This window comes from Phaseolus vulgaris, chromosome 10 (assembly GCF_051622355.1).
Source record: "Phaseolus vulgaris cultivar YP4 chromosome 10, ASM5162235v1, whole genome shotgun sequence".
Classification (NCBI taxonomy): domain Eukaryota; kingdom Viridiplantae; phylum Streptophyta; class Magnoliopsida; order Fabales; family Fabaceae; genus Phaseolus; species Phaseolus vulgaris.
Window position 1 is genome coordinate 11,823,424 of NC_143507.1, and position 72,089 is coordinate 11,895,512.

The 72,089-nt window shown below is 36.9% G+C and overlaps 3 protein-coding genes and 2 pseudogenes across 3 annotated transcripts; 3 read left to right on the forward strand and 2 right to left on the reverse strand.

Moving 5' to 3' along the window:
- Window positions 1-7,988: 7,988 nt before the first annotated feature.
- On the reverse strand, window positions 7,989-8,095 carry LOC137819908 (small nucleolar RNA R71; annotated as a pseudogene).
- A 1,243-nt stretch (window positions 8,096-9,338) lies between these two features.
- On the forward strand, window positions 9,339-11,927 carry LOC137818986 (lectin-domain containing receptor kinase VI.3). Its single transcript, XM_068622668.2, has one exon. The coding sequence runs from the start codon at window positions 9,728-9,730 to the stop codon at window positions 11,714-11,716; it is 1,989 nt and encodes a 662-aa protein (XP_068478769.1). The 5' UTR covers window positions 9,339-9,727; the 3' UTR covers window positions 11,717-11,927.
- Window positions 11,928-23,475: 11,548 nt separating this feature from the next.
- On the forward strand, window positions 23,476-23,581 carry LOC137819919 (small nucleolar RNA R71; annotated as a pseudogene).
- Window positions 23,582-29,265: 5,684 nt separating this feature from the next.
- Window positions 29,266-30,281, reverse strand: LOC137814119 (uncharacterized). The gene has a single exon (XM_068616693.2). The coding sequence runs from the start codon at window positions 30,241-30,243 to the stop codon at window positions 29,395-29,397; it is 849 nt and encodes a 282-aa protein (XP_068472794.2). The 5' UTR covers window positions 30,244-30,281; the 3' UTR covers window positions 29,266-29,394.
- A 5,221-nt stretch (window positions 30,282-35,502) lies between these two features.
- LOC137814129 (uncharacterized) lies at window positions 35,503-36,682 on the forward strand. The gene is made up of 2 exons (XM_068616704.1): window positions 35,503-35,922; window positions 35,975-36,682. The coding sequence occupies exons 1-2, from the start codon at window positions 35,503-35,505 to the stop codon at window positions 36,680-36,682; spliced, it is 1,128 nt and encodes a 375-aa protein (XP_068472805.1).
- Window positions 36,683-72,089: the final 35,407 nt, after the last annotated feature.

Consider the following 72,089-nt stretch of genomic DNA (forward strand, 5'->3'; position numbering starts at 1 on the left):
GGCTCTTGCAATAAATGCTTTTAACAACTGTTTGGAGTATAGATAAGTTGTTATGCGATCCTGGTTGTTGGTAATTCAAGATAACACTTTCAAAATAGGTTTTCCAAGATTGCTTCGAGCTTTGGATCTTTTTCTAAGAGTGGAATATGATTGCATTATATTCTTTTTACTTCAATCTGGGATTGTACCCAGTTGTACTCATTCCTTTCTCTCTTGGCTATTGTATTTATGTAAAGATTGGTGTTGTGCAGATTCAAAGGGTTGTTCTGAAATCTATGGTGTTGTGCCAAAGGTGATATATGTTCTTGAAGGGTTCAAGATCACCTCTTTGGTGTGTGTTGTGTAATCAAGGTGTTTGATTGCTTAGTAAATTCTTATAAGTTTCTGAGGACTGGATGTAGCTCTTAGTAAAGAATGAACCAATATAAACTCTCTGTGTTGATCTCTCTATCCTTACTCTCTTTTAAATATGTTTTTTCTTTGTTTTTAACAGTGCTGATAAAAACAACCGATTGTTTCGCAAAAATAGCCGGTTGATTTTTTGGAATCACATTAAAAGCATAATTGAACTTGGCTGAACTAATTTCCACTTCATTGATTCCTCATTGGCTTTCAATCTATCTTCAACATTTGTGAAAATATTTCATAAGCAATTCACAGCATAATTGAACTTGGCTGAACTAATTTCCACTTCATTGATTCCTCATTGGCTTTCAATCTATCTTCAACATTTGTGAAAATATTTCATAAGCAATTCACTCTCCCTCTCTTGTATAAGGCTTGCTTTTCTAACAATTGGCATTAGGAGCTAAGTTCTTGAAAGTCATTAAGTTTTTTATCCTAAAATCCTTTTCATGGCTGAAAAACTACCTTTTAGGGAGGGTGCTTCAATTAACATGCCACCTCTGTTTTGTGATTTGAATTATCAGTTTGGGAAGGTAAGAAATAAGATCTTTGTGGAATCAATAGATAGAGGAATTTGGGATGCCACTGAAAATGGACCTTTTATTCCAAAAGCTGAAAAAGATAATGCTTCTATTGAAAAACCTTGGTCCTAATGGACTGAGTCTAAAAGAAAAAAAGGCTAAGTTTGATTGCATTGTTAAGAACATCATAACATCTGCTATAAATTCTAATGAGTTTTTCAGGGTATCATAATGTATTTCAGAAAAAGAAATGTGGGATATTCTTGAAGTTACTCATGAAGGAACCAATGATGTAAATAGAGCAGGAAAGCATGCTCTTATCCAGGAGTAAGAGATGTTCAGAATGCAAAAAGGGGAGACCATGTCTGATGTTCAAAAGAGGTTCACTCATATTTTCAACCATCTCATCATCCTAGGAAAAACCTTTGAAAGGGAGGAACTCAATATCATGATCCTCAAGTGTTTAGGCAGATCTTAGTAGCCCAAAGTCACAACCATCTCTGAATCCAAAGATTTGACAACCTTGACAACAACTTCCTTGTTTAGAAAGCTTAGGGAACATGAATTGGAGATGAATAGGCTGAATGATCAACAACATGAAGAGAAACATATAAGAAGCATTGCTTTGAAGGCTGCTGGTCACAAAAATTGTCAAGAATCAAGTGAGGATAGTGATGGACGAACTCTTAGTTTGCTGACTAGGAAATTCAGCAAATTCTTGAAGAAAAACAACAAGAATCAATCCTCCAACAAGTATAATAGCAAGAAACTCAATGATTTTAATGCTAACAATTATACCTACTTTGGGTGTGGTAAACAGGGCCATATAAAAGTTGATCCCAAACAATGAAAGCAAGCAGAAAGGACAAGGCAAGAAGTTTGAAAATAATGGAAAATCTAAAAGAGCCTACATTGCTTGGCAAGAAAATGATGTTTCTTCCTCAAACTCATCATCCAATGCAGATGAAGAGGCAAATCTTTGTTTGATGGCTAAAGGAGAATCTGACACAAGCAGTATAAGTTCCAACACCTCAATCAATTTTGAAAATTAGAGCTAGCTTCTTGATGCATTCAAAGAAACTCACGAAGAAGCTAATAGGCTGGCCCTTTTGAACAACCACTTGAAAATCATGAATAATTGGCTGGAAAATAGAGTCAAAGCATTGGAAGAAGAGCTGAATAATTCAAAAAATGGTTTTAAAAATCTGGAATTGATTTACAAAAATTCTTCTTGCAAATGTGACTCAAGTTTTTTGTGAAAATTGTGAATCTCTTCAAAGGAAAGTCAACTATCTTGTAAAAACTGTGGATAAACTTTCAAAAGGCCAATCAAACTTTGAAACAGTTATTGCGTCTCAACATTGTATTTTTGGCAAAGTTGGATTGGGTTTTAATCCACACAACAACAAGAGATCTATTTCAAATCCTTTTTCAAACATTTTTTAAAAACAACCAATTGAAAAGTCAAAATAACCGTTTGTTTCATGCTTTTATTGTATAAAGAAGGGCCACTCTGTTAGATTTTGCAGAGTTAGAAAATTTTCTGTTCCCAAGGGTGCTTTGAAATGGGTCCCTAAGAATTCTAAGGATCCTAATTCATCTATTAATGCTCATGGACCCACATTTGCAAGGGGACCAAATCTTGCATCTTGATTTTGTTTCTTGTAGGGTTCTTTGATGGAAAATCAACATATGTGGCACCCTTCGAAGTAAAGAATCATATTGGTATGAAGGATGAAGCCTCAAGAGAAGTGATTTGATATGAAATCTTAGGGAGCAATTCTTGAAAGTCAAGTCCCATCCTTGATCCATGTACTGTGGCTGTTTTAAGAGAAAAGTCCTCAAAAGCTAAGAACTGTTGTATTCTTACTTTTTAATTTGTATTTTTGGTTCTCCTTGATTAAAGAAAATCTTAATTGATTCGTTCTCTTGAGTAAATCTATTGTGAAAAATCTCTATGCAAAGGCTTATGTGATCAACACTATGTTGTTTCATCTCAGTCAAATTTTCTTGGTTTTTGAAAACTCTTAATTGATGTCATAGAAAAACAACCGATTGTTTTAGCTTTGGAAACTTTGTATTAAAGTTGTTTTAAAAATTTGTGCATTGTTACAGCTTTTGATTTTCATTCAATGCTGTTACGGGTCAAAATTACATTTATTATGGCTTTAAATACAACCTGATTAGGAGTTATTTTGGTCATAATGAAATATATTCCACAATATCTTGGGAACTTACGAACTTTTATGAATGGTCAAATATGGACTATGTTGTGTCTGGCTAATCTATTTGGGGGCTGACGTATGGCTATATTCCCTCTGAACAAATTTTTTTTTCTTCTGGAAAACAACCCACTAAAAACTAATATTGTTGACTGCTTTTACAGCTTATATACATGTGCTTGTTTAGTTGTTTTTCTTCACATAATCAACCCATTATTTTTTCCTTTGTTTGCATCTTAAAGCTATTGTGCTCTCTTCTTTTCTAAAATTTCATCCTTGCCTCATGGATTCAACACCTCCTTCTTCCAAAAGGATAAAGACTCGTGGAGTAAAAAGGGGTAAACTGGTTTGCAGGGGAGGATGATAAGATTGAAAAGTTCCTACATGAAACTAGTAGGAAATCCATCAATAATCCAAAGCTCATATCCTTCAACTGGATGAAAGAGCAGGACCTCATTCAAGTGAGGGATGTTTTGAATGAGCAGCTGCTGAAAAGGTTTATGGAGATGTCAGGAAACATTTATTCTGATTTAGTGAAGGTTTTCTATACATTCAAGTGGTTGGTGATAATCTTTGCTCACACGTGAAGGGGATTGACATGAAGATAACTCCTAAAGTATGGTCTGATGTAGTTGGGATGAAATGTGTTGGGTTAAGGATAAATAAAGGAAACATTGCGGTTGTTGAAGAGTTCAACAAGATGCAATACTATAGAAGTTGCCTAAAAAATCCTCAATCCAAAGTGAGGAATTTTTCTATGGGAGGCATAAAACTAAATGAAAGAATTATTGCTTTCATTGTATCTTGGATGTTGACTCCAAGAGGAAGCAACCATTCTGTTTTGACTGAGGAAGATCTTGTCCTTTTTATCTAATGCATGATGAACAAGTTCAAGATTAAATGGATCCACATTATCAAGGAGCACATGCAATAATCCATGAGGTTAAGTGATTATCACTATCCATATTTTATCCTTATCTCTAAATTTTTGCATTATTTTGAAGTTGATCTTGAGGAGGAACTGTCTGAAGTGGTGAAGTCATCACATGAGGTGAATAATGGTTCTCTCTCCAAGATGGGATTTACCAAAATTGGAGGCAAATGGGTCAGCAAGGATGGTGACCAAGCTGGTTCCTCAAGTGGATTTCATGTTGCAAATGATGAAGAAGAGCTTGCTGCTGTTGCTGAAGATGATGGTGATGATGGACGTCAAGTTGAGCAAGGCAATGTCCATCTTGATGATGCTTATGATGTTGGTCCAAGTGCTGGAAACAAGGGTGAATACATCACTTATATCTCACCCTTTTAGAGATTGATGTTAAGTAGGATGGACAACTTTGCAGATGACCAAAGAAGCCATCAGAAGTTCTGTACGGAAAGGTTCTAGAACCTTGATGAATAGATTGAGGTTGTTCAGAATCAACTCTTTTAGCTTCAATATGGGAAAGAGGATTGAAGAATTTTAATGCTTTATTTCTTATCCTGTTTTTGCATGTTCAACAATTACTTTTAATTATGTTTTTATCACTTGTCTTAATCTATTTGTGAAGACAAATAGGGGGAATGATGTGGTTTTTAGTTTTGTATTGTTGTTGTTACATTTATTGTGTTGTTGTTGAATGCTCTAATATGAACCTAACTCACTTTGGTTTTCACACTGATTTTACTAGTTTTCATGCTAGAAACCTATAGATGAAAATTGGTTCTTGGGTAATCTTAAAACCTGGATTATTCTGTTATCTTGTACATGCACAATTTTTGTTTTGCAAGTGCTTTCAAATTCAAAAAGGACAACACAAGCAAACCAGGGATTTGTTTTCATCAAATAGGGGGAGATTGTTGAACATAGGCTTTGATGTCTCCAAATCCAAGTGGATTGTCTGAAGACCCTGTTGTTGGTTGTGTGTGTGTTTTGTGTAGTTTGAATTTGTTAATCCACTCAAAGTTATGATCCAAGGCTGTTTGATTCACGTTCTTTTGAAATATAAATGTTTTCTAAAGAAAGTGGAAAATTAACCTGCTGAAATTTCTACTCAACCGGTTGTTTTACACTTAGAGTATTTTGAAAAGGATTTGAAAAAGCTTGAAATTGGTTGACCTTGCTGTCAAGCCAATTCAACCGATTGCTTCGTGTTTTCAATCGGTTGATTTTGTGAAAATTGTAACAAAATTCTGTTAAGTTGGTTGAATCTGTTTATAGGTCGTTCAGTATCCAGTTTTTGTATAACCGGTGGTGTTGCGTGGAACCATTTTAAGCGAAGGAAAAATTCTTCACACTCAGGGATCCAATTGAACTTTGTTGCTTTCCTTAATAGTTGGAAGATTGGTTTTGTTTTTTCTGCCAACTTAGGCACAAATCTTGACAGGGCCTTCAACCGACCAATAAGCTTCTGAAGGTCCTTAGTATTTTCAGGGCTTCACATTTTAGTGATTCCCCTACATTTTTATGGGTTTGCTTCAAAGCCACGATGAGTAAGCATAATCCCAATAATATACCTCCTTAAACCCCGAACGCGCACTTGTTGGGGTTTAGCCACATGTTGCACTCTCGTAACGCCTTAAAGACTTTTTTAAGGTCTTCTATGTGTCATCCGCACGAATCAAATTTCACGATAAATTCGTCAACATAAACTTCGACATTTTGATCGAACATTCCCTTGAAATTTGATCCATGAGTCTTTTGTAGGTGGCTCCGGCATTTTTCAAGCCAAATGGCAGTACCTCATAGTAGAAGTTATCGTAATCGGTCATGAGTACATTCTTCTCTTTGTTTCTTGGATGTCTTCGAATTTTGTTGTATACAGAATAAATATCTAAGAAACTTAGGATATGATGACCAGTTGCACCATCAACCAGACGATCTATGCTTGGCCAAGGATAAGCATCATTCAGACAAGCTTTATGGAGGTTGGTGTAGTCTGTGCACATCCTCCATTTGCCATTGGATTTTTTCACCATGACAACGTTAGTCAACAATGTGGTGTATTATGCCTTTTTAATGAACCTGGCTATCACGAGCTTGTAAGTCTCATTCCTTGCAACATTGCACTTCTCTTCATCCATCTTTCTTTTCTTTTGGGCGACCGGTCGTGCCTCCTTATACAGTGATAAATGTTTTGTTATGATGTCCAGACCTACCCCCAACATATCGGAGGCGGTCTAGGAAAATAAATCAGCATTTTTTATAAGTTCTTGACTTACCATGGTGTTGTCGGCAACTGTTAATGATGTTCTCATGCGGGTAGAATGCTCGGCATCCTATAAAGGTATAGGGCGTAAGTCCTCGCAGGGCTCAATACGGGCATCATTCATTCTGGGGTCTAGGTCCACATGGAAGACCATGTGTTCCTTCTTGGGAGGCCTAGGTTCTTGAGACCGCTCTCTTCTCCGTCCTCGTGATCTTCCGGAATGTTCCCTTCTACGGTCTTAGGAACGTCCCCTTGGTGACTCACTATTGTGGGGTTTGTTGGTATGTTCAACCTTTAAGTTGGCGACATAGCATTCCCATGCGACCTTCTGGTCCACGTGCATTGTAACTATGTCACCAGATAGCAAGGTGTGAGTTGATACTCTTACTCGAAGAAGGTTTATAGATGACCGCCCGAGTAAAATTTTGTATGAAGTGTTGACATCGACTATTAGATATCTTATCTTGATAGTTCGACGAAGGTGTTTGTCTTCACCGAAGGTGGTATACAAGTCAATATACCCTCGAGTGTCCATTCGTTCTCCAGAAAAACAAACTATCTGGTCATCATACGGTTGGATTTCGAATTTTAGGATCCTCATCTTCTTAAATGTTTTCTAGTAAAAAATGTCGACCATACTCCCTTGATCTACTACTGTCTTCATGATGGCAAACTCATCTAATTCTACAGTGATGACCATAAGGTCATCTTGGGCTGGGTCTATCGCTCTGAAATCATCATTTATGAAGAGTATTGGTTGTATCCTTGATTGGGCTATGGCAGAGGTGAATTCATCGACCGAATTGCCCCAAACGTGTTTCTTCCGAGCAGAGCTCGAACATCCTGCACATGCAAATCCACTAGCGATTATGTTGACTACCTCTCTCCCACTTTTGCATGAAAGCTTATCCCTTCTCGGAGTCTCACTCCTTCCTTGTTGTTTCTTTGGTCGTTGGTCATCATCGTTATGACGCCAAGGATAATGTTCCCTTCGTTCATCTCTTCTAGGATATTTTTCCCTCTCAGGGGATCTATGAGAATCTATTTTAAAAAAAATTGTTACTACTAGAGAATCCTTGTGCTAACTTTTAAATAGTTTTCTTATATGATATTGAGAGGTCAAATTCCCAAAGACCGATTATTATTTGAAGCAGAGATTGAAAGGGTAGCTAAAAGAAACAAAAAGACAAAGACAAAAGAGAGGCAAAGAGACACTAGGGAGGAATCATCAACCACTTTTCTTTTCCCACTAATATTTTTCAGGAGGAAAGCAACATGGCAGAAGAGCAAGCACCACCTCCTAAGAGGACACTAGGACATTATGTCATGTATCCAGGGCCAAGGCATTTTCCTAGTATTGCAATACCTGCTACCGCCAAGGCCTTGGAAATAAAACCCGTTTTTCTCACTCTCATCAGTACTTATCAATTTACAACAATGGATCGGGAGGATCCATATACACATTTGGATACATTTTATGAGTTGGTGGGAACAATGGGTTTTCAATCAGCTGATATATGCGTTTGTTTCCTTTTTCATTGGCAGGAAAGGCTAAGGGATGACTCAAATCACTTCCAAATCAGAACCTCACTAGCTGGAAGGATGTAGAGGAAAAATTTGTGTAAAGATATTTTTCAATCTTTCGCTACATCAAAGTAAAGTCTGAAATCTCTATGTTGAAACAAGGAGCAGATGAATCTTTTTGTGAGGCATGAGAGAGATTCAAAATGATCCTTAGAAAAGGCCCAAATCATAGGTTTGAAGATATTGCTCAACTGAGCATATTTCTTATTGGTCTTAGATCTGATACAAAGATGCTGCAATTAGTGGCACAATGATGGCTCTTGATGTAGAACAACCGACAAGGATTATTGATACATTGACATCAACTGATTATCAAGTCCAACATGATAGACAAGGTATTCAGAAGAAATGGTTGTTAGAGTTGACTTCAGATGCACTCTTGGCTCAGAATAAAATTCTGACACAACAGATTGATACATTAACCGCACAAATGGCTAAGTGGCCTCAACAAATACAAGCCATGCAATTATCTCAGAGCCAAAGTCAATCAATCAAGTGTGATTTTTGTGGAGGTGGTCATCCCATTGGTCATTGTTTCTATCAAAACAACTCATTTGAAGCAAAAGTAAATTACATGGGTGATGAGGGAAGGAAAGGTTGTTTCTCCAATAACAATAATTATTCTCAAGGTTGGAGAAACAATCAAAATCAAAATTTTGGGGGAAATCAAGATAGTGGTCCATCCAGTAATCAAGATCCTTTCCAACAACAACAATAACAACCCCTATATCCTTCAGTTAACAAATTGGAAGATACTTTGGAGAAATTCATGAAAGCTACTATGGCCAGTCACGAGAATAATATGGCGACAGTCATAAATATAGAAATGCATATGCTAATGTTACTAGAGTAACCATCTGGAACAGTTATGTTTTTCAGAGTTTTGAGAAATGTATCTTTATTTGCATTTTTCAGTGTATATGTAGTAGAGAGATATCTACCATTTTCATCAGACTAAAGATCAAGTCTAATACCCCAAAGTTGTAAATCATTTTAGATTGTCTTTACATTTATTTAAACTATCATTCAACAATGTAAACACCACACTATCCCATACTTTTTTTCAATGTGCATAACATCCAAATTGTGGGACAATAAGTTTTCTACCCAATAAGAAAGTTCAAAAAAATATACTCTTTTCTTTTCGTCATTGTTGAGTGTCTAACTTTGCATGATTAACTCTGTGCTATCTTTTTGCTCACTCTTCAAGTATTGGTTCTTTTCGAAATTCAACGTTAAGATTTTGAACTTGTTGTAAGACATATTTTTTATTATAAAAAAATAAAATTATATTAAAATGGCAGAGTTTAGTTTGAGATGATTTTACAAAAAATAAAAATAGTTGACACTATTTATCCATAAATCCTAAAAACGACGCCATTTTAGTAAAAAAAAATAAAAAGTGGCCATGCTACTAAAAACCCTCATTGTTATTGCAGCAGAAGAAACAAAAATGAAAATTTTGGTCAATTGCGGTCTCATCTGCATCACATGATAATCTCTAAACGAAGATTTCTAAGTTCTGACAGCTTCAACACGTTGTGATACGAAATTTATGGCAGAGAAATTTCAATCCCATTTCCATCACGGCGATAAGACCCTGTTGTTTTTTCTCAACCACTCACCACAAATGGTAATAACGGTTTTTCTTGTTCTATGATTTATATCGTATCACACTCACTTGTATGTTATTTGGCCCTTACTCATACGTTTCTTTCTTGACCTTTTCCACTTGCTTTGAACCTAGCTATAATAAGTATATGCTTGGCTTAGATCTTTTGGCAACAAAAATCTTCCACTTGTGCCAATGGCTCCAAAAGCTATGTTTCGCCTTCTCATCTTTCTCACTCTCCTAGTTTCTTCCACTGCTTTTTCCTTCATATTCCATGGCTTCAATGAAAGCAATATCACCCTTGAAGCGAATGCACAGGTTGACAACCAAGGTAGACTCGAGCTTACCAGAAGAGAAACCAACATTGTTGGCCATGCATTCTATAACAAATCCATTAATATACATAACAAAAATGCTTCATCCCTCCAGCCAAAGGTTTTTTCCTTTAGTACATGCTTTGTTTTCTCAATTGTGTCACCAAGCTCTGGCCCTGGTGGTTTTGGTCTTGCCTTCACCATAGCTCCTTCAACACAATTCCCAGAAGCTGATGGTGGCCATCTTCTTGGTCTTTTCAACTCTGATAATGATATGAACTCCTCAAATCATATCTTTGTGGTTGAGTTTGATACAGTGAATGGCTACAAAGATGCCACTGACACTGTAGGAAACCATGTGGGGGTGAACAAAAATGGCATGTCCTCAAATATATCTGAGCCTGCCGCTTACTATAAAGATGGCAAAAAGGAAGAGTTCAACATGGAGAAGGCTGACGCTGTTTGTGCTTGGATTGAATATGATGGTGAAACAGAAATACTGAATCTCACAATAGCCTCTTATTTGGAACCAAAACCAAGCAAACCACTTATATCCGAGGCTGTTGACATCAAGTCTGTCATGAAGGAAAGCATGTTTTTTGGTTTCTCTGCGTCAACAGGTGAGAGCAAAGCAAGTGCCCATTATATTCTGGGGTGGAGCTTTGCATTGAATGGGGTTGCCCCTCCACTAGATGCTTCACTACTTCCAAAGCCACCCCCAAAGGAGAAAGACTCACACTCTTTTCCTTGGATAAAGGTTATAATTGGCATCTTGGCTGCTTTGACATTTACCTTGTTGTGCCTTTTGTTTTTTGTAACACTCCATAAGAGATATATGGAATTTGAAACTCTTGAGGACTGGGAGATGGATTGTCCTCATAGGTTCAGATATAAAGATCTTCACCTAGCAACAAAGGGGTTCATAGAGAGCCAAAAAATTGGAGTTGGAGGCTTTGGTTCTGTGTACAAAGGGGTGTTACCCAGCACAAGAACTGAGGTTGCTGTTAAAAGGATCCTGAGAAGTCCAGCCCAAGGAATGAGGGAATTTGCAGCTGAGATTGAAAGCTTAGGAAGATTGAGGCACAAGAACTTGGTGAACCTTCAAGGGTGGTGCAAGCACAAGAATGATCTCCTCCTAGTTTATGATTACATTCAGAATGGGAGCCTTGACTCTCTCCTATTCAACAAAAACTTTGTTTTGGATTGGGACCAGAGATTCAAAATTCTCAAAGGTGTAGTTGCTGGGCTGTTGTATCTTCATGAAGAATGGGAGCAAGTGGTGATCCATAGGGATGTGAAATCTAGCAATATTCTTATTGACGTAGACTTCAATGCTCGTTTGGGTGACTTTGGACTAGCAAGACTTTGTAGCCATGATCAAGTGTCACACACAACAAGTGTGGTTGGAACCATTGGATATATTGCACCAGAGTTAACTAGGACAGGAAAAGCATCTACAAGCTCTGATGTGTACGCATTTGGGGTCCTACTTCTTGAAGTGGTTGCTGGAACAAGGCCTGTTGGTTCATCAGGTCAGTTTTTCTTGGTGGATTGGGTTCTTGAAAATTGTCAACTGGGTCAGATTCTTGAAGTGGTTGATCCAAAGCTAGATTCTGTTTATGATGAAGAGGAAGTAGAGTTGGTTCTGAAATTGGGTCTACTATGCACTCAAAACAAAGCTGAGTATAGACCCTCTATCGAACAAGTTACTAGGTACCTAAACTTTGATGACCCTTTTCCTGATATCTCTGATTGGAGATACTATGATTCTCAAAGTAGCACAACAAGCTTAGGTTTTACAGAAGCCATGTCTTCATCCTCGTACAGTTTAGCCTCCATTGAAAGGAATCCAATGTCCAGTGGCAGATAGCAAAAGAATATTTGTTATTTAATTTCCTTTTACCATATTCCCTTTTAATTGTTTCTACCCAATTTATGAGACTTAACTGCTACAAATTGGTGGACCTCTATTTTGTACAAATTCATTATTTCCGCTCAAATTCTCTGATATGGCTATTTCATGTACCAAGATATATATATATATATGTGAAGGAGAAACACACTTTAATAGATAACGTAAACGTGAAGTTGTTCGACTATAATCTGTCTACATCCAGACATAGTTCATTATGATAATTTATGAGATTTATAATTTGAAGTTTCTTCTGAATCTTCATAATATTAAAACTCTCAACTCTTGCGTTAAATAATAATTATCAAGTTTAAGTTCTTAAGTACAAGACAAAAGTAATTGTTTTACAACTTTCCACCAAAGACATTTCTCATACAAACTAAACATGTGTATAAATGGTTCATTTTTAAAATAACATGAGCTATCAATAGTTAGTTACACAAAATTAAACAAAAGGGCTAGACAATCGAAAACATAAGTTCTTCTACAGAAAATAATACTCATCAGACGGGGTTTTGAACCATTAAATAGTTTGAAACAACTATACAATGACAAACTAGAAGGGACACAAGCTATGCATTTATTAAAACAAATAATAAACATTAAGTGTAGGTTTAGCCTACGGTACAAATTTTCAAAATTTAAGAATTAAAATAGTAAATTATATTTTATTTGGATTTGTGTCCCCATAACCTACACAATTTTAAAGTGCACATTTATGTCAATTTAAGGGACATTATCTTATTTAATATGAAGTTTTTTTGAAAAAGGCGTGGTGGTAAACAAAATAAACTAATTCTTCATTCTCTTGTGTACGTGCTCATCTCTCGTTTTTCATCTATGTTGTCATAGTTCTTCATCTCTCGTTCCTTGTTCTCATGTGTGCTAAATTTAGGGTTCTTCTCCCGTGCATTGAGTTTAGGGTTCTTCTCCCCTGCGTTCTTCTCCGCGTGCGTTGTTCTCTCTGCATTTTTCTCCCAGTTCGCTTCTTCCATTCTAATTGTAAGTATCTTCTACCTCTCCATTCTAGTTTGAGTAAGTGAATATTGACAAACACTACTATCACTGTTGTTGGAGGTATTCGTGGTGATGAGGCAGAGGCTTTGCCGAAGGTGAAACCCTAAAGGTGATTCTCTTTCACTTGGCAATGTGTTTTGTTTCTTTTAAGGAAATGTTGGCTGAATGTTTATGGTATTTTTTTGGTGAATGTTATGGAATTTTTTTGGTTATTTTTTATTTGAAGGTTTTATTTGAATGTTGTGGAAAATTCATTCCCAACCATTCCCAACCATTAATTCTACAAAAATTTTGCTGTTATGCAGGATTCATTTTTCTATTATGCTAGTTCTTTGTATTTAAGTGGTAATTAAGATCCACCTCACTTGCTTAGAAATATAACCATAATTTTTTAGTAAGTTGATCAAGTTGCAACCGTCTCAATCTCTTCATTTCCTCAAAAGCATAAGCTTTGAAGTAATCTTTGCCGATGAAATACAATTTTAGAGTCAATCCCTCAATAGTTTTTATTCCCTATGATGATAAGAGAAAAGAAAAGAAATGGAAATCTCTTTGTTAGCACACTATAAAAGTTATAGTTAAAGCTTAGCCTAACCACACATATATTACATTTGAAAAGACGAGCACTTTCAAGTTTCAAAATTGTATTTAAAGAATGTACTTACTATATTATATTTCAACACATCAAGTACATCCTCATTAAACCACATTTGACTCTTCTTCCCATATCCTTTATGAAACTCTCACAAATTATCTCTCTCGACATGTCCTGTAGCAATTGATGCATTCCATGCATTCCGAGTCTGCTGTTCTTTCTAACTTTTAAGAGACCACGCTCAATAAGAACTATTAGAAGTCGATCTATTTTGTGAGCAAAGTGCTGCAAGGGCCAGAAACGTGGTACCAGACCATTGAGAAGGCCGCTTTGGCGATGTCATTCCCAGCTCAGCGGCTCCGCCACTACTTCTAGAGCTTTACTGTAATAGTGATGAATGATCTGCCCATCCGCAAGGTCCTCCAAAAGCCCGACATAGTAGGTCGGATGGTTCGTTGGGCAATAAAGTTGTCTGAGTTTGATGTGCAGTATGAACCTCGGGGGTCTATCAAGGGTCAGGTGTATGCTGATTTTATGGTAGAGTTGTCATCTAAGGGTCCCCAGCTTGATCCTAATGACTTCTAGTAGGTCCTTTCAGTGGACGAATCCTCTAACCAACAACGAAACCCAGTTCGCAAGTCAACAGTTATGCAAGTTATGCATAAAGCTCGACATCAAACAAATATTTGCCTCGGTGGAACACCCTCAAACGAATGGTCAGGTTGAGTCTACCAACAGAGTCTTACTCAGAGGGTTGAAGAGAAGATTGGAGAAGGCCAAGGGAACTTGGTCGGAAGAAGTTCCTCGAATTTTGTGGGCTTATCACATTACTCCTCAATCACACTAAGGAGACGCCATTCAGTTTGGTATATGGGTCAGACGCCATGATACCTGTAGAGATCCAAGATAGCTCTCCTCAGTTCTAGAACTTCATTATTAAGGAATCTAACGAATGAAGGAAGGTGAACCTGGATCTGCTAGATGAAGTGCGCGAACAAGCTTGCATTAATTATGAGACTTTGAAGAGAAGGGTGGAGCTAAAGCAAAATACCAAGTTGAAGCCTCGTCAGTTCCGGGTTGCCGACTTGGTGATGCGAAAGGCTCACCCCTATCAGCTGGAGAATAAGTTGTCTTCAAAGTGGATTGGCCCATTCCGCGTAATGGAGGCGCTCAGGAATGAAGCTTACATGCTTGAAACCCTCGAGGGGGAAGCTATACCTCGAACATGGAACGAGACAAATCTTAAATTTTATTTCAGTTAAGACATTTTGATAATGCTTTCTTTATGAACGATGTAATGATTAAGGGGACACTCTTTTTTCCTTAATTAAAAGGGTTTTTTAACAAGGTCACCCAATGAAAAATTGTTCTTGAAAGATGGTGCATTAGAATTGTTTATTTGTTAGCACACGATAAGATGACTTGCTTCGGTGAGATTATCCAAGTAGGCGCCATGTGTGTATAACTGATTATTTAGTGTCAGATAAGGTGACCTGTCTCGGTGAAATTACCTGAGCAGGCGCTCTGTGTACGAGTGGTTTATTCGTGATTCAGGTAAGGCGACATTTTCTTGGTAAAACTCCGAGTTCAGGCACTTTGATGTTCAACGTGATTCAGGTAAGGCAACCTATTCTCGGTAAGATTCCGGGTTGAGGCACTCTGAAGCTCAATCAACCATAACTAAGACTATTTGGCTTGAAGCAGGTAAGGCGACCTCTCTCGGTAAGATTACCCGAGCTGGCTTTGTGTGTAAAAATTGGTCATCTATAGGCAGGTAATACGACCTAACTCGATGTCGGTATGACCATCCGAGTTCGGGCATTTTGCAGACTAGTATTGAGACTAAGACTAGTATTGCACCCATTTATATACAAAGAAGTCGGAGTAGTCTGTCGAGAGGATGACTTGGTGTGTAAGCGATGTGGTATGGTTTCTTAATATAGAATTTTAGTTATGTTCTTTTTCTTTCTCTCATACATACCTACAAATCTTTTAATTCTCTGATTCTTCTGAGTCATTCATCCTATTTTCTGTCATCGTCACATTTTTCAGTAAGCATCATATAGTTTTGAGAATTAAATACCAACATCATTTGTGGTTGTGTTTGGATTTGTTGTTCCTATTTCTGGTTTTTAGTTAGGAGTTTGCAGAATTTATGCCCCTTGTCCCTAAAATTTTTGAAATTTTTTTCGAATATTAAATTGTCATTGAAGTCTCATGGTAGGTGTCTTCCTAATAAGTGCACACTGCCACACTATTAAAAACCTTACATTAGGTAGTGTATTAGCCTTGATATGCATCTGAGACCATTTTTGCTATGAGTGGATGTTACACCAACCAAGATGTTATTTAAGAAGCTTTGATGCACCAAACCCCTTTTGTGCAATCACTTATATTGTTGGAGATCCCACATCGACTAGAGATTAGAACCTTTCATTGTATATAAGTGGGTGTAAACCTCAACCTCATGAGCCGGTTTTATGGGGTTGAGTTAGGCTTAAAGTCCACTCTGTAATATGGTATCAGAGTCATTTTCGAGCCTATCCTAACGAGTGTTTGTGTTGGGCCTATCGTGCCACCCGCTATCGGGCCGCTATCGAACCACCCAAAATATATAGTCTCACGCACGAGTTGGCAGTCTCGGTGTGAGGGGGATGTGTTGGAGATCCCATTTCATTGTATATAAATGGGTGCAAACCTCAACCTTATGAGCCGATTTTATGGGGTTGAGTTAGGCTTAAATTCCACTTCGTAATATGGTATCAGAGCCATTTTCGAGCCTATCCTAGCGATTATTTGTTGGGTTTATCAGGCCACCACCCATAATATGTTATCCCACGCACGAGCTGCTATCACTCTCGGCGTGAGGGGGGTGTGATGGAGATCCCATTTCATTGTATATAAGTGGGTGCAAACCTCAACCTTATGAGCCGGTTTTATGGGGTTGAGTTAGGCTTAAAGTCCACTCGTAATATATATGCAACCTATTTTGATATTCTCATTTAAGTATTACTTCTACGTAGCTTAACAAGAAGTCTTCAAATTCTAAACTTTGCATGGTTAAATATCAGATTCATTATTTTTATAAATGCGTTTCTAGAAACAAAAAGAGCATACCTAGACAGAGAGTTAATGTTTATCTAGATAGAGACTTAACGTTTGATGTATAGTTTATTAAAAGAAAAACTATAACATATTATGATTGAGATCAGAAGTAATCACCAACAAAATTTAAGGCTCAAAAGTACATAAAGGTGAATACACCTCAATCATATAGTCTAATTAGATGTTTGGCTTTTCATTTGTCTCTTCTTTGATTCTTTTTGTGTAGTCAATTTTTAAGTTATTCTTGTTTTGGTGGTGTAGCTGTGGTGGATGGAAACTTTTGTTCAGAGACATAAAACACAACGGGGACCTCAAAGCACCAAGTTGTGGCTCTAAGAGTTGGAAATTCAATTACTATTTTGTAGTGTTTTATCTGAACCAATTTTCACAAAATATATATATACATAATCATGAAAAAGAAGTCACTAATTCGTTTGAAATCGTTAAAAAAGATAGACATAAAATCATTGAATTTTCTTTGATTTAATAGGAGCTAACTAAAATTAATTCCATACGCAATAAAAATGTTTAGTAGTATAATAAATTTGTGGTTGCAGTTAAAGGTGTTGGATATTTTTTTGGGCCCGTGTGGTCCAAATATATGTTACACAGCACACAGACAATGATCAATGGGCGCTTAAATGCTAATAATATATATGTAAAAAGAAAAAAATAAAGGAATAAATTTAAGATGTCCAAGTAGAAATTATTACTCAATTGCATTTGATTTTAAAGCTACCTTTACACGTCAGAAGGAGAAGGAAAATCTGATGAGAAAAGAGATAAACTTGTATTTATTGAGAAAAAAAAACACTGTCATTTTCATTTTTAAGTTAAGTTTTAAGTTAAAGGCTATTTGTTTGGCATTAATAATAATTTGTTGTATAACAATTGATGAAATATTTTTATATGGAGTAATATTATTTTGGTGGTAATGAGCACACTCATATAAGAAATTGGATATTCTTTTTGTTTAAAATTATAAAAAAATATGATATTATTTCTTATGCAAAATTTATTACAAATTTCGTTTTCTTATTTATATATTTTCATCTTTGCTTAATTCCCACTTATATTCAATTATTAATATCCTATACAAACTATAACTGCAGTCAATATCTTGCAAACTCACCTGTAAGCTAAATTATTTAGTTTAATTTAATTTGTGTTATTTGTTTGAGCAATACAATAATGTCGGAGTGAGTAAAAATATAATCAGTGATGTAAGAAACCATTTTTTTATACAAGAAAAATGATTTTTAATTTGGGTTATATTTAATGTTTTTGAAAGTTTTAACTCGCAGAAAGTTTATTATTTGTGATTTTTTTTTTAAGATTTAGCATAGTTAACACATTATCGGTTATTTTTTTTAACCTCTTGAATGACCATTACTTTCCGAAAGTTTTTGGAATTCTCTTTTTTTTTTGACAGTTTTGAAATCCTGGTTATTTTTGGCAGTTTTGAAATTTTTGTTACTTTCGACAGTTTTGAAACCCCGTTACTTCTGACAATTTGATATCCCCATTATTTTCAGCGATTTTGAAACCCTCGTTATTTCTGACAATTTTTGAAACTTCATTACTTCTAGTGATTTCTAAACCTCATTATTTCAACCTATTTTTGAACTCTTAAACCTCATTATTTCCAACTATCTCTGAACTCGTCACTTTCAGTTTTTAAATTATTTTTTAAGGTGCATGCTAGGTATGGAGAGTGATTGGTTGGGCCATATCACTTGAGCTAGGTGGAGAAGAAGACTAAAGTGTTTATCCTAAGGAGGCAAGACAAGAGTGAGAATTTGGCTAGCAATTTCACTCATTCATTAATCTTGTAAAAACATGAGCTAAGCACCTCAATTTATAGGAGAGAGGGTTGAACATTTTGAAGCCAAAATTTGAAAATTCAAAATAAAATTCTTCAATGAGAAAGTGCCATGTGGAATCATGCTTTCCATGTTTAGCTCACACTTTTCATGCTAAAACCTCTTCACTCCTAGGTTGCCATGTGGACGTCCATGTGCTCCATCCCAAGGTGATTTTCATCCTCCAATATACCCTAGACGTTTTAGGGTTACATTGGGCTCAAAGAAGCCCAATTGTTACCCTAACTAGACCTATTTTACTATTGGCCCAAATACAAGCCCAAAAACTGTTCCCGCCGGTTGACCGGGATCGTCTTTGCACGTGGTTGTCCCTGCGAGTTAGGGCACCTTTGTCTTGCTCCGTCTGTGAGTACCTGAAAGAAGTGAACAAAGGGGCGCCCTCGCGGCCGTTTGCACTCCGACGATCAAGTCAGCTAGCGGGTAACATCAAAGGGGACACACCCTTGAGAGGTGGTCGAAAAAACTGTGCTAAATGACTGAAAGTGTGTGGCTAGAGTTGTGTCGCCCTAATTGCCTTGTGCTCACTGTCAGTGCGCCGTGAAGACAACTAGGGTTTTCTTTGTGTATCTGTGTGTATTAGGTTAAAAATCTGATCCTTTCCAAATGCTCCCAAGGTCCCTTTTTATACCCTTCTCATCTTTAAAGCGCGTAAAGCGCATTGAAAACACATAAAAACATTCCTTGGAACATTCGAATCTTAACTGAATTAACGCGTACCTTGGCAAACTTTCACTGAAACCTTTAATGAGCACGTGTGCCTTGCCACGTGCCCTTCTGACTTGATCGTTGTTCCGAGTAGAGGGTCCCACAGCACCGCAACCCAACGTAGGGTTATTCCCTAGTGTGAGCCCTCTTTCCTGCGAAGTGCTTATGGCACGTGGGTTGACTTTCTGGGCGTCAACTCACGCGCCCCAATCATTAGCTGCTTGCCCTAGAGGTGGGTCTACCTTTCCCTCGTACCATGCACGTGGTTCTCCCCTGGTTATGGCCCTCTCATGGGCCATATCTGTTCCAGGGTCTCCCAGTGGTGGCAGGGGTACTCCACGAGTCAGGATATCCCCTTCTGGTGCCAGACTTATGACCTTGAAGCCACCATTCTCTTCTCCTTACTGTTGTTCCGTATGGTCGAGGATCGAGGCCTATCGGGTGATATCTTCGCTCGGCGATGTTTCTCTTTAGGCGAGGCCCCTCTTGGGCGACGCCTCTCTTTGGCAACGCCTTTCTTTGGGCGATGCCTCAGCGAGGCAACGACTTGAGCGGCCAACCTGTTGACTTCTCTTCCTTGGGTCCCATGAGGGGTCCCACCATGCGTTGACCCTGACCTTTGGTCAACGCCCGGGAACGGGATGGTACACAAGCCCCCCAGTCTTGAGCTGACACTTGTTTCAGCGAAAAGACTAAGGCTAAGGCCTCGCCCCCATTGTCCTTAGGGTATTTTGATGACGCGTCACTTCCTGACTGGTTGACGTGACACTTTCTGCACCGCCGACGCAGCGCACCCTCGAGGATTCTGACGATGTGATATTCTCTGAGCAAGAAAAGTGACTCTTCAGGTCGTGCCTTAATCTCGTGACACGTGGCCCAATTGCACGGTGCTCTTTTTGCGTCCATTGGCACCTCAACTGTAACGTTTGAGTCTTTGAAATCCCGCACTTGAACTCATTGTTTCTATCTTTTCGTATATTCTCCGTACTGTTCGTCTTTCTTCCAAGAGTTCTCCCTGCGTTCTTTCTTCGTCGACTCTTCCCTTCTGTACTACTGTTGGACTTTTCTTCTTTGATCTTTTAGTTCCCTCACTGACAGTTCGTCTTCTTCAATCTTTTGGTTCTTGACGGTTCGTCTTCTTTGATCTGTTGGTTCTTGACGGTTCGTGCTAATATGTCTGCTAACCCTCCTTCTTCCAGAGTTAACCATAGGGATCTCTATGCGTGGGCTTCGGGCGAACTCCTTGACGAGTGCTCGAGCCTAGTGTCCACCAAAGCTGTGAGGGACAACATAAGGGAGCCGATTACTTACAACCATCGTGCCTTCAGGAAAAGGCATGATGACGACGTTGCAGTGCTTCCTTGTACTCTGGGGGAGCCCGTTTGTGGGGACGAGCGGGCCAACAACGGGGTCCCCTTCTTCTACTTTTATTAGGTGGTCTTTAAGTGCATCGGTGTGCGCTTACCTTTCTCTAGGTTCGAAAAAGAACTGCTAACGGAGATTAATGTCGCCCCAGCCCAGCTGTATCCTAACAGCTGGGCCTTCGTCAAAGCCTTTGACATACTGTTTGGTTTCCTAGGGCGTGCACCTCCTGTTGACATCTTTCTTCACTTTTTCGAAGTGAAAAGGCAAAGAAACAACCTTTGGGTGACCCTCAGCAATGTTCCCGGTAGGGTCCTCTTAACCCCTTTCCAACACTCCTTCACGGGGTGGAAAGGTAAGTTCTTCAAGGTTTGCTGTTCTGATCTTGTACCCTCTGCTCTTGACGGCTTTCCCCTGTATTGGGTGAAGGAGCCTAGAGCCCTGAAGTCCAAGCCCCTTAAGAGGTTGTCCTCGAGTGATCAGGTGCCTTGCCGAATTTTGGCGGGTGCGGGGGGCTTAGATGTTGCTGCCTTGATAAGCCTGGAATACAATGCTGAGGCCCTGGAAAAATACATATGTACGAAAAATTCCCCTCATGACCTTCCTATTCCTCGCTTTTGCTGAGTTCTTGCATGATTTTATTTTGGAGTGCCTTATTTTGTGCCCGTCTTTTACCATGCTTACCCCCTATTTGCGTAGGTTCAAAGATAAACAGGCAACAAAGGTCGTTGTTGGCCCAGGCGTTGAGGGCTGAGGACGGGGCTTCATCATCACCTTACTCAAACTCCGGGGGCCACTGATGAGTGGCCGAATTTTGCTTTTCGTATGAACATTGAACGTGTACATGATTGCTTTTTGTCTAGTTTGCAACTATCACAGACCTTATCTGTAATCGTAACTCCTGATTTACGCTTTGACTTATGTTTAACGCCACTCGCTTTTATCTTGCATGCTTGCGTCTGCTTCCGCTTTCTTTGTCATGCTACGTGCGTTACCTTCAGCACTCCCCTCCATTGTGTTTGACCTTAACTCTTTAGGTAGCACGTGCTCTTTCCTCTTATTCTCCATTCTTTCTTTTCAAGTTGCGACGCGTACTCTTCTCCCGATCCCTTTACTCATAGCCTCGCTCGCGCTCTATCTCTATATGCTTATGTCTGTTCATACGTTTGAGCTTCCTTTCCTAAACCTCCAACGGCTTCAACCTGGGTGTACCAGTAAAATCGGCGAGGTGTCTTTTCGGGCGATGCTTCTCTTTAGGCGAGGCCCCTCTTGGGCGACGCCTATCTTTGGCGACGCCTTTCTTGGGCGATGCCTCACGAGGCAATGACTCGAGGGGCCAACCTGTTGACTTCTCTTCCTTGGATCCCTTGAGGGGTCCCACCATGCGTTGACCCTGACCTTTGGTCAACGCCCGGGAACGGGACGGTACACATTTCCTTCGGTCCTGAGCTAACACTTGCTTCAGCGAAAGCCTAAGGCCTCGCCCCCATCGTCCACGTGGCATTTCTTGCTGACGTGACATTCTTTTGTTTCAGTTTGACTTGACATTTCCTGAACATTTGATGCGACGTTCTCTGCGTTTGACGTTTTGAGTTATGCCCTAATCTCTTGACACGTGGCTTGATCGCACGACCGTTACTTAGTGCCTCTCGCGCTCCTCGAGTTAACATTGCATATTTCAAACACACGCGCTCCAAGCTACTGTTTCATTCACTCTTCGCATTCCCTCCACTGTTCATCTTAAAAAGCTTTCTCTGCAACCCTTGTTTTCTCTCTTGCGCTTCCGGTCTTCGGATCTCCCGATCTTAAAAAAGGTATGACCTTTTTCCCTTACTAGCTCCCTCTTTAACTTTCGTACTGCTACAACTGCATGGGACTGTTTATTTTTTATATGCTCCTTATATTTCCTTTCTCATTTCTCTATCTCCCCCCCCCTTTGAACTTCTCGAGTGGGTAGGGGTTTTCGTAGGGTTTTTTCCCCCCTTTTCTCCCTGACCTTGCTTGCTGAACCCTTGTCTCTTCTTCCTTCTTCAGCTTCGTCGATGGCACGCACAAAAATGACGGCCAATCCCCCTCCCCTCAATGTTAACTATAGAGACCTATACTCATGGGCTCCGGTCGAATTGCTCGACGAGTGCTCGAGCCTGGTATCCACCAAAGCTTTGAGGATAAAGGCATGATGACGACATTGCGGTGTTCCCTTGCACCCTAGGGGAGCCCGTATGCAGGGACGTCTTCACATTTCTCGTCCCAGTTGAACTTTGTCGCCTTTCGCAAAAGCTGGACCATAGGCCTAGTTTGTTCGGCCAGTCGAGGGACAAACCTCAATAAGAGCGTGAGATGCTATATGAGTTTTTGAACCTCTTTTACATTCTGAGGGCTCATGCTCTCAGTTATTGCTAGACACTTGTCCATGTTGGCCTTGATTCCTCAGTGTGTTAGCATGAAGCCTAGGAATTTCCCTCCTTCCACACTGAACATACATTTCTCAGGGTTTAACCTCATCTTTGTTCTTCCCAATGCCTTTAAGACTTCCTCCAAATCCTTCACATGCTTATCACACAAGTCTGACTTCACGACTTTATTGTTGACTTAGACTTCGACGTTTCTACCGATCATCCTCTTAAAAACTTTGTCCATCAACCTCTAATATGTTGCCTCAGAATTCTTCAAGCCGAAAGTCATGACCTCATTGAAATAGTTTGCCTTGTCCGTCATTAAGGCAGTCTTCTCCTTGTCCCTTGGGTGCATGCTTATCTGATTGTAACCAGAATATGCATCAAGGAAGCTAAGAATTTTGTGACCGACCGCTCCATCAACGAGTCGGTCAATGCTGGGCAAAGGATAAGAATCCTTTGGACAGGCTTTGTAGAGGTTGGTGTAGTCCACACACATCCTCCACTTGTTACTCGTGTTCTTTACCATCAACGATTCTTGTAGCTTGCTCTGCATCAAGAGTCATTATTGTACCTCCTGCTGCAGCATCCAAGATCATTTTAGTATCAATCCTTAAACCATTGTGGAATATGTTCAACTGAGCAATATGCTCAAAGCCATGATTAGGACACCTTCTTAACATTACTTTAAAACGTTCCCAAGCTTCACAAAAGGGTTCATCTTGCCCTTTCCTAAATGTGGAGGTATCAGACTTAGCCTTGACATATCGAGAGAGTGGGAAGAATCTACGTAAGAATTTCTCTTTTACATCATTTCGGCTACTTAAACTCAGGGTTGGGGATGCGACTTTAACCATTATTTTGCTTTGTCTGCAAGTGAGAAAGGAAATAGACACAAATAAACATATTCAATATCACTTTCCTCGAAGCCCATGGTCCCAACCAACTCATAGAATGTGGATAGATGAGTATAAGGGTTTTCATGATCCATTCCAGTGAATTGATGAGTGCCGATTAAGCTAAGGAAAGCTTGCTTCATTTCAAATGATTTGGTGGCAGGAGGTGATGTGAATGCAACAACAAGAATACATGATTCTTTGACATTCTTAGGAGCAACTTGAGTTGGTCATAAATGGCACCTTACTTAGAATTGGATCAATGTTCTAATTCAAGAACTCACCAAGACTTTGCACCAACCAAAGCTCATATGGAAGTCCATATATTGTCAAATGGAATCAAACAACAAGGAATGAAGAACAAGAATTGAAAGCTGGACAGAATTGAAATAATAAACTACTGCACCGAACAGAAACTAGAAGCAAAGCTGGAAAACAGAAATTCAAACGGTAGAAATGAAAGTAAACACTAGAAATTAAGAACTACCGAATGAAAATTGAAGAAAAGGAAGAAGGGGCACTTATAGAATGGAACTTGCTGAATTTGAGACTTGGAAGAACAATTCACGCCACTTGGAGCCTTGATCCAAGATAAGTGAAGGAGTGCCGCCACTTGAAGCTCACCATTGCACACAAGATAAGGCAAAGGAAGAAGAAGACTCAAGACTCACAATTTCTCTCCAAATTTGAGTATAGTCTCTCTACTATAAAATTCCAATCTGAATTTTACAAAGACAAGCACCTTATTTATAGCCTAAGAGGTGTTGAAAAATGGGTGGGAAAATTCAAATGAAACTCATTTGAAATTCCCACAAAAAACAAGTCACATGGGAGGTGTGACCTTTTTCTACTATGACACCTCCTAAAAACTACACCTACACCCCTCTACTAAGTCACATGGACAATGTGACTCTTTCTAATACATTCACACCTATTTATTTAATATCCACACCTCCTACAAGAGTCATTCAAATGATGCTCTTTTATTTAATGCTTGGCCTTGCCCCTCATGGTTTGGACTTGGGCTTCTTGGGCTTGGGCTTGGGCTTGGGCCTCATCTTTTGCAAAGACTAATAAGAAGAACTTTAAATGCTTTGGCCCTTGTCCATTTTGGTTCTCATCAGGAGGTATGGCTATGCTGGAGAAATGCCTCAGTCCTTGTCTATTATTAGCCATTTGGAACTCTGTTTGATTGTGTCATTTGAGAGTATTGGAAAATTCTCCTTTTGCTTATCCTTGCTTCTTCTTTTCTTTTCTCTTCTAGTTGTCTTATCAATTTCTAGATCAAATTCCAATTGATCTTCAGGAACCAGTCCTCTTAATAGCATATATCTAAGACAACTCAAGCAAGGATTAGCACAAGATAAAAGAATGAGATATAAACAATTATTTATTCATAAAGAAAACAAAATATTCACAATACTCAATAAGTTATACTTTAGAAATTGTTAAAAGAAATTGTTCCACGACAACGACACCAAAAACTTGTTGATTTATCCCGACAAGTATACCGAAACAACTGTAATATAATACTCTTTAAAGTACGAATGTCGAACCCACAGGAAACAATTCTAATTAAGAAGTTCTGTTATAAAACTCATTAAGTATAGAAAATAATTTTGAGAACTTGTCCATAACCAAATTAACACTTTCACTAAAAATAACTCAAAGTTTAAGATTTGATTCAACAAGTAACAAAGATAACTTATCAAATATAGATAAAAGTACTTGGGATTGAATTGCTTCTACCTCTGTCATCTATATTTTGGAATAATACAATATATAATACTCAAAACTACTTATTTTTTATGCTGTAATTTAAAGTCATTCACCTTGATTCCTCATAGATGAAATTCATAAGATAATTTCTCAAACACTGATTCCTCGGATATCTAACAAATCATCCAGTTTTATAAACAAAATTATGATGCAATCAATAACCTGAAATTTATTCCTAACATTACAAGTTATCGAGTATTTTCGTCTATTTTAAATCCTTAAAAATACTTTCCAGTTAAATTTAAGGATCAAAATCAAGACTCCATTGATCAAATAGAATCTAGCAATAAACATGAAACGAAACAACCAAGAACAAGTAGGAAAGAGAATATTATATTATATATATATTATATTATATATATATATATATTATATTATATATATATATATATATATATCACCAAGAATACATTTGATTAGAGTAAATTACATTCAATCCCAAGTTTGAAAGCACTTAGCCACTCATGATAGCTTCTCCAATCTTCATTCTTGATCTGATTTGCTAAGAAGGGTTGATCTAAGTAGATTCTTCTCCTAAGAACAGAGGTTTTCTTCTCTTTCTCTCACTAACTTCTCTCTAAAAATTACTTCTTTTTCCACCGCCCCTGTTTTAGCTGTGTTTGAAAATTTATATAATGAACTTTAGCTCAAGCGAGCCAATTTAGCTTAAGCTAGATCTTTCGGTGTTTTTTTAGCTTGAGCTAGCAATTCTAGCCTGAGCTAGATTAGTACTGCACCATTAATCAAATCTGGATAATTTTAGCTTGAGCTAAATCTTCTAGCTTGAGCTAAATCTTCTTGTGATCCAATTAAGTTTTTGCTTTCTTTCTTTCAATGCTTCATATTCATCTGCAATTTACATAAAAATTGAGATTAAATTTCTTCATTTGTTTCTTGGTTCAAAATATATAATCGGATTCAATAATTCTCACATTAGGGTAATTTTCTAACATTAAGCAACAATTAAGTTCCAAAGTGTTCTATTTTATCAATCATAAAAACTACACATTGGGGCTTATCAGTGTTCTTCGTCCAACAAAGGGACCAGACACAAGTCCTCCCATGCGAGCCTTGCCTCGGTTATCCGAGGATCTATGTACACCAGAGCAATTGTATGCTCTCTCCGTTCAGGCTTAGGTTCAACTTAGGAAGCTCTTCATTTTTGCGAGGATCTCTGCTCCTGAGAACATCCTCTACTAATGGACTCCATCTTTATGCTTGCTACATAGCATTTTCATGCAACTTTTTGAACAATGTGCACGGTAAGAATACCCTCAGAGACCGAGGGGAATTTCATGGCCAGATGAGGGGTCGAAACGATTGATGGATAGTCGGCCCAACAGAATGTTGAATGAGCTGTTAGCCTCCACCACCAAGTACCAAATCTTGATGGTTTTGCTTGCCTTCTGTTCACCAAGTTTGGTGTATAGCTCGATTTATCCTCAGGTGTCTACCCTCTCACCAGATAATCCTACTATTTGGTCGTCATACGATTACATATCTTCCTTAGGAGTTCTCCATCCTCTTAAACGTTTTCCAATAAAAAAATGTCCATCGAACTCCCCTAATCAACTAGTGTTTTCATAATGGAGAAGTTCTCGATGTCGACTGTTATGACCATCGGGTCGTCCTATTATGGATCAATGGCCTTGAAGTCCTCATCTGTGAAGCCCCCTCCATCTTATCCTTCAATGCTTCACACAACTGAGGTTGTGTGTCCTATATTTCTACGATACCTACATTTGCGTGTAGGATCGACATTATCAAGACTCGAAACCTTCCTTGGTGTCGGTATCAGATCAACACTCAAGGCCTCGTCTAGAATCTTCCTCCTATCAGCGTTCACAGGGGTGTACCTCGTGAATCTAGGGCCATGAATCTTCTTATATTTGTCTCCTCGACCGAAGTTAGATCATCCTGATCGCTCCTTTTCCTTCTCCTTCCCCTTATCTCCACTGGCTTCGGCTCTCGCCTAACTCCTATACTCCCTCAATTCCTCCAGTTGCATATACTTGGCAGTGTTCTGCCTAAGCTCTCAAGGTTCGTGGCTGGTTTCTTGAACAAGTTGTTGGCGACCCCAACCGCAGGGTTGTGACCATATGATGCATGGCCACATCCAGACTCAGATTCCGAATATTTAAGGTCACCTTACTAAACATTTCCATGAACAACCTAAGAGATTCCCCTTTCTCTTGTCGAATGTTGACCAAGGCAATTGAGGTCATATGATGCGGTCAGCTAGTGGCGAACTGCATCCCTAACTTAGACACCTAGGTCTCAAAGCAATCAATAAAGTATTGGGGAAGCCTTGTAAACCAGCTCAGTGCTCCTCCCATTAGTGAAGTTGGGAATACTCAGCATCAAACATCATTATCCGAGGTATACAAAATCATATGAGTAGTGTATATATTCATATGTTCATCGGGGTCACTAGTTTCGTCGTAGCGATCAATGTTAAGTCCTTTCCACATGAGTGGACGTTGTGCTCCCATCACATAGTCAGTGAATGGGTCTTCTGGCTATGTCTAGAGTCCTTGTTGTATAAAACGACTTGTTGAGATGGGACTCGTCCATTGTCTCTTGAGGATAAATGGGTGTCGGATCCTCCAAGGTGTTAGTAGGTAATGTTGCATGGGATGTCCTAGCGGGATGACTGGGCTCTAAAGATGGGAGCCCCTTGATTAGCTTCTTTTTCATCTCCTCATTCTCCTTTCCGAGTGCTTGTATTTTCTCCTTGTTCTTCTTTTCCATTTCATCCATCTGCATTTGCAAAGATACCAGCAATGCCATTTGTTCAACCTCCCACATCATCTCAATCACGATGTTCCTAATTGACACCATTTGATCTTCTCTTCCTTCGAATTCTCTCGATCACATAGTGGGCGCCAATTGTTCTCATACGAATTGGGACTGAGATAACTATTACCTCTTTCTTCGGTTGGTGGGTCACCTTTCTCCCTTCTTTACTTCACTAAGCAACTCCCTTCACTTGAACTACTCTTCCTTCTCCCCTTTTGCAAGGATTTGGCTTGGATGGTACCTGCGAAAGACACTCCGACACTCAAGTAAGGTCTCAATATTTAGTACTCTGTGCAATTAATGCGTGATGATGACATACCTTTTCCTCGAAACTTGTGATTATTTATATGATTGTCATGGTCCATTGTTATTAGGTCGAATTAAGGTTTTGATCATATTTAAGAATATATTACCTAATGCTAAATCTCTGTTTGGACCTGCTAACCTTCTATTCAAGCTTAATGATTTTGACTGTGTCAGTCGGTCCAAACCAAATACTAACTGGTCCAAGGCTCGTTCGGCGGTACATGTTTCTTTCAATTTATACCTTTATAACTATAATTTTTCATATTTTGCTATTTTATTACAAATATATTTGAAATTTTTCAAAATAATTGTTTTTGCAAATTTCAAAAATCTACATATAAAAAACTGTACAAAATACAAAATTTTATTGTAAGAGTTGAATTACAACCACTATCACAAATCGAGTAATGTCAATTTGAAGTGAACAAAAGTTATCAATCACTTTTTGTTGTTTAAATTATGTGGTTCATAATCTAGACAATCAACTGATTTACATTTGTAAAAAATAAAGCAACTATTTAAATTCACATATTTTCTGCAATCCTAAATAGTAGCTAGATGAAACGACTTCAACTCCAATAAGTTAGGTTTTCACGAAAGATATAATTTCTCTCACATTGAATCGATCTTTGATCACACATAAATTCACAACAATTATTAATTGTTATTATTATTAGTATTAGTATTGTTTAAGTAGATAACATAACACATAGTATATCTATGTTTTATACACACATATATAAAGATTTTGTATGAAATACAAATGAACAAATCAAAGAACTAGCCCCACCCATCAAATATCTTCTCTCACGTTTGTACAAGGAATGTAAGTTGATGAACCATGCTTGTGTTTCGAGCTGCGTTGATGCTTGTGCAGATTAGTGGAGCATGGCAACACAGGGCTTTCCATAGCACAAAGCTTATGCTTCATACGCCATGGGAATAGAAGTTCCAAGCCACAACCCTTTGGAGAAGACGCATATGAATGCCTTGTATAACACTCTGGATAACTACCACAGGCATCACAATCTTTGTCTTCAAAGTTACTAGAAAAATGTAAAGCAGATGATGCAGCCAAAGCAGTGGCATCAGGAAGAAAGCGATTGATCATGTAAGTTGGAGATTGGTACCCATTAGACTCTGCAAGCTTTAGTCTCAACCCTTCATTCTTTTCACTGTGAACATTCTCTGATTTCTTTTGGACATAATCTAGTGCCTCTGATAGAGAGAAAATATCCATAGCATCTGAGAACATATCATCCTTGCTATCATTGCCTTCATAACTAGCATCTCCTTGATCATGAAATGCATCATTAGCATCATCAACATCAGTTTCAGATGCTTCTTTTGAAAGAAGCCAATGGCTAGGGGGTAGTCTTAGGCGTGGCGTGCCACCATCTTGAGTGTTGACATTCTCAGTGACTTTTGGCTTACCTGGTGCTTTCTCCCATGAAAATGGAACTCTGTCACTTGTATTTTGGATTGCACAGACTGAATTTGTAGAGCAAGATGAATCTCCAACAAGAACTGAACTACCAAGACGCCTTGTTGACAAAAGGGGTGCGTTTAAGTCTAACTTTCTTGGACGTTTCCTATCCATTGTCTCCAAAACCTTCACCTCCGTATTCTTCTTTGTCTTCATACAGGGACTTCAATAAGATGGAGTATGTGAGATAATTGTGTGATAGAAGGTTCAAAAAATTGGTGTTAGAGTGGATAACACATTAGTTGGTTGGGTGGAATAAATGACAGTAGTTGGAAAAATGGGTATCTTGTGAAAACCATAAAAAACTAAGGTCTTTGCTTTCCAGTGTCACAGGTGCGTTGAAAAGTTCTCTTTCCACGTGGGAAGACATCACAGAAACATTGAACCAGAATTCACAGGAATCAATTGCAGGCAATTGTAATAACGTTACAGTCACTCCCTCCTACAAATATCTCGTTATTATTCAATAAAGTGTTGCACTTTACACCTAAAATGAGAAACCAATATTCATTAAGAGCACAAAAGCCAAATAAAGTTGAAGTGCAGCTACTTGGATTGGAGGGTTTGGTTCTGTGTACAAAGGCGTGTTACCTAGCACAGGAGGTTAGGTTGCTGTTAAAAGAAAGATGAGAACTTAAGCTCAAGGAATGAGGGAATTTGCAGCTGAGATTGAAAGCTTAGGAACATTGAGGTACAAGAATATGGTCACCCTACAAGACTGGCTCAAGAACAAGAATGATCTACTCCTAATAATTTATGACTACATTTCAAGTGGGAGCCTTAATTCTCTCCTTTCAAAAAATGTTTGCTTTGGATTGGTACCAGTGATTCAAATTCACAAAGATGTAGCTGCAGGGCTGTTGTAGCATGAAGAGTGGGAGAGCATGTGGTGATCGATGAAGATGTGAAATCTAGCAATATTCTTATTGATGAGGACTCCAACGTTTGGGTGACTTTGGACTAGTAAGATCTTATAGCCATGATCAACTTCCACACACAAGTGTGGTTGCCACCATTGGGTATATTGCACCAGAGTTAACTATTCCTTGAGGTCAGTTTTTCTTGATGGAGTGGATTCTTGAAGTTAGCTAGATTTTCAATTTATGAAGAGGAGGTAGTGGAGTTGGTTCCAAAATGGGGTTATGTACTAAATTAGGAGAAATTCGAATTGATTAATTTAAACAAAATATTTAAAGTTCAGAAAATTAAATTTAAAATAATTGAAATCTTAAGCATATAAATATTTTTGAATTTTTTTTTATCTAAACATGATATTAAGATTAGTTTATGTTCATTGTTCTCGGGATCAGATTGCAATATTGATTCAACTGGTAACAATTGATATACAAAATCATTAGCAAAATCATTATCTTAATCGGTCTAATAAAAATATTAATAAATATTGATTTCAATTTTGAGAGTAAGCAAATAAAAAAAATAGAGCTAAGCAAATAAAGAAATAGATTGCGGAGGACATTTGAATATATTTTGGTCATTTATCAACTCCTATTCACTCCTAGTTTAACTTAATATTTTTTGGACTTATAGTAAATCATGTTTAATCCATTCAGTATTCTTTTTCTAAGTCATCATTAGTGCAGAAAACACATTCACGACAACTAATATACATCGATTTCACTACCAAACATTGTCCATAAGAATGCGGTGACAATTTTGAAATTAAAGCGGGTGAATAAACGAAAGTTGTGGGGTTGAACTACCGTTTTTGAATTATTCTAGACAACTTGTTCAAATTATTCCACAACCCCCGACAAGAATTTAATTTCATTATATTAATTTATATTTATGTATAACATCTAATTTAATACAAATGTTCACTAGTACAAAATATGAATTCTACGACTCCCTATAAAGACAGTTCATAAAGAATAGTCGTTATAAAAGAGGTAGTGACATTTTTGTAGTTTTTTGCAAAATTTTGGTGTTTTTAACGACGATTCCCGCCTGAATCGTCATTATATGTCTGCTTAAAGTGTTTTTAACGCCAATTCCTTGCTGAATCGTCGTTATATGCCTCCTGGAGCGCTTTTTTCCTCGCAGGCTCCCTTCACTCTCATTCTCTCCACTCACTTCATCTTTTTCCTCTCACTCCCTTCACCTTCATCACTTTCACTTCACCTTCATCACTTCACATTCATCCCTTCACCTTCCTCACTCTCACTTCACCTTCATCCCTCCCTTCACCTTCATTGCACGTCCGACCGCACCACCTGTCTTTAAACCCACCACCCTTGTGCCGCACTAGGCGCTGCTTTGTCAACCGCCCTCAAACCCGTCACCCCCCCTTACACTCGCACCGCGCGGAGCGGTTGTGCCTTCCTGCCTCCCTTCCTCCTACGACCACGCTATCACTGAAGGAGAACGCTGCTGCCAGTTTTGTTTCGTCTTACCACCGTTCATTCGCGCAACTTTTTTCCGCCATGTTAGGGTTTTAATACTTTTTACTGTTTTTAATAAATTTGTGAATACAACGTGTTGGTTGGTTGGTTCTGAGTTCGGGGGTGTTCGACCTTCGGCAATTTTGATTTAGAGGGTTTTGAATTAGATAATATTTGTGTTCATGAATGTAATGTAATAGACACAAAATGGGTCTTGAGATACAAGATGGACGAACAGGGTAAAACAATATTGTAAAATTCATTAGAAATAGGTAGAAATTGATTTTTTATCCAAATTTTTTTGTGGGTTCTTGTTTTAGTGTATATTTGATGGAGAAGTCCTCAAATTGAAGAGAAAAGTGATGCATTTGGAGTTGCCAAAAATTAGCTTGGTAAAACTTCAAACAGACATAACTTTTGATAGAGAAGTCGGATGGAGACGCGTAAAAAATGTAAGTTGTTCGAAACGAGGTAACAAATCTAGCTGCCATTGGCCCCACCAAAATTCCAAAAATCCATCATTTACTATCATTTTTTTATTTTTTAGTATCATTTGGGTATTTTTTAGGTATTTTGAGGTTTTAGTTCTCATACTTACACTTATTAGAAAATTCTGAAATTTTACATGATGTTTTCTAGTATAAACTAGAGATTTGTCAAACCATTATGATTACATTACATTCACAAATTTATTTATTACTCATATATTACATTACATAATCTTATGTGTGTGTTCTAACTTGAAATCTTAATAAGACTCTGTTTCAAAAATCAGAAGAATGAGGTTATCCCTAATACCAAAATACAACATAATAATAATTTGAGTTTTAATATTTCATAAAAAATTTATTCTAACATTTCATTATATTTTTATATAATATATAAAAAGAAAACTATAAGAAACTTTATTTTTGCATAAAATATGTTAAAAAATAATAAAATATAAAAAATTTCAGTTGTACGTAGTACATAATTTCAAACACTAACAGAACAAATATGAGTTGCAATACCTTAAACAATGCTTTCTTTACTATAATTAGGAGTTGCAATAGCTTAAACAATGCCTTCTTTACTATAATGTTCTTGATATATTTTCAATGTAAAAGTTTTATAAAAAAAATTCATGAAATCATATTTTATTTTAAATGAGTCTCATCTTATCATACTATAATTTTAAGATTTTTATCCAAATTTTCCTTCAATAATTCACACTTTTTATAAGTTTTTTTTTGTAATTTATTTTTTAAAACTTAAAATGTTAAATAAATTAAAAAAAATTAAATTTTATTATTTTATAAGACTATGAGAGTCTTATATATTATCAAAGTCTAAACTTTAGGATACTAACTAAATTTCTTTATTAAAAAATTTCTTAAAAAAGAACCTAGTAAAAAATAATAATAAATGTTAGCCTAAATGAAGTAGACGGTACACTAATGAAAAATTATAATTTTATGATAACTTAATATTATGGTTGTAATCCACACCTAATAAACAATACATAAACAATACCTTGACAAATTTCAAATTATGAAAGACTTTTTATATAAATCACTATACAAATATCAGTACAAAACAGTTCATTAACGACAGTTAAAAAGGTCATATAAAGACAGTTCCCGAACCGTCGTTATTGCGAGTGTCATTATAAATCAGTTGTTTTTAGCAACGGTTCATTATAAAATCACTTTAACAACGATTCTAAAACCGTCGTTATTCTACCAAATAGTAATATTTTTAAAAAAAGAATACGCTTATAACGACGGTTCCCCACTAGAATGGTCGTTATAAATGCTTTTTAAAGACGCTTCTATTGGAGAACTATCGTTATAAGTGTATTGATTTTGAAAAAAAAAAAGTTTTTATTATTTTAGTGCTTATTCTGGATATAACATGTTGACTGGGGGAGAAATGCAAGTGCAAGTGTAAATGCAAAGAAACTCACTTGAATGTACCTTAAGGTAACCACGTATAACACTTTAGAATTACATCAAACATTTCCATATATTTATAGAACTTTTTGTGCACTTTATTTAAATTATGATATTACATGTATTATTGTTTTGGAACTTTGATCTTTTATGCAGGAATAGATTAAAATAAAAAAATAATAATGTATTTGTATTCAACTTTTACTGGTATAGGCCGAACGAACAATGACATGCCTCAGTCCCATCGCTGGGTCGATCGAGCCGAGGTCCACTCTAGTGGGTCGACCGATAGTATAAGCCCCATTACGTTCAATCAAGGTCAGCGAGACTAATCCGCGAATAGAAGCTAGGTAATGCAGCCCTAAACACGGTCCAACTCCTTAACCCGACCCAATAAGGAAGGCCCATCACAGATAATATAAAATAGTGCATATTCCAAGAAATAGGTACGTCATTATCTACAGTACTCTAACAGCCGAGTGTTGAACATTTTCGCTAACTTGAGCGTTGGAGTGCCTTCTACAGCTACCCCCCCACTCGATGTTTGCGAGACGACCGAGCACTGAGGCTACGAAAGGAAGGTTAGTAATGAGCAGAGGAGGTTGGAGAGCATCACGACCGACCGACATCAAGGAAGAAGACGCATCCTCTCAATAGTTTTCCAGACCCCAACCCTTACGCGAGAGTATGACTGATGCTAACCAGAATGCGTTGTTATTGTCTTTGTAAAGAGAGATGGTCGAGCTGAGAAGAAGGAATGAGGAAGTAAGGAGGAAGAATGAGAAAGATATTGAAGCCCTGGGAAAATGAAGACATGAAGAAGAAGCTGATCGAGGGAGGACCGTCCTTTGTGCTGACCAACCCAATCGGTAAGTCAGTCACCTCCCCTCCCAACTCGAAGACAGTTGAGGAGACTAAGGTCAAGGCTCCCACCCAAGAGATGGATGGTGAGTCTTGCCCCCAACAAGTCAATTCGCACGAATAGTACGACTGACTTTGTGCACCGACACCCGTTCACCGATTCCATCATCGGGGTCCCACTGCCAGACAAGTGGAAAGGCTTTAACAAGGACTGCTACGATGGGATGACCGACCTAGATGAGCACATTGATGTGTACACCACGCACATGAGCTTGTATACCACTGACGACGTGGTCATGTGCCGAGTATTCCCCACATCCCTAAAGGGAGGAGCTTTCGACTGGTTCACGAAGGTCTCTCTCTTCTCCATCGATAGCTTCACAACGATGATGTCCAAGTTTGAGACACAGTTCACCACAAGCCGCCCGCACCATCTGACCTCCATCGCCCTGGTTGGTATCCGCCAGGAGAAGGGGGAGTCTTTAAGAACCTTTTTTGACAGGTTCAGCAAGGTGGCGATGAGCATTCAGAACCTCAGCCCAGATGTAGCCATGCCCCATATGCTAACGGCCCTGCGTCCAGGACCGTTTGCCGATAGCCTCTACATGCAACCGGTCGACAACCTAGATGAGCTAAAAAACAAGGTTGCCAAGTATATGCATTAATTTGGAGGAACTGAGGGAGTTCCACAACCAGGCCCGTGCAGAGGCCGACGGAGAGAAGGAGTGCCAAGGCCAATCGATCAACTTGGGAGAGAGAAGGAGGGACAACCAGTTCTCAAGGTATACCCCGTTAACAATTGAGAGAGGAAAGATCCTGGACGAGGCTCTTAGCGCCGAGCTGATCCCTACACCAAGGAAGGCATCAAGCCCCAAAAATGTCGACCGAAGGAAGCGTTGCCGATACCACCAGAACAGTGGGCATTCCACCGAGGAATGTCAAGCCCTCAAGGATAAGATTGATGAGCTTATCCAAGCTGGACATCTACAACACTTTGTCCACGACGCCCAGGGCTCAAGACGGTCTCCCAGGTGGGACGAGCCCACGAAGCGGAGAAAATGCTCCCCTCAAAGGGTCAGGGACGACCACCAACCAGAGCGTCAACAAAGAAGAGACGATTGCCCGCGCAGAGACGATCACCCTTGGGAAAATGAAAGAAGAGACCAGAAGGAGGTCATCAACACCATCGTTGGAGGATTCTCTGGCAGTGGAAACTCCAACAGTAACCGGAAGAAACACCTCAAAGTCGTGCAGCAGGTGAATGCGATGTCATTCCGACCGAGAATGCTGCCCATCACCTTCATCGATGATGATTTCAAAGGTGTTGATTATCGACAAGATGACCCGATGGTAATATCAGTCGACATAGACAAGTTCACCATCATGAAAACGTTGGTGGACTAAGGAAGTTCAGTAGACATTCTCTATTGGAAAACCTTCAAAGTCATGAGGATACCTGAGGCAGAAATGGTACCATACGACAACCACGTTGTCGGTTTCGCGGGTGAGAAGTTCGATACCAAAGGCTACATCGAGCTCATACCACCTTCGGTGAGGGGTATAGAGCCTCTTGACTCACTCGAGTGCTCTTCAACTACTTAAATAGGGATCACATACTTTGACCTTGCTAAACAGGGCATTTTGTGCTTAAAGAATCGCCCCCTTTCCAAGCTCGATCTTTTACCCCTTCCATTAAGAATGACTTGCTTATAATCTTGGAGCGTCTGACTTGGGCGTTGGCTTACGCACTAAGTCAACTTTTGAATAGTTACCCTTGTTTAGAGCATCTAACTTAGGTGTTAGCTCACACACCAGGTCACCTCTTAAACCCTTTTACTTTTGTTTAGAGTATCTGACTTGGGTGTTAGCTCACACACCAGGTCAACTCTTAAACCCTTTTACTTTTGTTTAGAGTATCTGACTTGGGTGTTAGCTCACACACTAGGTCAACTCTTAAACCCTTTTACTTTTGTTTAGAGTATCTGACTTGGGTGTTAGCTCACACACCAGATCAACTCTTAAACCATTTTCCTTTTGTTTAGGGTATCAGACTTGGGTGTTAGCTCACACACTAGGTCAACTCTTAAACCCTTTTACTTTTGTTTAGAGTATCTGACTTAGGTGTTAGCTCACACACCAGGTCGACTCTCCCTTTTACTTTTGTTTAGAGTATCTGACTTAGGTGTTAACTCACACACCAGATCAACTTTTAAACCCTTTTCCTTTTGTTTAGGGTATCTGACTTGGGTGTTAGCTCACACACCAAGTCTAGTCTTCGACGATTTCCTTTTCTTGGAGTATTTGACTTGGGTGTTGGCTTACACACCAAGTCAACTCTTAACAATTACCTTCTGAAAGTGTTACCACCCTCTAGGGTGTTCGAACTCAAGTGATCTCACCAACGCTGAGGTAGGTCGTCTTACCTGCCCTCAACCAAACAATCTTATGCGATAGCTAATTCAGGGTGCCTGGACTCAGAATCTTACCAAGAAAAGGTTGCCCCTATGAATTATACCAACTTTGAAACACCTAGATTTGGAATCTTACCAAGGAAAAATGTCACCTTGTCTAATCATTACATAATCAGTTATACACACATGGCACTTACACGGATAACCCACCGGTAAGTCTTTTTATTGTGTGCTAACAAAAAAATAATTCTGATGCACCATCTTTCAAGAACAATTTTTCATTGGGTGACCTCATTAGAAAACCTCGTAAGGGAAAAAGAGTGTCCCCTTGATTATTTTCATTGTTCATAAAACATTTAACAAAATATATCAACTAAAATAAAACTTAAGGTTTGTCCCATTCCATGTCCGAGGTATAGCTCCTCCCTCTAGGGTTTCAAGCCAGTAGGCTCCGTTCCCGAGTACCTCCATCACATGGAATGGGCCCTGCCATTTTGGAGACAACTTATTCTCCAACTGATAAGGGTGAGCTTTTCGCATCACCAAGTCGGCAACTCGGAACTGCCGAGGCTTCAACTTGGTCTTTTGCTTCATCTCCACCCTTCTCTTAAAGCTTCAGGATTTATATGGGCCTGTTCGCGCACCTCATCCAGCAGATATGGGTTCACCTCCCTCCCTTCATTATATTCTTCTATCACGAAGTTTTGGAATCGAGGTGACCTTTCTTGGATCTCTATAGGTATCATGGCATCTGACCCATATACCAAACTGGTAGGCGTTTCCTTAGTTGTGGACTAAGGAATGGTGTGATAGGCCCACAAAATTCGAGGCACCTCTTATGACCAGGTCCCCTTAGCCTTCTCCAACCTCCTCTTCAAACCTTTGAGTAGAACTCTGTTGGCAGACTCGACCTAACCATTCCTCTGAGGATGCTCCACAAAGGCAAACACTTGTTTGATACCGAGCTTCATACATAGCTTGCATAATTGCTGACTTGCAAATTGGGTACCATTATCGGACACCAAGTGCCTTGGGATCCTAAAACGACAAACAATGTTTCTCCACACAAAGTGTTGCACCTTGTGGGCAGTTATCTGTGCAAATGGTTCGGCTTTTATCCCCTTGGTAAAGTACTCAATGGCTACCACAAGGTACTTCATCTTACAAATTGCCAAGGGAAAAGGACATAATGATGAGGACCAAGGAGAGAGGACGCCTACCCATGATCATGACCAAGCCCAACCCATGACCTTAGCACGCACCATACCTCAGAGGATTATTAGGAGCAAAGCACAAACTCTGGGTTCTGAGTATCAGTTGGTTTCCCTTTTTGTAATTTGCGTAGAGTAGGTTTATATAGCATAAATATGAGGTGAAGACATAAGAATGGGTCTATGAGATGTCGATTAGGGTAGGAAGGAAACCCTACCTTCTAGAATATGTTCAATGCTGCGACATTGACCAAGGTCAATACCCTAACCGCACCATATTTTTTTCCTTGCCCCTTATACTCTCATTCCTTGTTTTCCAAGGCTCCTCATTCTATAAATAGGAGGCATCCCCCTTTGTAATGACAAGTTGAAATTATAGAAAAGAAATTCTGCACAATTTTTATGTGAATAGTGAGTGAGTGAGTCTCCTCCAATTTGGTCTTATCTTGTGGGTTAGGATGCTCTCAAGTGGCGACCTCCTCTCACTTATCTTGGTGGTTCCACCCCATCAAGCGGCGTGATACATCATTGCTCCACCATCCATAAGTTCTTCTTTCATCATCTCTCCCATTTATCCATTTCCATTTCATTCTATCATAAACATGTTCTTAATTTTGCTTCCTTGAATTACATTCGGTTATTCCTTTTGCTCTTATGTTACTTGTTTAATTCCACACCATATTTGTCATCATCTTCACCATATAATTGTTTTTTCCTTTTGCCTTTGTAAAATGAACCTTCACATCTACTTAATCACTTGGTTAAGTTAATGTCCAGTGGGGATTTTCCTTAGGTTTTCACTCTTATTTGTTTAACAATCTCAATTCTAATTCTAAAAGTGTCACCTAAATGAACAATCCTAAAATCAACTCACATCATGTGGTTATTAGATCTTAGGTTCTTATGCTTAATTTGCTTTGGTTGATTTGGCACTTTAGAATTTCTTTACATTCTAGCACCTTTACTTCTTGTCTTTAAATTCAAGTACATTTAAATTCTAGTCATTATTTTATTGCTTTTTTATTTTCCAACACCTTATTTCTTGCAGCATTTTTTTCGGCCTTTCTTTATATTCATAGCATCTTTCGTTTTGAATATGTTTCTTAATATGTCTTCTATTGATCTTGCCTTTTTACTTTGAGTTTTATGTTCATTAGTGTTCTAGGAGTCCTTGTTTTGATTCTACTTACTTGCTTTTAATTGTGAAGTTTGCAAAGTAATTAGAAACTTGTTTTTAGTAGAAGTAGATTTAAAGTTTCAAACACATGATTTCAAGTGTTCAATTATATTGAATCCAACCAAAAAAAAATTGTGAAAATTGAAAGTTCTTGAAAATATGCATGATGCAAGATATGTTCATTCTTTTCCATAAGTCACATTAGTATTAAAAAAACAACATAGGTATTTTAAAGCAAAAAGTGATGCAAAAACAGCAAAGAAGATTTAAAAAGCATCTTTGGTTATCACTTGGCAAGAAAATCATTTTCCAAATATGGTATTCAAATTGATTAGCAAATTTTTTTCAACCTTGTGAATTTTTTATCCTTTTGCTTTAACAAAGTTCTAAATAAAAGTTTCATAGTTAAGAGTTTAGTAAGTTTCTTAGAGTCTTTTTGTGTGCCTTTTCTTGCTTGTCATCTTTTTTCAAAAGTTTAGTCATAATCTCTTAATTCAAATTTGGTTTAGCCTTTTCTTGTTTGTCTTTTCTTTCTTTCCTCAAGTTTTGTGGTGAATTTACCTTGAGCAAGTGTTGAGGTTTTGACATTCTTCACTTGAGAGTTTTTCAACCACAAGAAAGACCTTGGCTAAGGGAGGAATTCTTGTTTGTTGAGTGCTTAAAGTGTTTTTATTCAAATTGTCGCAAGCTTTAACTTTCTCACTAACTTCTTTTCTTTGAATTGTTTGTTCCTTGTGTTTCTTGTTTGTTTTATGGCTCATATTTCAAGTGGAGAATCTTCTAAACCCCAATCTCTCGAAAAGGCCTTCCTTATGGGAGAATTGGCAGCGGCCAAAAGAACTATAGCCCAAAAGGATGAAGAGATGAGGCAAATGGAGGAAAGACTCCAAAGGCGAGAATTGGCCTATGAAAGACCCCAAAGAGGAAGAAGACATCATCAAAGGCATGAATCACGAAGTTATCAAAATTATGGTGGCCATGAAGAAGAGGACGAATGGAGGATGCATCATTTTGAACATAGGCGCCAAAATGTGGCAAAGCCTTTTTTACCATTTGTAAAATTGCCTAGTTTTAGTGGGGAAGGTGATCCCAATGTTTATTTAGGATGGGAGGCTAAGGTAGAACAAATCTTTAATGTTCATGAGGTCCTAGATAACCAAAAGGTTAAGTTAGCCTCCTTAGAATTTTTGGATTATGTCATGCAATGGTGGCACAAAATTGTAATGGACATTGGTTTAAACAAGAGGCCAGTCGTGGTCTCTTGGGAGGATTTAAAAGTATGCATGCACGCTAGATTTGTGCCTCCACATTATAGGAAATAGCTCTTGTTGAAGCTCCAACGACTTCAACAAGGAACACAAAGTGTGGATGCTTATTTTAAGGAACTTGAAATAACCTTAACAAAAGTTGACATGCATGAAAGTGAGGAATCAAAGATGGCTAGATTTTTAAGTGGCCTAAGAAGAGATATCCAAGATCTGATAGAACTCTATGAGTATACCTCTTTAGAAAAGTTGGTTCACCTTGCCATCAAGGTAGAATCACAAATTTCAAAGAAAACGTCTTTTCAAAAATCTCATAATGATGGCTTTTACCACTATTCTTGGAAAAACAAAAACAAAACTTCTTCAACTTTTCCCTCCAATTTTAAGGAGTCCACTTACAAACCTAGGGATTCTAGACCCTCACCTTCCACTCCTAAATCCCCAACTAAAACCTCAAGTAGAAAATGCTTTAAATGTTTAGGTTTTGGTCACATTGGTTCAAATTGTCCTTCCAAACGTAATATGATAGTGTATGAAGTGGTAGTTCTAAGTGACCATAGTTCACAGAGATCTAGGTCTCCCAATCCCTCTAGATCCTCAAGTGAAGAAGAGAGTGAGAGTCCATGTGAAGGCGACTTATTAGTAGTGAGACGAATGTTAGGCCAAGTTTTAAAGCCCTTGAATGAAAGCCAAAGAGAAAATATTTTCCACACTAAATGTCTCATTAATGATAAGTTGTGTTCTTTAATAGTGGATGGGAGGAGTTGTACGAATGTGGCAAGCACGAGAGTAGTATATAAACTTGGATTGTCTACTATCTCACATGCCAAGCCCTATAAGCTTCAATGGCTAAGTGAAGAAGGGGAGATCCTAGTTAATAAGCAAGTCCTCATAGCCTTTTCTATTGGCAAATATAAGGATGAGGTCTTGTGTGATGTTGTACCTATGGAAGCTACTCATATTCTTTTAGGTAGGCCATGGCAATATGATAGAAAAGCTCTTCATGATAGCCTTACCAACAAAATTTCTTTCAACTTCCATGGGCATAAGGTCACACTAAAATCTCTCTTCATGAGTACCAACTTAAAATGAAAGAAAAAGAAAAAAAGAATTCTAAGAGAAGCCTTCTCATTTCCCCACAAGAGGTCAAAAAAGTAATGCTTTCCCAAAAGAACATTTTCATAGCTTTTCCTAGGGCCCTTGAGAGTGAGTTGGTGTTAGATAGTCCCCCTTGTTTAGCAAATTTGGTAAAGGAATTTGAAGATGTTTTTCAAGTCCCCCCAAAAGGATTACCTCCTCTAAAGGGCATTGAGCACCAAATAGATTTATACCCGGTGTTTCTTTACCAAATAGGCCTGTATATAGGACCAATCCAACCGAGGCCAAGGAAATTCAACAACAAGTAGAGGAATTAATAGCCAAGGGGTGGGTGCAAGATAGCATGAGTCCTTGTGTTATGCTTGTGATTCTTGTCCCTAAAAAGGATAGGAGTTGGAGGATGTGTATGGATTGTCGCGCAATAAACAACATAACCATCAAGTATATGCATCCCATTCCTAGATTAGATGACTTGTTGGATGAATTACATGGGTCTCAAATATTTACCAAAATTGATCTTAAGAGTGGTTATAACCAAATTCGGATTAAATCGGGGGATGAATGGAAAACCGCCTTTAAGACCAAGTTTGGTTTATATGAGTGGTTAGTCATGCCTTTTGGCTTGACCAATGCTCCAAGTACCTTCATGCACCATGTTTTAAGACCTTTCATTGGCAAGTGTGTAGTAGTCTATTTTGATGACATTCTTATTTATAGCTTGTCTTTAGAGGATCAAGAGAAGCATGTTAGGTAAGTGTTAGAAAACTTTAGGAAGGAGAGTTTGTATGCTAATTTTTCTAAATATATGTTTGCATTAGACCATATAGACTTTCGAGGGTTTGTGGTGAGTTCCAAAGGGGTGCATGTAGATAAAGAAAAGGTTGCATCAATTCAACATTGGCCAACACCCACCAATGTTAGTAAGGTACGAAGTTTTCATGGACTTGCTAGTTTTTATAGACGGTTTGTAAAAGACTTTAGTACCATTGTCGCACCTTTAAATGCCATAGTAAAGAAGGATGTGGTGTTTAAATGGGGACAAGACCAAATTGAAGCTTTTGAAACTTTGAAAGAAAAATTGACTAAGGCCCCCATTTTGGCCCTTCCTAACTTTGCTAAGACATTTGAAATCGAATGTGATGCCTCAAACATGGGCATTGGGCTTGTCCTCGTTCAAGAGGGTCACCCCATAGCTTATTTTAGTGAGAAACTCAAGGGTAGTCATCTCTACTACTCCACCTATGATAAAGAACTTTATGCTCTTGTTAGAGCCTTGCAAAATTGGCAACATTACCTTTTTCCAAAGGAGTTTGTGATACATAGTAATCATGAATCCCTTAAATATTTGAAAGGCCAAAGAAGGCTTAATAAGAGACATGCTAAGTGGGTGGACTTCATTGAGCAATTTCCTTATGTGATCAAACATAAGCAAGGAAAAATAAATGTGGTTGCGAATGCTCTTTCAAGAAGGTATACCTTGCTAAATGTTTTGGATGTTCAATACTTAGGTTTTGATCACATAAAGGAAATCTATAAAGATGACCTTGATTTCTCTCTCATCTATCAATAATGCTTAAAAGGATGCCACAAAGACTTTTTCGTCCATGATGGTTTTCTTTTCAAAGGAAAAAGACTTTGTGTTCCCCAAGGGTCTTTACGATAATCTCTTGTTAGAGAGGCACATGAGGGTGGTCTTATGAGACACTTTGGGGTAGCTAAGACTTTAGATACGTTGTATGAGCATTTCTTTTGGCCACACATGCACAAATCCATATATCGCTTCTGTGACAAATGCATAGCATGTAGGAAGGCTAAATCTAAAGTGCAACCCCGTGGTTTATATACCCCTCTTCCCATCCTAACTATGCCTCGGGTAGACATCTCCATGGATTTTATCTTAGGTCTTCCCAAGACATCAAAGGGTATGGATTCTATCTTTATGGTAGTGGACCGCTTTTCTAAAATGGCTCACTTTATTCCATGCCACAAAGTAGATGATGTTTGTTTTATTGCAAATCTCTTCTTTAAGGAAGTAGTTTGTTTGCGTGGGCTTCTTAGAAGTATTGTATTCGACAGAGATTCAAAGTTCTTAAGTCACATTTGGAGAACTTTGTGGGGAAAACTCGGAACTAAACTCTTGTTTTCAACTACTTGCCATCCCCAAACTAATGGTCAAACAGAAATCGTTAATAGAACTTTGGGTCAAATGTTAAGGTGCCTTATTTCCGGGAACCCAAGGGTGTGGGAAAATTTACTACCTCATATCGAGTTTTCTTATAATAGAGTAGTAAATTCTACTACCTCCCACACCCCTTTTGAGGTTGTCTATGGGTTCAATCCCCTCACACCTCTCGACCTTCTTCCTATTCCTATACTTGATGAGGTGTTGCGCAAAGATGGTTTTGAAAAAGCTTCTTTTATTAAAGACTTGCACCACCACATCAAGTAGCAAATTGAAAGGAAGGTAGGTAAGTATGTTGAGCATGCCAACAAAGGGCGCAAGGCATTAATCTTTGAACCCGGGGATTGGGTTTGGCTACACTTGAGGAAGGATAGATTCCCTACTCATAGGAAGTCCAAACTTATGCTACGCGGTGATGGTCCTTTTCAGGTCATCAAAAGGATTAATGACAATGCCTATGAGTTGGATTTGCCTGATACGTACTTAGGTAGTCATTCTTTTAATATCAGTGATCTGACTCCCTTCTCTGCAGGTCTTCCAAATTCGTGGACGAATTCCCTCCCACCCGGGGAGCATGATTAGGACCAAGGAGAGAGGACGCCTACCCATGATGTGACCAAGCCCAATCCATGACCTCAGCACCCACCATACCTCAGAGGATTACGAGGAGCAGAGCACAGAATCTGGGTGCTGAGCATCTTTTTTATTACCTGAATGGGCCTATGAGATGTCCATTAGGGTAGGAAGGAAACCCTACCTTCTAGAATATGTTGAATGATGCGGCATTGACCAAGGTCAATACCCTAGCCCCACCATATTTTGCTCATTGCCCCTTCTGTTAGAATATATGGCTTTAAACTATAGGGGGGTGAATTGTTTAAAGAGAGTTTTCACAAACTTTTCAGCCTTGAATGAAATTACTTCAAGAAAACCTTGATTAAGAAATCAGTTTTTCAAAACATAAAGCAAAGACACAACACTAGTAAAAACAATCGGTTGTTTTACCGAAACAATCGGTTGTTTATACCAGTTAACAAATATCAAAACTGAATTTAAAGAGTTAGGGATAGAGAAAATGCACACAGATGTTTATACTGGTTCACTCCAAATCCATAGCTACATCCAGTCTTCTCAGAAACCCAGAGGAAATCCACTAAGCAATCACACCTTGATCACTTACACCACAACCAAGAAAGTGACCTTGAACACCTCAAGACATACACTCTTCTTGGCCAACACACCAACACTAAGATTGTTGATCTTGATCCCCTCAAGAACACACAGCCAATCTCAGCAAACACAGAAACGAAATTTGTTCAACAGAGTACAAGGATTACACTTGTTACAGAAGATAATCTGAAATCAATACAAGCAGAATCCTATTCCACACACTTTGATCAATCACAAACTCTTAGCAATCTCAGCTCTTTGAAAAACTCAAAAACTCTATTCAAAAATCTTGTTACTCAAATCTTTTTTTCTGAGTATATTCAAAGATGTTGTTTGTTATCAAATCTTAACAAACTCTTAAATTGCATTTAATGATTTTTCAAAGCATTTAATGAATGGAGCGTAAGCAGATAAATCATTTAAAGCTCAGTCAAAGATAAAACAGTTTTTTTGTTATGGTCCCAAAACAAACAATCGGTTGTTTCCTCGAATCAATCGGTTGTTTTGGTTCTAACAGTTCAACCATTTGAAAAACAGTTTTCAATCTTTTCTCAAAACATCTAAGTATAAACAATCGGTTGTTTCGACAAAACAATCGGTTGTTTTAACTTAGTTTGAAAAACATTTTACTTTCAAAAAGATTGAGAATGCCTATGCTTTAGATTCGATCAAGGGGTGGATTACAACACTCAAACTACCCCAGAACTAAGCTAAAACAGCACAGCAACAACAAGCACAGCCAAGGCTTCAACATCCTTCAAAGGGTTTGGATTCTTCAAAGCTTGAACACCACTTGGTTCAACACCTTCTACCATCATTCCTTGTTTTCCATGGCTCCTCGTTCTATAAATAGGAGGCCTCCCCATTTGTAATGACAAGTTGAAATTATAGTAAAGAAATTTTGCACAATTTTTATGTGAGTAGTGAGTGAGTGAGTCTCCTTCAATTTGATCTTATCTTGTGGGTTAGGATGCTCTCAAGTGGCGGTCTCCTCTTACTTATCTTAGTGGTTCCACCCCATCAAGTGAGGTGATACACCATTGTTCCACCATCCATAAGTTCTTCTTTCATCATCTCTTCCATTTATCTATTTCCATTCCATTCTATCATAAACATGTTCTTAATTTTGCTTCCTTGAATTACATTCGGTCATTCCTTTTGCTCTTATGTTACTTGTTTAATTACGCACCATATTTGTCATCAACTTCACCATATAATTGTGTTTTCCTTTTGCCTTTGTGAAATGAAAATTCACATCTACTTAACCACCTGGTTAAGTTAATGTTCAGTGGGGATTTTCCTTAGGTTTTCACTCTTATTTGTTTAACAATCTCAATTCTAATTCTAAAAGTGTCACCTAAATGAAAAATCCTAAAATCAACTCACATCACCTAAGATGTATATTCCCCAGGTATGAAAAGGTCTAGGGCTATGTATTGACCGCAACTCCTCAGGGGACGCATGGTGCCAATCAACATGCTTTTGACATTGTTCGTATCGTTGTGCATATCTCATACAATCCTCCCTCACAGTCGACCCATAATACCCATCTCGAACAATCTTTAGAGAAAGAGCTTTTCCTCCCACATGGCTTCCGCATATGCCTTCGTGGAGCTTTGCCATGATGTGGGTACACTGTTCCCCACTTACACAAGTGATGATGAGATGGGTGTAACCATGACGAAACAACTTTCCATCCACAAGGGTATACCTTCTCACATTCCTCTTGATCATCTTCGCCTGTACAGGCTCTACTAGGAGCAGCCCATCAGCTAGGTAGCGCTGATATGGTGTCATCCAGGTCTCTACCACGTCGACCTGCAGAACCCCCAATGATTCCTCTCTTAATAAGCGATAAGTGCTTATTCTAGGCACCTTCAATGTCCCTTGTGTTAATGATCAGTGCCGCTTCCTTGTTTCAGGTTGACCACCAAGGTTCTCACATGGTTGAACTTTACTATCCCCTCTGTAGTAGTCCTGGGTGACTTCAAGATCTTCTGAATGACTGACCTTTGTCGACCTCCCTTTCCCGAGCTAGCCAGCCTGGACAGCAAGTCTGCTCAGGAATTTTGCTCTCTTGGGACATGCACCAGCTCTCTTGGTAAATATGTTTTAAATGATTCAAAACTAATTTGGCTCCTTCATTAAATTTTTTAACTGCCTTTTGGAGTTTAAAATAGTGAGTTTAACGCTCATGGTAGTAAGAAATCATATTACAATCTTTCAAATCAGTTTTCTCCAAGATTTACTTCAAGCTTTGGATTGACTTTTCTAAGAGTAGAATAGGACTCTTGTGTAATTTTGAAATTTAATATGTATCAGGTGTGATCAATCCTTATTCTCTTTTGAATACTGTAATTCTAAAAACTTGTTTTGTGTAGATACAAAAGGTGTTTTGTGATCTTTATTGTGTGGTTTGCCAAAGGAGGTGTGTGTTCTTGAAGGGTTCAAGATCACCTCTTTGGTGTGTGGTTTGTAATCAGGGTTGTTGATTGTTTAGTGGAATACCTAGTGGTTTCTTGGAACTGGATGTAGCTCTTGATATAAAAGTGAACCAGTATAAATATGTTGTGTGATTTTTTCTATCCTTACTCTCATTTAAATTTGTTTTGACTTTTTTTTATTAACTGCTAATCTAAACTGGCCTAATTGCGATTAATTGTGGATTTACAAACTGTATTTGGATTAAGAGAGTCATTCAATCTTCTCGACCATTCGGCCATGTCAACCTTCTTAACTATCCGGTAGTACAAATATATCACTAGGAGTCCTAATTCACACGTTATTGCAATCATGATGAATTCTTTAGGTCGTTTAGTGTGAGGAAAATGTTAAGATTATATATTTTTCTAAATAATTTATATAACTGTAATTAGTATTATAATTCAGAATTTACTTAACTGTTGATTTGGAGGACTAATGTCATATAACTTACAATATTCTTTTTATATAAAGGTTAGAAAATCCTTTAAATATTTTAATTTATTTATTTTTTCTTTTGTCAATAAAAAAATTATCAACTATACAATTTATATAAATTCTTATTTTTTATTAAAAAAATAAGAAATGACAATGTAGAAATGTTAAAAGATGACGCAATCAATATACGTCAACCACCAAAAGGAAATTGTTAAAAAATAATATACATGTGTCTTTTTTTTAATTTTATATAAAGCAACATCCATTATTGTTAAGACAAAAATCTCAACTTACATATAATTTGCTTTGTATCACATAAAAAAAACAAAGAACCAAGGTAATATGATTTGAGTATTTATGTTTCAATTAGCCAAGTTATCATTATTAAAGAATCTTGTATAATATATTTTAGGTTTAATTATTCATTTATTGTCTATAGTTTAATGTATTTCTTTTTTACTTTTTATTTAAAAAATTAATCTTTTCTCTTTAGGAAAATTTTCCACCACCATCATACATTCTCCCTACATCTTTATATTAATAATGAAAAGTCAGTTTTAACCTTTTTACAAAATTTAAATAACTCTAAATTAATCATAATTTCACCTTTTTAAAGAATCTAAGTTGCATCCTCGTATCTTCTTTGTAGTCGTAACACTTCCATTCTTCTCTAGTTCTCTAGTCGCAATGTTTGAGACTGTAGTTCCATCATTTGAATGTGTATGAGATGGTTAATAAGAAGATTCGTTGTATTCAATATTTTCTAGTGCAAAAATAATCTTTATTTTGAGTTATGTACTCCATTATCGCACCTAATTGATTTTTTTTGGATTTTGTGACTTTTAAAAAAATAAAAAAATGAATGAAAACACATTTATTATCAATAAAAACATAATAAAACTTAATCCAACCACCAAGTTCACCCGGGCAATGAGTATAAACAACCATCACCACTTGAAAATAGAAAAGAAAACACTATACCCTCACCACGAAATGATATTATTAGAATTAAAAAAAAAAAGATAAAGATGCAAGAAAAAGGGAAAATGTATGAAAGTGTAGATTCTCCTTATATAAACAAATTTAACTATCCCCTTCGTAGTAGTCCTGGGTGACTTCAAGGTCTCCTCGGGAATTTTGCTCTCTTGCGACATGCACCAGCTCTCTTAGTAAATATGTTTTAATTGAAACAAAACTAATTTGACTCCTTCATTAAATGTTTTTAACTACCTTTTGGAGTTTAAAATAGTGAGTGTTACGCTCATGGTAGTAAGAAATCATATTACAATATTTCAAATCATTTTTCTCCAAGATTTACTTCAAGCTTTGGATTGACTTTTCTAAGAGTGGAATAGGACAGTTGTGTAATTTAGACATTTAATATGTATCAGGTGTGATCAATCCTTATTCTCTTTTGAATACTGTAATTCTGAAAACTTGTTTTGTCCAGATACAGAGGGTGTTTTGTTATCTTTAGTGTGTGGTTTGCCAACTGAGGTGTGTGTTCTTGAAGGGTTCAAGATGACCTCTTTGGTGTGTGGTTTGTAATCAAGGTTGTTGATTGTTTAGTGGAATACCCAGTGGTTTCTGGGGACTAGATGTAGCTCTTGATATAAGAGTGAACCAGTATAAATCTGTTATGTGATTCTTTCTATCCTTACTCTCATTTAAATCTGTTTTGACTTATTTTTATTAACTGCTGATAAAAACAATCAGTTGAATCGCATAAACAATCGGTTCAATTTTTGGAAACTTAATAAAACAGATTTGTTTCTTGGCTAACTTGATTCCTTTCACTTTGATTCTTCATTGGATTTCTTTATACCATTTGTACCGACCCGTCCCCGGGCGTTGACCAAAGTCAAAGTCAAACATATGGTGAGACCCACCAAGGGGGGCTCCAAAGAGGAAAGTCAGAGTTGACCGCTTTGGGCGTCGCCAGGTGTGGGCGTTGCCAGGTGTAGGCGTCGCCATAAGTGGGCGTCGCCAGGTGTGGGCGTCGCCGAGTGTGAGCGTCACCGTGTGTGGGCATCGCCAGGTGTGGGCGTCGCCATGAGTGGGCGTCGCCGGATTCAGGCGTCGATACTGCCATCCCCCGATACCCACGGGTAGGGAAGACCATGGAGGGGACGACACAATAAGAGGCCACGGTACGGACGAGGAGGCCTCGAGCCCCGGTACCTCAGAACAGTAATAAGGGAAAGAGAAAGGTGGCTTCAAGCCATATCCCCAGTACCAGTAGGGAGTAACCTGACTCGTGAAGTACCCTCGCCACCTCTGGAGAATCCCTGGGATAGATACGACCCGGGAGAGGGTCACGCCCAGGGGTAATCCATATGCATGGTACGAGAGGAAGACTGATACACTCCCAGAGCGTGTGACTAGAGGCTGGGGCGCATGAGTTGGCACCCATGTAGTCACCCCTTGCGCCAGATGCACTTCGAGGAAGGAAGGCTTACAAGCTGGAATTTCCCTAAGTTGGATTACAGCGTCGTAAGACCTTCCACGTGGAGTTACGGTTAAGTCGGAAAGGCCACGTGGCAGTAAGCACTGAAACCCAAGGTATATAAGCTTTTTTGAAAGCTTAGTAAGGTACGTTTTCACACAGTTTACACACACTCTAATCATTTGCTCGCATACTCACTCTACGCACGAGTGATTGGAGAGAGAGAGAGAAGTTAGTTACAATTCAGTTACACACCTTCATAGCATTCAGTTACGGTGCTCCGATACGGAGGTGTTTGGTGTTTTCTGCTTGCTGACTTGATCGTCGGAGTGCAAACGGCCGCGAGGGCGCCCTTTGCTCACTCTATTTCAGGTACTCACGGTGGAGTAGGGTGAAGATCTGAGTGGAAGACGAAGGAGTCCTTGTTCGTGAGTCAAAGCAACGCACGAAGATCTTTTCGGTCAACCGGCAGGAACACCTTCAAAGCTTGCAAAAATATTTTAAAAACAATTAACCCCTCTCTTGCTTAAGGCCTACAATTTCAACAATATAAGTATCCAATTTAGTGTTTAAAGTGCATCAGATAGTGATGATAGGAGTATTTTCTATACTAATTTTGTTGAAGGTATGTGTGTTTATATACTAGTTTGTATGATGGGATATATATGCTTGAGCTTGTTAAAGGGAGGAATGGTTGCAGGTTGTAGGTGGAGTACTGATGTTTGGTCACAATGGAGTATTGAAGTTTCTCTTTGCTCTAGAACATCACATTCAAGAACATTATAGGAGCAATAAATCACTAAGTTGTGTGAGGCAATTCTGTAGAAATGTGAAAACACTGGTCTTGGAACCAACACAGAAAAAAGGTTTGTTGTTGAAGACAAAAACTTACCTGAATGCCAAATTCTCAGATTTATGCCTCTTTCGCACCTACTTCTCTAACAACCCACTAATTTGAGAATGATGGTGTTGACTTTGATATGGTTGAATGAGCTATGGCTGCTAATAATCTAGTAATTAATTTCACTACCTCAAACTTGCAGATATAGTTACTTAATATTTCAACATAATTTTTCCTTTATCTTTGTTTACTATAAAATTTCAACTGTCTTTTGAACTAGCTAAGGGGTGATGCGTGTAGGTTTGTTTGGCAAGAGGACAACAATATGTGGCTACTGAAGACAACCTACACGTATCATCTGGGCAACCAGTAAATGTGTGGGAACACTAATTCATGGGTTGGAAGGAGTCAAAGAATAATGTCAATATTGAGTTGAACAAGTTTGTGGAGGGTTGAAGCAATTTTAGGACATGGAGGGCGTCAACTACAATCCAACGCAGAGAATGCAGAACAAACAAGGCAAAGCAGACAACTTCTACTTCTACCTCTATAGGTTCTATGAGCTTTTTTTTAAAAAAAATATTTGTTTCAGGTTCTTTTTGTTCTTAGATTGGTGCTCCTTTTGTATATGTGCCTACTATATTAGTAATGCCAACAATATCTAAGCATTTTTAAAAATTTAGCAAATATATAAGTGTTTTGTATAGCTGTTTAGAGGTTGATACTAGTTGATAAGGTGTTAGATGTTATTTCTTTTTTTTGGGGTTATGCAGGAATCGTAACCTATTGCTTGTAATAGGTTTGGAGCATCCCTAATATGCTTTACATTTATTTATTCATTTGTTGATAAGAAAATCCTACATAAGCCATACTATGTAATCTACTTGTTTTATAAAGTATTATGCTTACAACTGTTACTCTTAATTTGAGTTGCATCTTCAACCATGGAGTGTTTACGTCAACGAAACACAAGGCTTCTTTTATATCTCTTGAATCCAAAGAAGATAGCAATAAAATATTGTTCTTACAAGGTCAGGTTCCTCCTAGAGTAACTCCTTTTGTCTTCTTCTTCCGGTCTTCATGACCTTCAGGTGCGGTGGTCTCCGATTGGTTCTTCCTTTCGCCGAGATGAGTGGGGAGGGGGGTCACACTCCGACGATCAAGTTAGTCTGAGTACAATGTACAAGGGATTCGAGAGAAAAAAATTACCTTTGGCGTTGAGTCTCTTCTAATATTTATACATTTTGGATGAGTCTCAACTATGATGGGCCTACTCGTGGGTCCAAAAGAGGGCTCAATCATGCCTTAATCATGATTTACAACTAAACTTGCTTAATTGCGATTAATTGTAAATTTACAAACTGTGTTTGAATTAAGAGAGTCATTCGATCTTCTCGACCATTCGGCCATATCGGTCTTCTTAACTATCCGGTAGTACAAATATGTCACTAGGAGTCCTGAATCACATGTTATTACAATCATGATGAATTCTTTAGGTCATTTGGTGTGAAGGAAAATGTTAAAATTATATATTTTTCTAAATAATTTATATAGTGGTAGTTAGTATTATAATTCAGAATTTACTTAAATGTTGATTTGGAGGACTAATGTCATATAACTTACAATATTCTTTATAGAAAATCCTTTAAATATTTTAATTTTTTTTTTGTAAATAAAAAAATTATCAACTATACAATTTATATAAATTCTTATTTTTTATTAAAAAAGTAAGAAATGAGAAATGTTAAAAGATGACGCAATCAATATACGTCAACCACCAAAAGGAAATTGTTAAGAAATAATATACATGTGTCTTTCTTTTTAATTTTATATAAAGCAACCTCCATTATTGTTAAGACCAAAATCTCAACTTACATATAATTTGTTTTGTATCATATAAAAAAAAACAAAGATCCAAGGTAATATGATTTGAGTATTTATGTTTCAATTAGCCAAGTTAGCATTATTAAAGAATCTTGTATAATATATTTTAGGTTTAATTATTCATTTATTGTCTATAGTTTAATGTATTTTATTGTTTTTTTTTTACTTTTTATTTAAAAGATTAAGCTTTTCTCTTTAGGAAAATTCTCCTCCATCATCATACCTTCTCCTGCATCTTCATATTAATAATGAAAAGTCAGTTTTAATCTTTTTACAAAATTTAAATAATTCTAATCATAATTTCACCTTTTTAAAGAATCTAAGTGCATCCTCGTATCTTCTTTGTAGTTGTAACACTTTCATTCTTCTTTAGTCGCAGCGTTTGAGATTGTAGTTTCATCATTTGAATGTGTATGAGATGGTTAATAAGAAGATTCGTTGTATTCGATATTTCCTAGTGCAAAAATAATTTTTATTATGAGTTATGTACTCCATTATTGCACCTAATTGATTTTTTTTTATTGTGACTTTAAAAAAAATAACAAAAACACATTTACTATCAATAAAAACATAATAAAATTTACTCCAACCACCAAGTTCATCTGGACAATGAGTATAAACAACCATCACCACTGGAAAATAGAAAAAAAACACTATACCCTCACCACCAAATGATATTATTATAATTAAAAAAAAATAAAGATGCAGGAAAAAGGGAAAAGGTATGAAAGAGTAGATTCTCCTTATATAAACAAATTTAATACATTTTGGTCTTATGTTTACTCGTAATTCTGTTAACTATATAGGACTACTACAATTTTTTGTAGCTGTGTAAACTTTCAGATTGCAAACAAAATTTGTATGGTGGAATAAAATTTCCGATGATAAATATATTTTCGAACAAAATAAAAATTAAATAAAGAAGTCAATCTATTTCCCAATGATAAAAAATCATTCAACCTATATATTTTGTTATCCATCAAATATTTAACACATATTTTAGTTTACTTATGCACAATGATCATATTTTCCTTAAAAGCCATCATATTGATAGGAATGCGTTCGCTATAAATGAATTATTTAAATTACAAATTTTAATGATGATTTTAAAAACATTACCCTAGAAAATAAATACCTTTTCAGATAATGTTATTCATAATTCAAATCTATATACATATGATACATACACATGTGTCTCAATAAAACACAAAATCACAAACTTGTTCTATCCAGACAGCTTTCATCATAATATCATGTAAAATAATCAGTTCAAGATATATAACAATACAATATATATATATATATATATATAATACAATTTTCTAAAAAACTATAAACTTCCAATAACCAGAAAGTCACGAAAATAATTTGAATATCTAATAACTTCCGAGGTTAAAAGATTGATAAAAAAAGAAATTTAATAAATTAGCAATACAATAATCAACTGTAATTTTAACAGAATTTCACCATCGTAACATAAAACAGTAATCCAAGAGTGATTATTGAATGATTAGCTTGTGGTGGGTGGGTTTGGACTTCATAATTATGTAAATACTCAAATAGATATCTTCATTTGAAGAAAATCATACTAGTTTTGGGACTTCACTTCGTAAATATTTGCAATAGGCATACTTTAATAATTAACAAACTGTAAGAACTAATGAAAAAGGTTAAAACATTGACTTCAAAAACGTGAATTTAAATTAAGTTATAATCTTTTTTTAGTATGAGATTAAGTAAGAACATTATAGAAGGTGTTGTGAGAATCAAGAATCAAAAGAGAGAGAGATAGCTAGAGAGGTTTTCTTGTCTGATAGCTGCTAGTAGGTTAGACTTGTTTTGATTATAGAAATGGTTTAAATTGCCAGCAATTATTGACGGTGTTTTTAGGTAATTTTCCTCAATTGTTTATCATTTATGAAGGAAATATGGAATCTCTTTCCTCAATAAAATGAAAGGCTATATATGTAGTGTTGTTCCCTATAACAAAATGGAACAAGTATATAATGATTTAAGTGATCTATTCCAAAAACATGATGATGAAGGATTACTCAAGTCATTATAAGTATATAATACTTCGTTTCTGTGTTTCAAATCTGTTCAGTGGTGGAATGAAAAATGCCTTAATTTGAATTTAACTCCACACAATTTCTTTTTTCTCCATAACTTTTATGAACATGTAGCCTTGCTTCATGTACTTAAATTTTTTTCTACATATTCAAAGCTAATTATAGTTATATACGATAACGGTTCGATAGCGGATGATCTGATAAATCCAACAAACACTCGTTAGGATAGACTTAAAATACTCTCTGGTGCCATATTACAAAGTGAACTTTAAACCTAATTCAACTCCATAAAATCGATTTATGAAGTAAGGTTTGCACCCACATATATACAATAAAAATATAATATCTAACACTTGCACCATTTATTATATCTTTCACCTTCCCTTTCCTTCTTTCCAATTTTCTTTCTACAGTTTCTTTCCTACACTCATTAAATTTGAAATCCTACACGCAACATTTTCCTATTTTCAGTTTACCTGGAAGCTTTTTTTGTTTGATTTTAAATCTTTGATATGAAGAACATGGCCCCTATCTAAATATATCTGTCAACTCAATCAGAAGCTTAGTGTATTCAAATAAGAACAAATTATGCAATTAGTTTATTGGATTTATCATGGATTGTATATCTAGAAACAATAATGAGACAGTTAATATAATTAGAAACGACTTAAAATGTAGGATAATATTATGTTTAATTGAAAATAAATATTAAAAAAATACTAAACTTAAAGTTTACTATACTACAAAACCATCTATATCCTTCTAATTTAACATAATAAATTTAAATATGTAGACAATGTAAATGTTAAATTTCAATCTTTCATATAGAAAATCATGATTACAGAAACGTAAATTCCATTTTACAAACACTTCTTGATCTTGTTTAGATTTATAGTTTCAGACCTGCCATCTTTTTTTATCAGACACCCTAAAACATTTCAGCCATGATGCAAATTCTACCTCTTGATTTATAAATTTAGAGAGATTAATTTGTTTACTATTTTGGCATGCAGAAGATATTATGGATACAGAACACACACATACACATGAATTGAAGTCTATTTATCGAAATGGATGGAATCTCTCTATGAAACATTAAGCAAGCTTATTACAGAAGCTCAAAGATTAGGTAGCATTGCATGATACAATTAATAAAGAGAAATAGACATATTTAGAAAACAAGAAGGAGATTAAACTATAGGAAAACTTTTGAATCAAATTGATTATACCATGGATTTTTATTTTTGTTGGGAAAAAGAAAGGTAAGAAGAAGACATAGATGCTAAAGTAAGTAGATAGATAGTACTAGCGATCAGGCCTACCCATCATTGATGTCATGGGAGAAATTCTGCCGGAAACAGCTTCTGTTGACCGGAAACGCAGGCCGGAAAATCTCACCGACGATACCAAAACGAAAGCCATGTCTAACAATAGATGTGCGTATTCATTGTAGATATGAATACACTTCCTTAGGAGCACAATGCTCAACATAGATACCAACGCCATGAATCTAGCCATTTTAACTTTTCCGACTTTTGCTGTTCTCGCTTGCACAGAAACCTATGTTTCATTCATTTATTCACAGTTTCAGGAGAATGTTGCTTTTACTAACCTACCCTTTTTCAGTTTTGTATCTATCATGGGTATATACTTGCAATATTTGTTTTTTATTTCTAATAAGTTGAAGGCTTTTTAAGTATAAAAAAAAAAATGTTAGTTTAAAAACTATACACTTAAAAACATCAATTTTTTTTATGAATCTATATTTAGTAAAAAATATTTTTCCTTTTACTGGGATTAATATAAATGTTGAGGCGTCAACAAATAACATGATTAAAAAAACCTAACAAATACATTATTTAAAGCAATTTAATTAAAGATGGTGCATTAATATTTTGTATAGTTATAACTCATAATTAATTCATGTTAAATTTATCTAGTATTTCTCTCTTTTAAAAAAAATGTAACCGTAGGAGTATAATTTAGTTTATTTAAATGCAAACAATATTGTAGTAAGATTCAATTGAAGTTAAGTAACTATTTTAATGAAAGTGTTCTATATTGAATAATATAAAATTTAAGAAATTGAGTAATATATAAGAAAAACATCTATTCATTATTTTAAAACTCTAGATTGAAAGTAGTGTGAAAGTCTCTTATATAAATTTATTGTAGTTGGAATCTATAAAAATATTTGTATATTATTGTTATTAAATCTATTTAGATGCAATACTGGAAGTAATTTTAAGATGTTTTTACTAAAATATTTTTGGATGAAAAACTCTCGAAAACATTTACAACTTGTAAGTTTATATTTCGTAATAATCAGATTAATTAATTTTCCTGTTTTAGTCAACTTAACTGAATACCAATTTCAAAATTGCAAATCGCAATACTTATATATGTGATATCTAAACTAGGAGGATGCATGCTTCACATCCCTTTTTAGTCAAAGATGACAAAGTTTAATTATTTTAATTACTCAGGAAATTTTGGGAAAGAATAATTATTAACTAAAGTCCTCTTCATTTTCGTCATTCTTGGCTAGAAAAAAGAAATTATATATGCATATGTATAATAAGTTTTGTTTAAAAATTACTAATATTTTCTGTAAAGCACTATTCTATTCTTAATAAGATATATATTACAATTTTTAAGTTGTATGATATATATATATAACTAATCAATACTCATCTTATTAATGATATCATAATTTAATTAGTAGTAAGAAACTTGTCAAAACTGTGATTACTCGAATTACAATATTGTCAACAAAGTTACATAAAAAAAGGTTTAAAATAAAAGCACGATAGGTCAGGAGTTATCTGAAATTACCCTTTTATTTATACGATTTTTATATTTTGGAAAATTAGAATAGATTTTAAAAACTATTTTTGAAGTATAAACAAAAGGAAAATTTAAAAATAATTAAAAGTAAGATCTAAATCATAATGGGCAAAATGGTAACTGTGTTGAAAAGCAATTTCAGACATAAGATAAAAAAAATGTGAGAGAAAGAAAATGAGAATGAGGACATTATGAAGACATGGATGCAATAGAAGGAAGTGGTGGCCAAGCATTTTCGCTGCCTTCTTCGGTACTATGTCATCAAAGTGTCGACATAGTTTATTATGCATACCTTGCAGTTTCCAAAGTTTTAATAAACAAGTTATTATAAAAAATTATTAAATTAACGCCATTAGCTTCCCTGGTCGAGAAGTTTTGTTCACACGTTTTAAAACATTAATAAGTGTGTTTAGTTCACAGAGAAAAACAAAATCATATTCAGAAACTATGATTTTTAAAAATTATAAATACTGTGAATTTGCGATTCTTCGACGTGGTTAAAATTATTTGTTTAGTCACATATGTTTTGTTTCTAAAAATAAAATCGTGATATTTATTAAATTTTAACCAATTAATAAAAAGATTTTAAAGGGATAGTTTCAAAGATAATTTCCTTAATATTTTATCTTAAAATATTTATAGTTTTTTTTATAAAAATTAAAGAGTAATATAATATTTTTTGTAAAAGTGATAATACCAATCATCAATTAAGAATTAAATATTATAAATGTTCTTGCCGGTTGACTCAGGTGAGAAGCTCCACCTCATATCTGTTTCCTCAGAAACGTGGCTCCGTTAAAACAGAGAGGGTTCTGTCGTTTGATTACACTTTGACGATCTGGTCAGTGAGAGTTTACTAAAATCAAATAAGTATTCAGTTTCAGTCTCAGAAACAACGTACATTTACCTGGAGTCTCAAACCCCTTTTATAGTTTATCTCTTGTAACAACTCTCATGAGAATCCAATCTCAACCGAAATCATACGTAACAGTAAAACATTCTGCTTTGGAGCACCTTCCTCGAGGTGCTAAAACAAAAAGGAATCTTATCTCTAATGATAGCATAAAATAATAGCAGAACAACCACCTGCCAACAGGGCACCATTCTAAGCGGCAACAACAGGAAAATATTCTATTTACATGAGCACCCTTACTAATGGTGCAACATTATCTCTTACTATGCACGAGACTTATTTACTTTGCCTAGTCTGAATCTGTTTTGTATTCTACTTGTGTTTACATTTTTAGATGGACTACAAAACCCTATACACTTGAGCACCCCAAAACCTCTTAGATGAAACCTCAGATTATACCTCCCATGAACTTATTGTAATCCTTAGGAAAAGCAAATGTCACTTTGGTAGGGAGGACGATAGACTGAGAATAATTCCTTGTAGGGAGGATGAACTGGTTTGTTACGATGAATCCTGGGACCCAACGGGTCCTTTCTATTTCTTTTATACCACAGTTTTCAAAAAAGTTCTTTTACACCTTCTGTTTTTGCCGGTTGACCTAGTCACCGGTTGACTCCAATCCCAAGCTCTAGCTCCGTCTATCTTCGTCGGAATCTGCTTTTCCCCTTATAATGTTGGAACGCAACTCCGTTGAGACAGAGGAGACTCTACTTGTTGATTGCACTCCGAAAATCAAGTTAGTACAGGGCTTATAAGAAACAAGAAGTAACTAGTTTCAGTCTTAGAAACAACTTACCTTTACCTGGGATCTCAAGTCCCTTTTATAGCCTACCTCTTGTAACAACTTTCTATCACGATAATATCATCTCAACTGAAAGCCTACGCAATAGGAAGATATTATGTTCAAGGGCATACTCTCTTAGTGTCGCAACCGAACAAACCTTTTCCTCTCTGGAGTGCATAAAATCTTAACAGAATAACCACCAGGGTACCAACTCGTGTACCAACATCAGGGATCCAATTTGTTTCCCGTAGGCACCCTCGGCGAAGCGCTACGCATTATACATGCGACCTAACTCATCATGCCCTAACACATATGAGCTTAGGTTTAGAGAAAACTGTTTACTCGTAGTAGACCCATACGCACTAAGCGCACCCCTAGGCCCATTACTACCCTTTGTTGACCTTCTAGGCCTTGCGCACGAGAGGTTACGTGAAGTATACAGAAAAGAGTTAACACACATCTTGAGCCCATCAACTTGGCCCAAAAGCCGAGCTGACTTGTCTGAGGCAAATGCTGAGCTCCGACCAGCGAGCACTGAGCTCTGAGTGCTCTGGTCCAGTACACAAGCCCCCAGGCTCGAACTGAGCTTGCTTCAGCGAAGAGGCTACTTGGTCGCCCTTGGTGGCTTACGTGTCTTGTGGATAATGGCGCATGCAGCGCGATGCACGAAGCGTTTGAGTGCACATTTCACCACACTCCATCACGAGCACACACGTGCCCTTTCATCAATGGCTAGAATATATTGTCGCTTGCCCTTCCCAACACTAGTGTTTTTATAACGTTCGAAAAGCTTCATCGTTTCTCACTGTCCCAAAAAGTGTATTTTTCATAGGGAAAACGATAGAGGCCTTAAGCTAGAGCTCTGTAGGGAGGATGAGCCCATCTGTTGCGATGAATCCTCGGATCTGAATGGTCCTTTTTGTTATTTCTACACCACCATTTTCAAAAAATTTCTTCTCTGCCTTCCCTTATATAATTTCGAGAAAGCTCTCCTCACCGAAATTAACGTTGTCCCAACCCAACTACATCCAAATAGTTGGGCGTTTGTTCAGGATTTTTCCATTCTTTCAACGGGGTGGCTGTGAGAGCCTTGTTGTCACTCTTCCAACAATCTTACAAGGGTTTCAAAGGAAAATTCCTAAAAATCTGCTGCAATAAGAGGGACCCAACTCTTCTAGATGGATTTCCCTTGTATTGGACTGAGAAACCAAGATTCCAAGGTCCCAGATGCTTGGAAAACATGCCCTAACATGAGCGAGAGGTGTGCCTATTCTTCTCCAATTTGAAGGTGGTTTTTTACACAGCCACCCTCATAAGCCAAGAGTTCTCCCAGTGGGACTTAAAGCATATGTTGGTATCCTTCATTCTCTTGCTCTTACTGATGTTAACTTGTGTGCTCGCTTACTGATCTACCTTTTTTCTCTTGCAGACAGCATGCTGGGTAAACTCAACAAGAAGGACTTGGCAGCTAGGGCCAAGAAGATAAGGTAGCTGCCCAAGCTTCACCTGCTAAAGATTTGAAGCTCAAGGTCGTGGCTGAGGTTTTCCCTTTTGATGATGAAGAAACCTACTTTGGACCTGTCTTCAAGCGGAGGCGAAAGGTTGTCGTTGAGCCTACTGAACACTCTGTTTCAGATGGCCACGCCCCTCAAGCTCCTCCACCCAACCCACCTCTTACTCTCGACATAGTGGTGTAGGAGAGCGTGAATGCAAATGCGCCAGAGGGAGGACTGTGGGATCCTACCTTGAATGTCCCTACCTTCCTCGATAAGACCTTGCTATGTGCTCATTTTAAAGAAAAACTTGAGAGCTTGGAGGAGGACCAGCTAGTGGAGCAAGTAGTGAGACAATTAGGGCAAGCCTTGTCTGCGAACTGCCTGGTCATCTCCAAACTAAGGGGGTGGAAAGGCTCAGCCAAAGAGGAATCCCACAAGGTTGCCGAGCTCTCACGGCAGGTGGATGGTCTCAAGCAAGAAACAACCAAACTCCACGAAGAGCTCTAGCGAACGCAAGAAGTGTCTAGGGTTCTCCTGACTGAGAAGTCCAATGAAGCACTAGAATTATCCAACAAGAACGCAGAGCTCCAGGATGAAGTGGAGAGACTAAAGAGGGAGTTGACCAAGAAGGATGAAGAGTTGATCCGAAAGGGGTGAGGAGTAGGTGCGAGAGAGGGAAGCTCACATCGACGATGCTGCTAACTCATTCATGGCGGGCTTTGAAGACGTTGTCACACATGCCTTGAGCATCTACCCAAAGATGGGTTTCTCCCAACTTGGTTTGGGCAAAACAATGGTAGATGGGCGACTAGTGGATGAGGCGGAGTAGAGTCTTGAGTCTTCCTGTAACCAGCTGCCTTTAGCAACTCTTTGAACAATTTCTCAATCTTTTGTATATATCATTTATTTAACTTGCTTGTCTTTGTCATACTTCGACTAGTGTATCAATAATGCATGTCTCGACTATCATAACTTAATCAACTGATAATAATATAACCAACCACCTTATCAATGTAATTCACTGATTAAGCATGGTAAATCATAGTGCTCTTGGCAAAGCTATCTCAGGAACGACCTGTACCTTCTAACTACAAAGGATGTCTCACTTGCTCGGGCGTTGACTAGCTACATGAGCAAGGGATTAGGTTTTTGGATTTGGTCACGCAGGACTTGTGCACTTAGAATGTTTACTTGCTTTCTTCACACATCCTTCCTTAAGGCTTAAGGGTGACTTGATTATCTGACTTGGGTTCAATCTTTATGCCAAGTCTTCCCTTGAATGACCTTTAGTGGTTGAAAGTACTTGACTTTGGCTCACACACCAAGTCTACCTTTTAATAATTTTCATTACTTGGAGTGTTTGACTTGAGTGTTGGCTTACACCAAGTCTACTCTTAACACTTTCGTGGTGCATTGCTACCCCACAGGGTTAATCTTGGTTCCTTTCCATAAAGTTCCCCAGTTCTAACGGTTTCACCAACGTCGAGGTGGGTTGCTCTCTATACCTTTAGCTGCAGGCTCTTAGTTATTGTTAATCGTGGTTCAGTACCTCCTAGACTCAAAATCTTACTGAGGAGAGAGTGTACTACCTCATGATATATGCTTAGGGTGCTTGGACTCAAAACCTTACCAAGTCAGGTCATCTTTCCCAACTTAAGCCAAACAATCTTAGTTATGGCTAACTATGATTCGGGGCACCTGAGCTCAGAGTCTTACTAAGAAAAAGTTGTCATATTTGAATCGCCATGAACTTCGACGCTCTTAGGCTTGGAATCTTGCCAAGGAAGGGTCGTCTTTCTTAGGATAAGTTGCATAGGACGCCTGCTTGAGCACTTGCCAAGGTGGGTCATCCTACCTGATATCCAGTTACAAATATTTCTTACGTAAATTTTTGGCTTTTAGAATATCTGACTTGGGTGTCAGCTCACACGCCATGTCTACTCTATTAAGGCCTTTCGATTGGAGTATCTGGCTTGGGTATTCGGCTTACCCACCGAGTCTACTCTTAAACGATTTTTGTTACTTGGAGTATCTGACTTGAGTATTGGCTTACACACCAAGTTTACTCCTTAACACCTGCCCTCGGATAAATAATCTTAATTCCATTCAGCGTGCCTAGACTCAAAGTCTTACTGAGGAAAGGTTTTCCCATCTGAATAGTATGATAGTCGTGTCACCTAGGCCCCAGAGTCTTGCCAGAGGAATAAATGACCTCGTTTAGTTGTCAATCATGCACACATTGCACTTACTCGGATAACATACCGGTCAAGTCGCCTTCTTGTGTGTTAACAAAGTATCCTGGCAAAACATCTTTCCAAGAATAGCTTTCATTGGGCGACCTCATTAAAAAACCCTCTTAAGGGAAAAAGAATGTCCCCTTAATTATTCAAATTGTTCATAAAAATTGAAACACAATACATTAACTGAAATAAAAGTTGAGGTTAACCCCATTCCACGTATAGGGTATAACTCCACCCTCCAGAGTCTCGAGCTTGTACGTTCCGTTTCCGAGTGCCTCTACCATGCAGAATGGGCCGGTCCACTTGGGAGACAGCTTGTTCTCCAACTGGTAGGGGTGAGCTTTTCTCATCACCAGTTCGGCAATTTGGAACTATCTTGTCATTTCCGTAAAGAGGATGATACATTGAACATAGTTTCGTGTAGGGATAATATGTTGTGATGAATCCTCAAAAGCTAAATGTGGCTCCTGCCCCAGCTACACCACTTTTGAATAGGAACTCGAAGCCAAGTCCCTTAAGTGACCAAATAAGCTTTAACCACTACACCAAATAAGTTCTTTTGTCATATTATGATTTTTATTATACTTATTATTATTAATATTTATTAACATAGTTAATATTAATAATATTTATTAACATTGTTAATATTAATAATATTTATTAATATTTATCAATATTATTAATATTATTAATATTTATCAACATTATTAATATTATTAATATTTATCGACATTATTGATATTATTAAATTATTAATATTTATCAACATTATTAATATTATTAATATTATCAACATTATTAATATTATTAATATTATTAATATTTATCAACATTATTAATATTATTAATATAATATATATTCTTAATATTATTCATAATATAAATGTTGATATTATTAAATATTTTTGATATTATTAAGTATTCTTGATACTAATAAGTATTATTAATACTAATAAGTATTATTAATACTAATAAGTATTATTAATACTAATAATAAGTATTATTAATACTATTAAGTATTATTAATACTATTAAATATTATTAAATATGATTAATATTATTAAATATTATTCATATTATAAACATTATTAATACTATAAACATTATTAATACTATAAACATTATTAATATTGTAAACATTATTAATATTATAAAATATTGGTAATATTATTATTACTAATAATAATATTAATATTAATAATAATAATAATATTAATATTAATATTGTTATTATTAATATTATCATTAATATCAATATTATTATTATATAATTATTAAAAATATTTTGTATGTAATACTTTATATATGGATACAATTCTTATGTAATTAATCCCGCTTCATGGTGCCAAAATTACATACTGATTAAATCCGTATGTAATCTTTTTTGGCTTACATACGGAAAAGTTGTATGTAACGTCTATTTACATACTTAATTAAATCCATATGTAAATATCCGTATGTAATCACTTTTGGCTTACATATGGAAAAATCCGCATGTAATCACTTTTATTCTTATATACGGAAAAATCCGTATGTAATGTCTATTTATATACTGAATTAAATCCGTATGTAAATATTTGTATGTAATGCTCACTTTACATACAAATTCGGATCCGGATGTAATAATCGGTATGTAAATGGACAATTTCTTATAGTAAGAATGTTCTCCTGTTGTTAGCAATTGAAGATAAGTTGTGCCCGTGAGCAGGTGGTTTTCTGTTATTATTTTATGCTTTCAATAGAGATTATATTCTCGTGAGTGAAAGTTGTTAAACAAATAAACTATAAAAGGGGCTTGAGACCCTAGGTAAAGGGACGTTGTTTCTGAATACTAGACTGAAATTGAATACTTATCTTATTTTCGTAAGCTCTCACTGACTTGATCATCATAGTGTGATCAACATGTAGAGCCCCCTCTGTCCCAACAGAGCCACGTTCCAGGGCAACGAGAAGATGCATAATAGAAGCAAGATGAGACAGGTTAGGAGCGAAGCTTTCCACTCAAGTCAATCGGTGAGAAAGTCAACCGGCGAGAACATTAGCCATTACAAGCATGGAAAGCAAGAAAAGAAGATCCAGGATGTTTCTCTTTGATGGATGTCTCCTCTAGGGTTTTCTATCTTTCTTTGTTCTCCCAATGATTTGTAGGATTATGCCTCACTCCTTCTATTTAACCTAATTGAGCTTGGGCTAAGTGGCATCTCACTTAAGTGAGTTATTACTTGCTTAAGCGAGTTTGATGAGAAAACGCCCAACTTCATTTGAGTGAACTTGCTTGGGCGAGCCTTGGGTGAGTTCCTCTGGACTGATCTTGCTTGGGCGTAAGAACGAGTTATAGGCGCTTTGCAAGTCGATGTCATGGTTAAGTTTGTTTTAGTGCATGGTAAGTCAGGCTATCTCGGTGAGTGAATGATCAGATGATCAGTCGAGTAGGTGCTCTACGAAACAAAGCTTGGTGAGATCAAGATATATGGCCCCAGGCTAAGTTTGCGAGATACACCTATGCAAGTCGAGAGTGAGCATATGCTTGTCGTAGTTATGGGTCTATAGTTCATCAAAAGGTTAGTTCTTTGTTAGTTGAGGACTCCACGGTTTTTCGTGTTTAGATTTTACCTAAGTTGCATTCTTGTTATCTTTATTACTTTGTGCTTAAGAGATAGAGATGGGTTGATCTGCATGTGTCTGATAGTAGTTGTTATATTTGAGCTAGTTGAAGTTTTCTATATGATAAGTTAAGTAGCAAGCACCCGTAAATAAAGGTACACGTCTCTTCTGTTGTTAGCACCGTGAGTAATGGTGCCCGTAGGTAGAATATTTTTCTGTTATATGTTTTCAGTTGAGATTATATTCTCGTAAGCCTCTTCGCCTAGTCAAGCTCGACTCAAGCCTAGGGGGCTTGTGTATTAGACAGGAATGCTCGGGACCTCGACCCAAGTAGGGGTCGACCCAGGAAAGGTAATTAAGATAAAAGATAAAGAGATATTTTTTTATCTATTGTGATATTATTCTGAAGATGAAAGATATAATTGTTATTGTTTAAATCTGTTCTCATATTATTTTGAAGATAAAGAGACATTTTATCTCTTGTGATAATATGCAAGTTTTTTTTTTTTTTTATCAGCAATAATATGCAAGTTAGTTATATATTAATTAATACATATTAGTTAGAACTCATGAATTAACCATACTTTTTCATAGCAACTACCTTTTCAAACAAACTGCCACAGATGTAGGAGTGAGTTGCTTCAAGAATTGGTTGAGATATGCAGAGCATTACCCATAACCTTAACAAAGCAACAACATCCTCATTAGGGATGACAATGCGAACTGGCCCACCCTACGTAGAATATGAGGGCTAATTTTATTGGTCCGCCCCCATAAGGGTTGACCCGCATATTTTTTATTTAAAATAATGAAAAATGAAATTTTAATATAAATTTTGAATAAATTTAATTTTTTTCTATTTAGATGAATTAGGTAAATGGTTTGACAATTTTATTTTCACTAAACATGCACAGTAAGATATGAGTAAAATTTATGGAATGTGAAATTTAGAGACTGTCGAGGTTATAGAATCTAGAAGTTAAATTTATGTTTTAAATTGTACAATATTTCAGATTACACGATCCAAAATACAAATTGGTATTCTACATTGTAGAATTTGGAATGGACAACTTTAGAATTTGTTAGAATATGAGACTACATGAAGAAAATATGAAGGTGCGGAAAGAAATTTATAGACTTTTAAGTTATACAGGTTATGCGGACCAACCCGCCTCATCCCACACTTGACCCACACAGAATGCGGGTTATGTGGAGCGGACCTAAACGGGCTAGTGGGTGGACTAGGCAGTCAAGCTCGCGTTTTTCTTAGCGGATCGCGAACCTGCCTACACGGCTCACCAGCTTTGCCATCCTTAATCCTCATCATTAAGCTTTCCCATCAGCAACACAATTATCAACCCAAATAGGTTGATTTTTGACAAGCTAAAACCAATTCAAATGGTCCATAGAAGTTAAAATCGCATTTAAAAAAATATAGTACCTAAATTTCATTAAAGGCAACACAATAGCGTGAAAGCCTGTCACCACTATTTGAAGGGAAAAAGTCTGCAATTTCACCATTGGGTAGTTAGAAATTGATAGTACATGGATTTTTAAACTTATACTTTGATAATAAATACGAACACAAAAAACACAAAACTCGGCAATAAGTTGTCATAAAGCACAATAAGATAGTTTTACCTAGTCTACTTCTCTTGCTTTTCGTAATGTTTAACTTCTCAAGCAAATTGGGGGCAAGGAGTATTATCCTGTGAAACAAAATCCTAAAAAGCTACAATTTCTATTCAATGCAAAAACAAAAACGACAACATTATCAAATTGAAATACATTACCCTATCGTAATCAAAGCCATTCCAAATATGTTGATTATCTTGAATAATGTAATCCGGAGTGCTACCAGGAATAAAAAGGAACAACGTGAGCGAAAGAGAAAACAAAATTGCTATATCAACAATAGGGATCATTCGACGAGTCTAGAAGAAGTCCTGACTGAGAATATCGTCTTTGTTTTTGGTGACAACATCGTCATTGAGCACAACGCGCGATAAAGATGTGTTGGGAGGTCTAGATTCGAGAGGGATCTGGAAGTAAGAAACAATAGAAGAAGTGGTAGAAGATGGTTGGTTGAGAGGAATGAGGAAAATTGATGTGAGTTGATTTTAGGATTGCACATTTTTTGGGTTTCACTTTGTTTTTTATTTATTTAAATAGAATATGGTGATAAACTCAAAGAAGATTGTCATTGGACACGAACTTAAGTAAGTGTGAAAGTTCTTTTCTAGAGAGAAAAATAGAAAACACAATATAAGGTGATGACGATGATGAGGAGGTGCGAAATTAAGAACAAAAAAAAAGAAAGCAAATATAATAGATGAATCGAATTATAAATGAAAAAAAGGAAAAACATAAAAAAATGGAAGAAGAGTAGCACAAAGGAGGAAAGGAAATGATGAAAAAATGAAGAAAGCTTCCAAGATAAGTGGTGAAGAGTCGCCACTTGAGGTGCACTAATCTCAAGATAAGAGCCAAGAACAATTTAGGAGACAAATCTCACTAATCACTCAAGTAGAGTTTCTCTTCGTAATTCAAATTCAAGTGTGCATTACATGAGGCAAGACACCCTATTTATAAGAGATGGGTGCCTTGGTGGGCAAGATGAGAGGAGAGAGGAAAAGGGAAAGGAAAGGGGCGACCTAGGGGTTGACTCTAGGTCAATGTCGCCGCCTTAGGCCTAGTTTCTAAAAGCTAGATTAAAAACCTTAATCTTAGGTGCACTTGTCATGAAATGTAGTCTTGGCACAAGCCCAAAGTGTTGAAGATGGTTGCTGCCCCTTCAAGACATGTGTTTGATGAAGCCATTTGTGTACATTTCATGTATAGTTGTATTTGCTTTAAGAACGTCTTAGGTATAGGTTAGAGGTTGTTTAAGAGTAAGCTTTTTGCTGGGTAACTCACCTCTTAACCCCTGACCATGTGATAAGATCAAGCACAAATTTTTTAAAACTGTTTTTCACATGTTTTGCAAAAAACACCTTTACTGCATAAAAATAAATCTGTTATTTTCTAAATAAACAGATTCTTTTTTAAACTGATGCATTGACTAAGGCTTTTGAAAATCAGGTTTTGTGCATCAAGTATTTTGACTAAGTCTTCTCTCTTTCAAAAAGACTGTGTTTCAATAGTTAAGTCTTTTTTGTTATCGTTTTGAAAAATAAATCTGTTCATCTGTAAATGAATAGATTTTTTTTAATCTGGTGCCATGTTTATCTTAAACGGTTTTTTCGTTTTGTTCTTGCACCAGAATGGTTGACTGAGTCTCCTTCACATAACAAATTCTCTAACTAACTGCTTTTGAAAATAAATATGTTCATTTTATTTTCAATCTATTCTTTTTATAACAGCTTTAACTGTTTTTTGAAAATCTGTTATAAGTTGTTTTTCTATAAAAAGAAAACTTGTTCCTGCGTTTAGATAAGAATCATACATTTGAGAAAATAAGTTTTACATCAGAGAATTAAGGATTTACAGAGAATTAGCATGTGTTTTTAAAAGATTTCAAAAATCAAAAGTGTGCTTATTCTTGTTTGGTTCTAAGGCTTGGTGAGAGGTGCTGCTACTGTTTGAGCAATCTGTTCTACTGGTCTAAGGCAGATTTCTGCATCCTCTATCAGGTGTATTCGTTTCATATTTCTTTTGTTGTAAAAGTGTGATTGTAAACTCTTCTTGATAGGGTTTCTTAAAGAGTGTGTGTGCTGAAATAGTGTTTTTCAGCAAGTGTGCCAAGTTTATTGTAGGGTTCAAGAACAGTGGTTGTGTAAGTGTGTTTGGTACATTTTGTTTAGTAGATTTCACCTTGGATTAGGTGAGACTGGATGTAGCTCATTTGAGTGAACCAGTATAACTGTTGTGTGTTCATTTCTCTTCATCCCTGCACTCGAATCCTTGCTTATCTGTTAATCTGCCAGAAATTGAATTTGTTTAATTAAAAATAAATCTGTTCTTTCTGGGCTTAAAAACAGTGTCAAAATAAATCTGTTCATTTCCAAATAAATCGATTTATTTTCTGTGTACTGTGATAAAATCTGATTTTGCGCGAAACTTTTAAAAGGTCAATTCACCCCCTCCCCCCTCTTGAACTTTGACACTATTGAACCCAACACAAAATATACTAAGTGTACCCTACTCTAGCTTATTATTCTATTTGGACCCCCACAGTGAGCTCAATTTATTTATATAAACTTGTCTTGTGAAAAAACTAGAAAAGAAGAACATCTGATATTCTGGTTTATATTTGATTCTTTTTCTGTTGATGCTCTCTTGAGGTTTGGTGGGGCCTGGTCTTGTATGCTGAGATGACTAACTTAATTGTGAAGTGTTTGTTGTGTCCTTAGTCATCTGCTTGTTGAGGTGGTTTGTATCAGAAACCCATGAGAAAATCATCTCGAAGGAAAAAGGTAGCGTACACGTGTCTTCTTGGATTTTTTAGAGTTGAGGTTTCAACTTCGAAGGGCACGAATACGAGTGGGTGTGACCAGACGAACACAAGTCTTCTTGGATTTTTTGGATTCTTGGAGTTGAAAGGGCGCGATTTGGGACATATAGGTTTTGGAAGGCTTTTCATGTATTCGAATGAGGTTTTTCAGGTTTTGGAACGTGTTTAGGTTGGAGCGTGTTGAAATCAATAGAGTCAGGTGAAATTGGCCAAATTGGCCAAGTAGAATAGTTAAGTTATATGATATATTAAATGCAACATCTAATAAATGTGGTCTTAATTACCTATGATTTAAAAAATGTAACCTAAAATATTATTTAAAACACCTACAATTTAAAAAAATGTAACCTAAAATGTTATTAAAAGCACATACACTTTAAAAAATATTACCTAAAGTACTCATAATATTTTAATGTTGGTCTACCTTTTATAACATGTTGCTTGAAATAAATAAGCAACATTTTTTCTAAATATTTTGAGCAAAAAGAAAGTAAACCTTACCACGCAATAATAAAAGAAACTGTTGCTTACAGCTAGAACATTTTTTTAATTGTTGTCCTGACCTAAAATAAAAAATAGTACAGTACATTTCTTTTAGTTATAAATAATAAAGTGTCGGTATAATTTTAACCATTTATTAGTCTTTCTTAAACATAATATTGCATTCATTATCATATAATTAAATAGATTATGTACTAAGTAGATTATGTTTGAGACTATCTCTATAGCTAAATAAGTATTTGTCCAATACCAATGATCTTTCCTTCTTTTTTTATTTTTGCCAAACCTTATTGTTCGTCC

Excerpts from the sequence above, each read along its gene's own strand:
- LOC137818986 (XM_068622668.2), top strand. The coding sequence starts at position 9,728 with ATGGCTCCAAAAGCTATGTTTCGCCTTCTCATCTTTCTCACTCTCCTA.
- LOC137814119 (XM_068616693.2), bottom strand. The coding sequence starts at position 30,243 with ATGAAGACAAAGAAGAATACGGAGGTGAAGGTTTTGGAGACAATGGAT.
- LOC137814129 (XM_068616704.1), top strand. The coding sequence starts at position 35,503 with ATGACCGACCTAGATGAGCACATTGATGTGTACACCACGCACATGAGC. Across the intron at positions 35,923-35,974 it reads TAGATGAGCTAAAAAACAAG|GCCCGTGCAGAGGCCGACGG; the intron begins GTTGCCAAGTAT and ends TTCCACAACCAG.